Source organism: Sarcophilus harrisii, chromosome 3, assembly GCF_902635505.1.
Source record: "Sarcophilus harrisii chromosome 3, mSarHar1.11, whole genome shotgun sequence".
Lineage (NCBI taxonomy): Eukaryota > Metazoa > Chordata > Mammalia > Dasyuromorphia > Dasyuridae > Sarcophilus > Sarcophilus harrisii.
The window spans coordinates 453,604,444-453,665,391 of record NC_045428.1 but is presented as its reverse complement, the minus strand read 5'-3'; the positions used below and the strand labels follow the sequence as shown (position 1 = coordinate 453,665,391).

At 34.9% G+C, this 60,948-nt stretch overlaps 1 protein-coding gene across 5 annotated transcripts; it reads right to left on the bottom strand.

The window, feature by feature from the left end:
- Positions 1–1,182: 1,182 nt before the first annotated feature.
- Positions 1,183–51,818, bottom strand: ZBTB44 (zinc finger and BTB domain containing 44). Of its 5 annotated transcripts, none has more exons than XM_012545152.2 (6): positions 50,787–51,815; positions 17,153–18,226; positions 9,022–9,103; positions 7,898–8,007; positions 6,228–6,528; positions 1,183–3,105 (listed from the first exon to the last, which is right to left on the bottom strand). In XM_012545152.2, exons 2-6 carry the CDS (start codon positions 18,168–18,170, stop codon positions 2,826–2,828), a joined length of 1,791 nt encoding a protein of 596 aa, XP_012400606.1. In that variant the 5' UTR covers positions 18,171–18,226; positions 50,787–51,815; the 3' UTR covers positions 1,183–2,825. The 5 variants fall into 5 exon arrangements, with proteins under 5 accessions (XP_012400606.1, XP_003764458.1, XP_023355323.1 ...); XM_003764410.3 differs by having other exon boundaries at positions 7,898–8,061; positions 50,787–51,814; XM_023499555.2 differs by having other exon boundaries at positions 7,898–8,010; positions 50,787–51,808.
- Positions 51,819–60,948: the final 9,130 nt, after the last annotated feature.

Below are 60,948 nucleotides of genomic sequence, written 5' to 3'. Positions count from 1 at the left end.
TTGTAAGCCAAATATCCTTGTACTAAATGTACTTCAGTGAAATAAACTACTTCTTTCCTCAAAAACAAAGCATTTCATTTAATTGTTGTCATATAAAATATATGCTAAATACCTAGAATAAGTTAGGGTTTTTTTTTTTTGGGGGGGGGGGAGAGAATGGGGAAGCAATGAAGTACTAGGTAATTAGAAAAATTTTAAGAGGTGGTTCTTATAAATTTACACAAATTTGGAAACCTGGACATCTGAAATTTTCATTTGTAGAAAGTACCCAATGTTGCTTATTTCACATTTAGAATATAGCTAGCCTGCTTTGAGAGCACCTACTGTGTAGAGCTCTCTTACCTTATTCTTCAGTTCTCAGGACAGGAAGATAGGAAGAACTTGGATGGAATTACTTAATTCTACTTCTTCTTTCTACCCTCAATACTGCTTTTTTCCCTCTGTAGCTGTGGATAGACATTAAATAAAAGGGAAGAGATGCTAAAATGTCAAAAAGAATGTAGAAAAAATGCTTAATATTCTCTATAGATACTTCTATCTTATCCAAAGAAATAAGAACTCTACTAACTCCTTGATTTAAAAATTCTGTTTCATTTGTTATGAAACAGGAAAAACTAGGACAGCTTATTAAAAAGTTTATTTTCTTTACTATGGATGCAAGCACTATTTCAAAAAGATCACAAACTGTTGCAAAAAATAACCCAGTCAGTAAATAAGTGTGACTGGTTATATATACCATTTACTTATCTTCCTAAAAAGTTCACAGGTAAGCCCTATATTTGGAAAGAAAATTGGAAACAGTTTCATGGAAGCAAGGTTGAGAGATGGAGCAATATTAGAAAGATGAGGTAAGAACACTTTGAAGAAGGTTGAGTAAGTACCTTTATTCTAACAAGAATCTGCATGAGTTAACTTTGCCTATCTTTGTGTTTGCAAAAATTAGAAAATATGTGATGTTAAAATCCTTCAGAATAAACTAAATTCTGACTGTTATAAAGGAATATAATTTATAATCTAACTTACAGCATTCTTACCTTCATAAAGAAAGCTATGAAAGAAAAACAACCCAAAATTTGATTAAATTTAGATAATTAAATTAGTCAATTTTTGAAATGGAAAATAGTCCACTGAAATTAGCATATTTCTGTTAAAAAAAATAATTCTACAATTACTGCCCAGCACTTGACAACAATGCAAATATTTTGGGCTTTAATCAGGTATTGTTTTTGCATTTCTTTTTCATATTCCACTCAAGTGCTTTTATAATTTACTTTGGGTAACCATATAGAGAACTAAAGAATTACTTCAAATTCATAACCCATGGAATCAACATATATTTTCTTTGGAGGCTCAAGATCAATGATGCTTTAATGGCACTAGATCACTACAGAACATAATCACTAGCATCACAGACGCTTCAAATTCTGACTCAGGGAGTCGAACACCATAGCAGCATGAGGAATACCCACTAATCTAAGGCTCTAATGTTACTGTTGTCCCTAATGGTACTTGTCAGATCTGTTGCAGATGACTTCATAAATATAAAAGACCACCACAGTTCCAACTGAATCTTTTTTAAAGCTGGAAAGATGGAACCATGAACTTCTAAACTTTATTGCTTTAACTATTTGTATAAGTTCTAGTAATTGCTGTCTTAAATAAACTTGGCAATAGTTTAAATTATTTTGGAAAAAGACAATATATCACTGTCATATAGGCATTTTGTAAACAATCTCCTGTTGGGTTAAGTACTTGGCCTCTACAGAGAATTCCTTATTTTATCCCAAACAGAATAATGAAAATACCCCAACAGTACATATACATGTGTATAAACATAAAAGACTCCAATATTTTTTCTTCAATAAATTTGTTACTAGACAAATATTTGAAAAGTAAAATACAATGAAGATGGGGGCAAGAAGAAAACAGATTCGGACAATAAACCACCTAGCTGAACGTCAACAGTCACTGTTCAAGGTAAACATTTTCATCCAAAAAAAATTATGGCATGAAGATGTGTAGACTAGTTTCTCTAAGGACAGGATATATAGTATTTTCCTTCCTTATGTTCTCAATTTCTAAATGCACAGCTGGACTCCAAAAAAAACAAAACAAAACAAAAAAAAACAACCCACAACACAACATTGTTTCTTGTATACCTCCACATATGCAAGAAATATATATTTGGAGGAGTGTTTCTATAATGTTGAAACATTGAAGTACCATAAAAAAGGACACAGCTTCAAAAAGGCAATTTTGTTAATTATCAGAAATATTTACCATAATAATGTGACAACAAAAACTTTACTGTAAACACTTCAAGAAAACAGTAGGCTTTACAAAATATTCTTCAAAGTCCTGAGTAGAGGGATAAATATCTACTTAGGACATTGGTATGTATGGTAATTTATTTCTGGCATCTTTTTTTGCATTTCAGTCAGATTAAAAATCTTCTGATTTCTTCTTTACTCAATGGCTTGCAGATAAGAGACAACCACCATTATGCTAATGGTGGAAGAAGAAATTAGTTAAGTGTTTCAGTTTTCCTTAAGTGTATCACAGCTTCTATTATGATTTCACATGATCTTATTGTACACTCAATCTTAAGAGTGATCTGTTATGAAAAATGTGACACTTGTTGCAGTTTTCTGTTTAAAGCATAGCTAACAAAAGTAAAAAGGATTCCCACCCACCCACGCACACGCACACATACACACTTATACCCTCTGCTTTAAAAAATTAAATTAAAAATGTACAGGACCAAGCACAGGCACTTTCTAAAACAAAACAAAACAAAAACAAAAAAATGATGCCAAGCCATGAAATTATTCAATAGTAATAGAAGACAGCTCCAATTTTGGGGGGTCATCTCTAATTGTCTCAGTACTGGCACTGGTCTTTGGCTGCTCTGGCATTTCTTCCTCCTTTTCTGTCAGACCAAGAGACCCCAAGGGAAAAGTGCTTTCACAATTCTGAGTTGATGAGACCTGTGAAATGACAGGCATTTGGACAGATGAACTGCTTTCAAAACTGTGTTCTTCAAGCTCGTACTGAACAAGGGTCTCTTCCTGCTCCTGGTTTAAGTAGTCCGGTACTAGGAAATCACTAAATTAGGGGGTAAAGGACAAAACACAAAGTTACTTTTTAAAAGAAATAAAATACACTAAATATTGTAAAGTCCTTGCCCTAACAAATTAATTCTAACATTTCAAGGAAAGAAAATTTCACTTGTATATAACATAGGTATTTTTAATAACATTGCTTCTGAGTTAAATTAAAACACATCTTGGTTTATCATTTTCTCTAAAGTTTCTTATCACAATCGCATCATACTTTTTGTCAGCTAAAAAAAAAAATGACCTTTAGGGTATTTCCACACTCAAGTTAAAGTTGATGAATATGTTAAGCTGGGAATATGAATTCCTATGTGAATTAAAAATAAAAAGTAAATGCTGGTAGGCATGCACATTGTGTAGAGATAATGAAAATATTATTGATGTTTTTGAGGGGAAGAGAGAGATGTTATATAAGTGGATATAAACACACCTGTAAATGTGTAAAGGGGCTAAAGAATACTTTCAAAACTATGTTCACTTATTGGAAAAATAAAATCTACATAATTGGTATTTGTTATAATTACCACAACCTTTTATTTTAGATGTAACTGGTAAAACCCAAGAATATACACCAACATATTCAATATCAAGATACCTAAATTCTTTTCTAAATCAAAAAAAAAAAAAAAAAAAATGCACAATTACTAAAGGTAACAGGATAAATCCTCATCACTATCTATCTAAAAGTGTTTAAAAATAGAATAAGCTTGTCATCTTTTAACTAAATATTTGTATCGGAAAAAATACTATCCAAAATCCATTGAGAGAGAGAAAAATATTTGCCTGATGGGCAAATTAAGGGAGGAATGCCTAACTGCATGAACACAAGATGAAGACTCAACCACTCTAAATGTTGGTTTTTAAATTATACAAGGATTTTGGACATTGTTACCTAACAAAGAAGGCTTATAAAAAAGTTTCTTCTGGTAATTAGTACTCAAATAGAAAATTAAGGAAACTATTAAAAAAAAGTGAACACTACATTTTTAGTTTTTTTTTTATTACTATTTTTTAAAAAGTGTCAACCATAAAAGACACTTGTTCTACTGCTGGATATGAAAACTGTTTCTAAATACTAAGAGAAGTCAGTAAATATACTCTCACACTAAACAAAAAGCAACGATGCTTTTATGCATGAATGATAAATTATTTTAAAGGAAGGTGTTATTTTCCAATTTATACAGATACCTACACCTAGCTTAGCAATTTAAAAACATTGTAGTTATGGGAGTGTTTTTAAAATATTAGTACTAACAGAGAAACAGTCTATAGCCTACCTTTTATCAAAATACAAAACTGATCCTATCACTGTATCCATTTAAACAAATGTATTCTTTTGAACGAAATGTCAATATCTATCTCAGTTTCTTAACTTTTATGTAAAATATACACAAATCCAACTTCAAAGAGATACTAGACAAATTTAGGGGGCTAAATCTTTGTGTACACTTGAATTTAGGGTATTTTACTTACTAGAAAAATAAATTAATAGGACATCTTCAGATACTGAGGTGAAAATATGAAAAAGACAAATTCTCAAAAAAAAAAAAACTTTAAAAAGATTTTCAATCAGATTCTAATGCCAATTTTAAGCAATAATAATAGCGATATTAATAATGGTAATAACAGCAGCTAACATTGGTATAGTGCTTTAAGGTTCACAAAGTACTTAACAAATATTATCCCATTTTATCCTTGGGAGGAAGATGCTATTTTACACACGAAGTTGAGTCAAATAAAAGTTAAGAGACTTGGCTAGTCACAGTTGCCAAGTTAACTAAGACAGGATTTGAACTTTGCTCTAATGCTCTATCTGCAGCACCATCTAACTTTTTGTATACAAGTTATCACATAAGGGAAATATATATAGTTTGCTTCAAAATCTTTAATTGCTTCAAATATTTTATCAACTTTAGTTAACTAAGTCTATCATCAGGACCAAGTTAAGAAAACTTCATTGTTAGTAAGCATTAACTTTTTTCATGATTGGACATTTTTACATCAGATTATTGAGCAGTAATCAAAGAAAGTACAATAGCCCAAACATTTATCCAATGTATAAATGATATTTGAAAGGAGCATAGGTTTATAAAACAGAAGAAGCATATTCATTTATTCTTCAAAATATGCCTAAATAAGCCTAATTGGTTCACATAATCAATTAGAATTTCCTAGCTTACAGAAAATTATATACATAGTTAAAAATTCTGTAGGATAACAATAATCAAGATTTTTAAAACTCAGTTTACCAATGAAAGGATAGTTAAAACCAGGCTTCTGTGCACTTTAAAAGTAAAGTATAAGAAACATCTTCAAATAGCAAAAAGAGACCAATAATATTTGGGAAGCAGGAACTTAAAATATACTAAGCAAATTTTACAGAGTATTTTGCTTTCAGGGAAAAAAAGCAGCTTTGATAACATATAGAATACTATCAAGAAACAAAATACTTGTATAAATGTTAATGTGAAAGTTAACAATGTTACAGTATTTATGAGCTCAGGACACAGGAATTTCAATAGGTACTTTAAAAAAAAGGGGGGGGGGGAGAGAAAATTGTTCTTTCTAACAGGAGACCTAAGCAGAAAGATAAAAGAGGGGATTTTCACTGAAGTTATTCAAATGGCTAAGAAAGGGAAAAAAATGCAATTGATTTACTACAGTTTGCTTTAAACTTCCTCTAAAACAGACTCCACTTGATAAAAATATTCTCATAGAACTTAAAACAAAAAAATCCCAAATCCAAAAATATCCAAAGTGCTTGAAATTATTCACTGTAGTTAAATATTTTATATGATTTTATTTTAGTTCACTATGCAAGTAACATTATTATAAAATTACTATTTTGTTAGCGTTACTTACTTTAACATTTTAAAGTGTTCTGATTACTACTGTAAAAAAAAAAAATCTTAATAGTGAGCATATAAAATGTATACAATTCAGAATAATTCAGAAGTGACCAGAGTATGGATAGTGGAGTGGGGGTTAAAAGTGAATGTGATTGTCGTTAGTTGGCAACCTGATAAAAAGCACAGCAGGATGCCCTGAAAGTAGGAAGAGAGAGTTTAAGAAAAGCAGTTTCCCTGGTTAGATTTTTGTTGTGCACCTCACCTGCTCTGGAAGTAGTTTGCTAGCTCTGACGCTTCATGGTTCAGACTCCTCAGGTGAACGATTAAATTTCCAGAGTTGGTGAACATGGCGCCACAAGTTTTGCACTCGTAAATCCGAGGCTTGCGGATAATGTGCCGGGAAACCCGCATGTGGTGTTTATATTCCCCGAAGGAAGTGAAAGTGGCACTACATATCTGGCACCGGAAACAGCGTTTACCTTCATGCTTTAGGCGATGCATCTTTAGCGAGTAAGCCCGGGTGAACTTTTTCCCACAGCGATCACACTGAAATGGTTTAATGCCTGTAGAGAAGAAAATATATTGTTTTCTATGAAAGAAGAATCTTGGGAGGTCTAAAATCAAACAGATTTTAATTTTATTGAAATGGGCTTTTAAAATGCAATTTTGTTGCCATATGTAACTTGAAAACTTAATTGAGATTTATTATCAGTTAATATTTGATTTGTAAACCTGTTTTATATTAATTGCACATCCAGAGTCGCAAAAAAATTTCCTGGGTGAAAAGGAGACAGAATACTGATGCATGCCAATTATTTCTGTTCGTGGTAAATAAAACCAAATGATTATTGCTATGAGACTTCAAAGAAGGTTAGATATGGTATATCATATGGTCATGTTCAAATTTTTAATTAATGACTTAAAGGGATAAATGGCAAACTTATTAAATTTGCAGATAACACAAAGCTGGTAGGTAACTAATATAAAAGATTTTTAGAAACAAAATCCAGAAGTATTTTTCCAATACAGTATTGTCATATCTGTAAGATGATCTAAGATAAATGTAAAGTCCTCAATTTGATTTAAAAATTTCAATTATAGAAGCACCGAGTAAGAGGAAGAAACTACCCAATAGTTCATGTAAAACAAAAAACAAGACTTGAGGGTCAATAATATATAACACACTTATGAAAATCCCTAGATTTATACTGTTTTCTTCACAAAAAACAAAACAAAACGCGCGTGCGCACACACACCCACCCACCCACCAAAAAAACCTTGTGTAAATATAGTGTCTATAAAACAAGGGGGATGATAATCCTGCCAAACTTTTGTCCTTGAACTGCATTCAGTTCTAATGCTGTATTTTAAAAAGGAATGCATATGGTATGGGCATGCAAGGATGATGATGAGACTTTTAAAATATCCTATGCAAGGTCTAAAAATACTTAGCTTGGAGCAGAAGAAAAATCTTGGAAAGTCCATGGGTTAGATCTAGGTAGTCTGGTGGTAAAGGTGACTGTCTTATAAAAGAGGGATTAAGATTGATTTTGCTTGACTTTCAAAGAGAATGCTATAGATAGTTTTGGGGAGAAGCTTCAGAAAAGCAATTTTTTTCCTCTAAAAAAGAAAAAAAAATCCAAATGATGAGTTACTTAATTTTGAGAATTTGCTGTATTAGGAAGTAGTATGTTTGCCATCAAGTGGAGGTCTTTTTTTTAAAGAGATGCTATCTGAAGTATAATGCTTCAGATATGAACTGGCCTGGATTATGTCTGGATCCCTGCCAGTGTTGGGATTTTGCTCACTAGAAAGTTTTATATCAAGCCCAGAAAAACTTACCTTCCGTATATTCAAATATATATTGACTAGAATCTTGCATGCAAATTTTAAGAATCATAATTTAAACCATTACAGAGAAGGTAACATTACCTGAGTGGATAAGCATGTGCTGCTTAAGGTTCTGAATGCGAGTGAATCGGACTCCACAAGTTGGACACTGAAAAGGCCTATCTGGACCATTTGGACTTGGTCGTTCTGTGCTGCTGGTAGAAGGAGCAATGTAGAGTTGGTAGGGGTACTGAACATTTTCCAATCTAAAAAACAAACAAACAAACAAACAAAAAAAAAAACCAAGAACCACAAAAGGCATCTATATTTATATTTTAAGGCTAGGCAAATATGTAACAATTATTATAAGTCAAATAAATTCTAAATGATTTTTAAAAATTTATTTTCATGACTGATAGGTTAGAAAGTCAGTATTTGAAGCATTAACTCCCCCTTCCCCCCAAAAACCAAACCTACTCTAAACTAAGAATAAAGACATTTAGAATCACTATTTAAACTTGTATCTACAATGAGAGAATATAAAGAATTTGACACTTTCATTCCTTCAATTTTATAGATGTTTCTTAGATAAGCATTAGAATTTATTTTACTAAAGTATTATACCTGATAACATTTAAATGCCACTATACAATTTAGCTAGATTTTTAAATGTTTATGTATTTACATCTTGTTTGCTTCATTAGAATCTAAGTTTCTAGAGGGCAGGAAGGTATTTTGTTTTTCCCATTATATTTCTGGTGCTTAAAATAGTGCCAGGCAATGAGTAAGCACTTAATAAATGCTTCCTAAATTAATGAATGGGTATTTTAGCTGTTCAGTTCCTGTGTAATTTCCTGAGACACATAAAACAATACAATTTCAAAAAAGTTAATTCAATATATAATTTTGAAAAGATCATTTCCAGAAATTAACATTTTTCTTATCAGTTTTTTCCATAGAACAGAACATGACTGATTTTTACATTAACATATCTATTTTTAAAATACTAACAAGAAGTTTTAATATTATATTTCAGGAACCACAGCTATGTTTAATAAAGACTATCTCTTATAAAAAGAGAGAGGGTTCTTTAAATACATTCTTGAGCTAAAATGGAAAAATTACTGTCAAGATCAGAAAACATGGATGGACAAACAGTAGCAGTTCTAACTGCTAACGCATAGAAGCATTAAGAGACCATGGCATCCTAATATGTTTGAACTTACCGATCTTCATCATCTGCATGAGTATTGGTGCCAGAGGAGTTTTGGAGTGTTGTAACTTCAGCAACTCCTTCATCTATTGAGCCTGTAAAGAAGAAAAGAAGGATACCCATCAGATACTTAAAGAAAGAAAAATTCAGTGGGTCACTTGAAAGTAATTTTTCTTGGTCTATAATAGGCTGTTACCTGAGGCCATAATTCAGTGAAATAAGTATGTATTAATATCTACTAAGTGCAGGGTACTAAGTTAGCAACAACTGGCATTCTTATGGTACTCGAATATAGTGATAGACTCAGTAAAATTTTTTGCAGTTAAAAAACAATGAGACTGCTATGTTTATGAGTTTATGTGTTTTTACAAGTTGTTTACCTTTTCCCTCACACTAAGCTAGTATTTCTTACTGCTGCCAGTATGTCTCCTCTAACAGTTCCCCCTTTGGCTTCTAATTTGCTACGGACTGAGAAAATAGAAAACCAAGATTACCAAAATTGTGTTTAAAACATGTACAAACAGGCTCTGATTGAGGGGCCAAAAGTTCTCAATACAAGGAGTTCATGAACTTCAACTTAGAAAATGATATCTAATTTGGTGGCTCAGACAGTTCCTTATTCCTGGATTTGGGCTATGTTCCAGTTAGTTGGGATCATCTGTTAAGTAATCCCTCCATAAAGTGCTATAATATTCAATTTTGCAAATGGGCAAAATTAACTAATATAAAAAAAGTTTTAGCTCACAAATTTCTTGGGCACTACGTACTACTTCAACTGTTTCTGTCCCTGGGAAGAAAATCAGGATAGATTTATAATCAAAAGCAGCAGCTACCATTCCATAATTAGCAAATGATTTACATAAATTGTCTTATTTAACTCTCAAAATAGCCCATGAGGTACTATATGCATTTTACAATTAAGGAAACTAAGGCTCAGCAATATGAAGGTATCTGCCTATGAATATTATATGTAATTATTAAATGTCAGAGATAGGATCTGAACCCAAGTCTTCTCCAATGTCTTCTACTTAATCTTTAGATTGAATATTTTTACATGTCAAATCTGATGATATAGAATTCAAAAGATGTCAAATTTAATGGATGCATTTCCTGTTCTAAGTCAGAGAAGACAGCTGTTTGGTTTTCTAAGTATATTTACAGGAAGCAAGGGGGAATAAAAAGTACCACCGATTGACATAGCATTATATGATGAACTCCATAGATAATCCAAATTGTTGCATTGTAGTGGAATTTCAGATAATGAATACTTTGTTATAAATTACTTTTCCAATACCACAATTCTCATTACTAAACCTCTAATTATCTCTAATATATGTATGTTCAGTATTCAGGCAACAAGGAACTGGATACAAAGGTGATTCCCAGCAATATTTCTCTAGTGAGTTTTAACTGCTAAATATAATGGCCTCTGGGTCAGTCCTTTTTTTGATCACAGACTCCTTTCCGAATTGTCTTAACAGTATATTTTTCTGGCTCTCTTCCTCTAGACTTAAACATGGCTTTTTAATATACTTTGTTTAATCATTGTTCAACACCATCTCTGTTTCAAGTAAGTGCCCTAGTTCAGGACCTTATCACACCTTTCAATTAAACCACCCCAAATTTTCCAATTATATTCTTGGTCTCAAGTGTCTTCCCTGACTTTTTCAATCCTCTACAGAATCATAGGAATTACGATTTCTAAAATATCTGAATATGCCCCTGACCTGCTCAAGAAGTTTTAATGTTTCTCAATTGCTTCTAGTGTAAAGTATAAAATACATTGTTTGGTACTGATAGTCCTTCTAGATTCAATTTATGATTTGTATTATTTTGTATTGTATTTTATATTATTGTATTATTTCCCAAACACATTTTACAAACCAAACTTTTCTACTCGCCATTTTCTGTATATGACATTCCATCTCCTGCTTTTTTTGTCTTTGTTGTCACTAAAACTGGAAAGCTTTCCTTCTATATCTGTAGAATTTATGGCTTTCTTTAAAGAATTAATTCAAATGCCACTTTCTAAAGGAGACCTTCCTTTCTGATCCCTAATTATTAGTGTTTACCTATTGTGCCCCTCCAAATCACTTTTAATTTTTTAAATATGTACTCATATATACATACTGTTTTCCTTGTCTTTGTATCTCTAAGGTCTAGAATATCACATTATTTAATTAAAATGAATTGTTTTGAACATAAGAACAGAAATAAAAAATAAAGTGTCTCTCACACACACAGACACAGACATACAGACCTCTCTCTCCCCCCTCCCAAAAAAAATCCCCACTTCTTTCTTCTTGGGTAAACACCTGGAAATCTTTGTTATGTTTGGTAGTTAAGTCATGGTTGTGCAGTTTTTTTGGTGTGTGTGTGATGGTGGTGGCAAGTAATGTGAATGGGTAAGAAGAGAAAATGAATGTGGTATCTGTGGTATCACTTGTATTTACTCATATCTACCAACTCTGCTAATTTCAACAGAAACTTACATTTGTTCTGAGTTGTAGTGAAATATAACGAAAAAACCCAACATTTTACTCTATCATTTATAAAGATATACTCAATTTTGTATGCTGACAATTAGAAAGAAATTCAAATTTGTTTGCTGTTAAAGAGTTTTCCTTCCTTTCTTAGCTGTCTCCTCCCCCCAACTAAAATGATCAAACTTAATTCACAGGATTTATTATATCGGTCTAATGACTCTTCATAGTACAATTGATTGGGTGTCCTATGATGGTTATACCATCAAAATGGAGAGACAACCTGTGAATAACAAGATGATAAGGCTTTGAGAGAGGTTTTATTGTGGGGTTGTATATCTGTCATATAAGGCAAGCCTATCTAAGTTTAAACATTCATCAACAGGAAGGAGAGGTAGGATAGTACCAAACTATGAAAGAGTGAACATCAGGCTGAATTTTGAAGTTAATTTGATAGGCAAAAGAAAGTCATTAAATGATTTTTGAACAGGAAAAAGATCATTAAGTTTTTATATAAGGAAAGTGAGGCAGTAGCCTAGAAGACAAGTGGAACAAGTATTGAAATGACGACAGAGATTAAGAATCCCAAATCACGTCACAATAAAGTAAGCAAGAGTGTGGGGGACAAGAGGCAACAAACATTTATATAGTGCCTTATATATGCCAAGTTCTGTATCAAGCAAACAAAATAAATAATATAATAAATATAAATAAATAAAATTTACAAATTTTATCAATAATCCAGCTAGACAGATCCCCTCCCTCCCCCAATTTTATGGATGAAGAAACTGAGGGAAACAAAAATAAACCTTGCTCAGAGTTATATAGCTAGTAAGTGTTTGAGCCTAAATTTGAATTCAAGGTTCTTCACTCCAGGCCCAGCACTGTATCCACTGTGCCACTAGCTGCTTATAAAAAAGACAGGAAAAGCCATTACTAGGTTTGTGACAAGACAAGTATATGAGTTCACCAATCATGGAGCTGCAGCTTGATTCAGATGTTCTGGAAAATAACTTAAAATTATATAAGATCAGACAGTAAATCGTTCTTATCCTTTAACCCAAAGATTCCACACTACTGGGACAATATCCCAAAGAAGAGTATTGCTAATTAAAAATTTCTATGTACAAAAATATTCACAGTAGGCATTATTTATAATAAAAAGCTGGAGACAAAAATACGTCCAAGAATTAATAGTTGAACAAACTCTGACTTACAAAAGAAAATTATTGTATTTTAAGACAGGAACTATGAAGAACTGGAAAATATAAGGTAGATTTATTATACAGAAGTAAGTAAATTCAACAATGAAAATAAAAAATTATGGTCAAACACAATGGTCAATATTGGTATCATACCATTAAAAATAGAGGACACATTCTTTGTACTAACAGCTGTATACTAACTAATGAGAATGTAATTTGTAAGGGAGGCTGTCTATTGTATCAAAATGAAGGTCATTAAAAAAAGATTCAACAAACATTAAGTATCAATTATACGGTCAAGGTAATGTGCTAAATCCTCGGTATAATGACAAAATGAACAACTGTACTCGTTTCAAAGAAACTTACAATTTAAATTTAGGTTGTTGAGAATGAGGGATAACTAGAATATAATAGTAGTGGGAACAGAGCAAAGTGAAAGAAGCATGAGAAATCTGAGACCAAATCAATTTGACTTTTAAAGGGAAAGAGAAGAGTAAAAATTAACACCAGAATTCTGAACAAAAATATCTGGAAAATGATGGTGTTTTTTTTGGGGGGGGTCACAGATAGAGCATCAGAAGCTACATAGGGCAAAATAGTCATAATAAACCTTTTAGTGGTTACCCAACATTTGGGTATGGTTGAATGGTTGAACAAAATGTGGCCATTATAAATGAAAAGAATGGAATACTACCCAAGAAATAATCAATATTAAGGGATTAAGGGAAGCATAGGAAATATTATATGAAGTGATTTGGAGTGAAGAAAGCAGAACAAGTATATATTCAATGACAAAAATAATGCAAATTGATAGTAAGTAGCAAAAGTTACTTTGTAATTTGCAAAACATTTTTAAAAATCTCATTTTATCCTAAACACCCTGAAAAATAAATGCTATTGTTATTGCCATTCAGTAGTGTCTGATTCATCATTAACTCTTTAGCAAAGATACTGGAGTGGCTTGGCATTTCTTTCTCCAGCTCATTTGACCAATTTGAGTCAAACAGAAGTGACTTGCCCAGAGTCACACAGCTAGTAAATAGATTTGAACTTGAAAAAATGAGTCTTCCTAAATCCAGCCCCAGTACTCTACAATTACCCTCAATTTACAAAGAAACTGAGGCTGAGAAAGATTGACTTGCAGAGTCTGAGTCCCACTGTTAGTATCTGAGGCTAAATTTGAATTCAGGTTTTCCTGACTCCAAGTCTAAATGCAGCTGAACTTTGAATAAAGGCAACAGTCAATAATGATTTCAGAGAACAGGTTTGTGACAAAGTAGGAGTCTACAAGATTGTTAAAGTCAGAGAGTGTGTGTCCGTGGAGGAAAGGGATAGGGTAGGAGGGATGACAGAAAGGGGAAATGTTGGTGGCTTTGTGAAATATATTATTTATAAGATAAAAATGTTATTAAAAACACAAACAATGAAAATAATAGTACCTCTGACATAATTTCTTTAGAAAATTGGGAAATGAGAGGTCCAACAGTTCAAACAAGAATCTTCTCTGCAGAAAAGGACCAATGTACATACAAAACATTTACACCAGGTCTTTTTTGGGAGAGCAAAGAATTGGAACTTGAGAAATTAAACCAGTTAGAGAATGGCTGAATAAATTGTAGTATGTAATTATGATGGAATAGTATTGTGCTATAAAAATATAGCACAAGTACTGATTAATAGGATGCTCTCAGAAACTTGGAAAGACTTCCAAGAGCTGGTGCAACATAAAATATACTGTGTACAAAGTAACAGCAATATTGTAAGATGGATCAACTGTAAATGACAACACAATGATCCAAGACAACTCTGAAGGACTTAAAAGATGAAAAATGCTATCCATACCCAGATAAAGAACTTTAAAAAAACATTTCTGCAACATGCTAGATAAGCAATTACCTACTCTGCTTGAAAGATGAAATACAACTGCCTACAGAAGACCATCCCACTTTGGGCCAACTTTAATATGGATTATTTCACTAATATCAAGCTTAAATGTGTCCCTTTATAACATCAACCCATCATTTCTGGTTTTGCTCTCTCAGACAAAAAAAAAGTTTAATCTCTCTTCCATGGAATAGCCTTTCAAATATTTGATGACAATTCTCATATTTTCTCACCTTTAGATTGTGATTCATAACTCATAGTCCACTAAAATCCCTAGATCTTTTTCAAAATGATGGTTTAGTGATATTTTCTATGCTTATGAAATGGACTTCTAAAAACCAAGTATTAAGCATATTCAATTTATCTAACCAGATTTAGCCTCTTAATTTGGTTTGTTGAGATCTTTGTGAATCCTGAGTATCAGCCATTATGTTAGCTATTTCCCTAAGTTCTGTATTATCAACTAATCTGACAAATATGACTTTTATATCTTTATCCAAGTCACCAATTAAAAAAAGCTGATCAGTACAGGACAAAGGGTAGTTCATTGAGTCTCTTAAGAGACTTGGTCTGGACATCAGGTGAAATATCTAGCCTAGAGATATGATTATGGAAAGGGAGTGAGCAATTAATGTGTGTTGAATTAAACCGAGTCAACTATACGAAAATGTAATATATAGAAGTAATGGAGATTGTCATAAGAGAGAGTGTAGACAGAGAGCCAAGGACATGGCTGGGATTCTTTTTAATGTTATCAGGAAGAACTAAGAAGGGCCAAAGTATAATTACAAAAGTAAGAAGCATGTCTTAAAAATCACAGGAAGACATATCAACATTTAAAAGGTAGAGAGGTCAAATGAGCACTGAAAAAAAAGACATCAAAATGGTGGGGAAATAAAGAGGTTACTGATGATGTTTCAATACTGCTTCTGACAAAATCGCTACTGTTAATGAAACAAGTGGAAATTAAAAGAATAGAAATCCTTGGGTAAATTCATAAAAAGGCTGTGATTTCAGCATATGAAATTCCCAATTTTGGGAACAACCTCTCCAAAGAAACACTAGAACTAGTTTCAAATTTAAGAGTTGATAAATCTTTTAGAGTTGCCTGGGGCACACGAGATTTTGTGACTTGCCAAGCCAGGATTACCCTAGCTTGTTGAGTGTGAAGAGATGATATCTGATCCTAAGTCTTCCTTTCTTTTACTCTTTCCATTATGCCACCTTGAGCAGGTATTTTGAATCAAATTCTCAAGCAGCACATTAAAGGATGAGTGATATTGAAAATACCAGAAACCAAAATTAATGATGATTTCTTGGTCCTCATTTTTCTTGAAATCTCTTAATTTTTAAGACTGTTGGCCTCAAAAGTCTCTTTCAAACTTGTAAGTCTTGGCATTCATCACATTACATTATTTTATTCTCCTTCCATTTTTCTGGCTCCCTCCTTTTTTTTTGTTTCTTTTGCTGATTTACTTTTCTGTCACTTCTCAAATGTGAATGCTAGCTTAAGTTCCGATTCTTTGTCTTTTCTTCTCTAAACTTTCTCCAGTTAACTATCATTATTATGCACATCCAATCACTAAGTCCTAGGAAATCTTTTATAATATGTTATATATTCATCTTGTCCTCTTTTCTTTTACTATCTTACAGTTGTCCTAATTCATTCTAAACAATGATGTCAGATTTCTTTCACATGTCATTCTGCTTCAAAGGGGCACACACACACAAAATGGGAGGGTGGAGAAGAGAAAGAGAAACAATTAATCTTCTCTACTGTTCTAGAAAAAAGTCCAAATTTCTAAGGTCCTCATATAGCCCCAACTTCTTTTAAGCATTATCCCACATTATTCCCCACAAAGAACTCTCTCCTTTGGTCAATCTGTTCTATTTATCCATATTTCATTTATTTACCATCCCTGTATTTTGAATTTAATGCTTATACTGTTAAATTTAGCCTTTCACAAATCTATGACTAGCAACCTAGATTGTAAAGATTGTAAACATTCTTTTGTATTCTCTATAACTTCTAGATCAGTATTTGGCACACAGCAGTCACACAATAATTAATGATTTGAAATACCAATGATAAAGGTAATGTGAACAGAGTCCTGGTATACATCTGTGTTAAAAGTCTCAATAATATAATTTACTAATTGTGTGACCTTGGGACAATTTACTTAACACATATGAAAAATATGAAAAAGTATGAAAAGTGAGATAACTGGTCAAAACAAGATCAAAAGTATAAATCAGAAGTCTAAATCTCTGGTCCATAGGAGGACTTTTTTGAAGTCCTATTAAAGACTTAATGGATTTTTTTCACTTTCAGAATTAAATTATGATGCTTGAAACTTCACTGTTATTTTCTACTCTCTGTTACTGTTCCATAGAAATCCACACATTTGTACTTTCTTTTAAAATAACAAATTAGTAACAAATATTAACTCATAGTAACCTGGTCAACAACAAGGAAAAAAATTCCCACAAATTCCCAGTAACACATGACAATAATGGCCATTATCAACAAGTACAATATTACAACATATAAAAATACAAAAGATAGTAATACCTATAGAAGACGACTGGGGACTAATTAGAAGATCCTCCTGAACTTGTTCACTTCCTGGCACTGTCTGCTGATCACTCAGCGAACTCTGAGATGCACTGACAGGCTGGGATACTTCCTCATGAACTTCCTCATCACTTAACCTTTCCACTTTGACCTGTACATCTTCTTCAGTAGTCAAAGGCAAATTGGCCTTTGTACTCTCACATGTCACATAACTAGTCATTCTTCTACCTGCCTCAGATGGACCTGGTAGTTCTAAAGTCCTGGGATTTTCTACCTGCTTAACTTTCTCTGACTGAAGCCTTCGATCAATTCCAAATGGAAAAGTCCAGGGAAAAGCTAAGGAAGAGTCAACTGGTTGATTTCTAGGCTCTGAATAGGAAGCTGAAGAATTTAGCACTTGGGGAGAACTTGTCTGTGTGCTACACTTAAGTGGACTTTCAGGAGACATAACTATGTAGCTTTTGCGCTTTCTCCGGGACTCTCGGCAAACAGGAATGGTCCTTTCTACCACACTGCATTCTGAAGACACTGGAGAAAGACTACCATCTCGGGAGGTAAAACTGCAGTTAGTATTGTTTTCTTGCCCAGCGTCTAGTCCCTTTTCCTGTTGGTTGTTGGGTGTATTCCATAAAATGCTTGATTTCATGAACTCTGAGCAGGTGCTGGCAACACTAAACATTTGCATATAGCTGGCTGCAGCTAGGACATCAATAATATTTTCTGTGTTAATTGACAGAGTTGCTGTATAAGCATACTCCAAAAGGGGTATAAATCCAGTGACTGTAACATGATGCAAATCCAATACATTCTTGCTGTCATCCTCTGCTTGGCCAACAAGTTTGGTGCGAAAGAAATCACTGCAAGCTGCCAATACCACTTTGTGTGCCCGAAAGATTTTGTCCTGGACACGAATAGTGATATCACAGAAATGTCCATCATTTCGAAGCATATTTAGTTTTCCAAGCATCTCCTGGCTGTGGGAAGGGGAACTATGAGTAAATGTTTTCACACCCATCTTTTCCTTCCTCTTCTACAGATGCTCTTCAGTGATGCAAATGAATCAGAAATCTCCTAAAAGATATACAAATAAAACATTAATTGCTAGTTTTAAACTGTTATTTATAAAAATTAAATTCAAAGGGATTTGGACCATTTTAATGTGATATCTATGCTACCAACAAAAGATGACAGATAGCATTTACAGAACTGGTTCAATATATTCTGAGTACATAGGACTAGGTGATTTTTATTTTTGAGCCAATTCAGACAAGAGAGAAGCTTTTGGGAAATTGTCAGGCATGAAAAATGCTTTCATAAATTCAGCTACAGAGAAGGTTAAAAATACTTTTGTAAAATATAGTAGGTACACTACTATCTCCAGAAAAAAGGTTTAGCAAAATAAATGACATTTGGCAAGCTAGACAGGTACTAGCTAGCTTAACTGGCTTTAGATAAAAAAATTTCACATGCTAATTAAGTTAAATAAAAAAAGTTTTATTTCTTAAAAGAACTAAAAATAAATACATTGTCAAATTCTTGCACTTCTATCTAAATTTTCACAATTTAGCACAAGTATATTTTTAAAGATTTATATAACTATCGTATTAACAAATGAACATAGTTGTTGAAATAAAAATTTTATTTTCTAAAGTTAAAAACAAAAATGATCATCAATATCAAGTTATTTGTTACTACATAATTATTGGCACTAAGAATTATATTTAAAACACTTTTTTTTTAACCAAACTGTGATGCTGAATTTAAATACAGTCTCTAAAGATTCAAAATTATGGTGACTTAAAGAGTAATGGAGAGATCAATGCTGGTCAAAAAAAAGGGCTACAATTTATTACCAATGAATACTTTGATTGAAGGGACAGTATATGGCATATTATTCAGAAAAAGGATCAATTACCAAGAACAAAGATACCAAAGGCAATACCAATGAATTCAAAATGATTATTTAAAAACAAATAAAAGATGCTTTTACATCTCTTATATTGCCCTTCATCTTCTTTTCCTGGACAATCATTTCTTATAATGAAGAATAAAAAATTAAAAAAAAAAGGGAAAGGCAAGGGAGTATATCTTTATATCTTTTCTTTAAGAAAAAGGTTGGGGCAGCTAGGTGGCGCAGTAGATAGAACACCAGCCTGGAATTAGAAGGACTTGAGTTCAAATCTGATAACAGACACTTAATACTTCCTAGCTATGTGACCCTGGGCAAGTCACTTAACTCCAATTGCCTCAACAACAAACAACAACAACAAAAGCTTGGCCATTTTAAGTTCTCAGTACTGTTTTAATTGTTTTGTTGTTCTTTCCACTTACATTGCTATGTAAGTTACTATTTTCTTGATTCTATTTACTTTACTCTGTGTCCATTTTAAGTTTTCCCAATTTCATTGTTTCTTACAATATTATTATACACGTCATATATATATCACATAGCCATTCCCTCATCAGTAGTTATCTACTTTGGTTCCAGTATACTGTTATACCAAAAAGTACACACAATTAGGAGGTCCCTCTTTTTGTTGCTGACTTTCCTATAGGATATTAACTTAAGCATTTTTGAGATTGTCTTCTAAACTTTTTCAGAATGGCTGAAGTGAATTAATTCAGTTCCACTAACAATGTATTCACATATCTACTTTTCTATTATCCTTCCAACACTATCTCTTCTTTTGTCTCTTCCAGTTTGCTGAGATGAGATGAAACCTTAGAAGTTGTTTTGGTTTGTATTTTTTTTCTTCTTAGAGCTCTGGAGCATTTTTTTTTTCATATGATCGTCAGTAACTTTCAATTTTTCTTTTGAGAATTGTTCATATCCTCTGACCACTTATTGATTAGGAAATGGCTTTTGAATCTGTAAAGTTAACATTGCTTGAATATCAGACACCCCTTCCCCCTGAAATATCAGATACAAAGATTTGCCTCAGTTGACCACATCCCTTCTTGTCTAAGTCACTTTGTTCATGAAAAAAATGTTAAATTCTACATAGTGACAAATATTTTTTGTGTTATAATTGTTCTCTCTTATTTGATTAAGAATTCACCACCCCCTTAAAAAATAATAATTCATTTCCTATGGCAAAGAATTGGAAATTGAGGGGAATACCCATCAATTAGGGAATGACTGAACAAAATGTAGTATATGAATGTAATGGAATACTGTGTTTTATTATTGTTGTTGTTGTTGTTTTGAGAAGCAATTGGGGTCAAATAAATGACTTTCCCAGGGTCATACAGCCAATAAATATAAATATCTTGAGGTCAAATTTGAACCCAGGTGCTCCTGACTTCAGGGCTAATACTGTTATCTACCGTGCCATCTAGCTGCCCCAATACTTATTGTTCTATAACAAATGAGCATGTGAATTTCAGAAAAACTTGGAAAGATGAGGGAACTGGTGTTTAAAGAAGGGAGAACCACCAGGTGAGTACTGTACACAACAAAAACAATACTGGGTGGATGATCAACTTTGATACACATCTCTTTTCGGCAATACAGTGCTCCAAAACAATTCTAAAAGACTAGTGATGGAAAATGCTATCCACATCCAGAGAAAAAACTATGGAGTCTGAATGCCGATAAAAGCAAACTATTTTAATATCTTTCAGGTTTTTTTCCCCTTCCTTTCTTGTGGTTTCCCCCTTTTGTTCTATTCTTTCACAAGATGACTAATGTGGAAAAAAATATTTAATATGACTGTACACGTGTAACATATCAGATTGCTTGCTATCTTCAGGAGTAAGGAAGGAAGTAGAAAAATTTGGAACTCAAAATCTTATAAAAATGAATGCTGAAAACTATCTGTACATATAATTGGGGGGGGGGGAGAAATAAAAACACTATTCATTGAAAAAAATCACTCCCTATCCATAATAGTGAAGGAACTTGATCTGAATTCTCTTGTTTTTATAGTATGACTCTTAATATTTTGGTCACATATACATTTTGAATTTACTGTGGTATATGGTATATAAGCAGTTGGTCTAGACTTAATTTTTGCTGGAATACTGACACAAAATCAATGATACAGAGAAAAGCATTCTCCAGAATTAACCTTTATTTGTGTGTTATAAACCATGTTTTGTCAGTGTAGCAATATTTATGCATGCTTTTATCAGAAACATGTTCTTAAATATATATAATATGTACTATCCCAAAGGAAATATATTGAAAAAGTTATCAACATTTTAATAAACTATTAAAATGATGTGATTCATATTAATTACTGGATTACTAACACCAATATTATTATTATTATTATTTTTTTTTTTTTGCTGAGACAATTGGGGTTAAGTGACTTGCCCAGTGTCATACAGCTAGTGTCTGAGGCCACATTTGAACTCAAGTCCTCCTGACTTCAGGGCTGGTGCTCTATCCACTGTACCACCTAGCTGCCCCACCAATATTATTTTAAAATACAATCTACTGTGTGATGTTGGAAGGCTGCAAATCTTAATCCTAAACCATGCAACTCATGAAGAATACACCCTTGGCTTGAGAAGACAGAACTATAGTTTTTAACTAGATGTAGGGGAAGAGTTCCTAATAATTAAACATCTGTAAGAAGGAGTGATGAGCTAAGGAATCTATGTAGATATAGATCTTTTCACAACAGTTTCTACTAAACTGGCAAGTCAATAAAGAGAATTGCTTGGCATCAGGGAATGCTTAACTGAGGGTTTTAACTAATATAAGTGGGGAAAATGAGTTCCATTTCATTACTAATTTTGTTGATGTCACTCACAATACTAGAGTAATACTAGTAATACTAGTGGCTGACTATCCAGAAGGAAGTCAGGGATGCAAAAGTTCCTGTGTGACGCTTTGAATAGAAGCTATTTAATTATTAAAAGTGACAAACCAGAAGGTCAAGCCAGGAAACAGAGGGAAGTGAAGCCAGAGTAGGACATATAAAATACAAAGATTATTGGTATAAGGGAACTCCCATGTCAGAAAATTCTTTTTATGAATATAAACTAAGAGAAATAATAGGAATAAATAATATTGGAACATGGCAAAGGAACAAGTATATGAGGAAGAAAAGGAGGGAGAAGGGCTAATAAAATTGTAAAAGAAGAGAAATTTGTGGTCAGAGAATTTCAAAGTTCCAAGATCCTACAAGTAATGTTTGTAGTTTCATAAAATTAAATAACATTGGAATAATACTTACCATCATAAAGTCCTTGCCATATAGCTACACTAAATTTTGTGAAAAATCTACTCCACCTAGGCTATGTAAGTTCTATGTAAGACATGTATTGAAACCATCCTTGAGACTTTATTGGTCCAGGGAACTATGCCTTTGGTGTAGTTTCCTAGTGGTCTACAAAAGCAAATATATGAGAAGTCAGAAACTCTTCTCTTGATAGCTGCATACTACAATGACAAATATAGGGGCAGAAAAATTGCACCCAATGAATCAATACTGTATATTTGCTGAATTCTTTTCCATACTGCAGCTAAGTAAATTTCCTTTTGTTAAGTGTTAAGATGGGCTATGAGTAACTCGTTTCAGTCCAATTCTGAATGCTGTGAACCACTGAATAAGCCTGAGACAGGCTTGGCCTTGTTGTTGGTTCTGTCATGCCTGACTCTTAAGAGACCCCATTTGGGATTTTTTTTGGCAAAGATGCTGGAGTGTTTTTTAATTTCCTTCATCTCCTTTTACAGGTAAGGGAAACTGAGGCAAACAGGATTAAGCGACATGCCCACAGTCACATTGCAAATAAGTGCTGAAGATGTCTTCCCAATTCCAACCCCAGTGCTCTATCCATTGTACCACCCAGTTATTCTATATATTAAAATATTAAAATTCATTAACCAATTTAGTAATTTTCATAATTTTAAAGAGAAACAGATTTAAACATATAAAAAATCCAAACACCTTGTACTGTGTCAATTATGTCATAAGAATTAACTATAATTCCACCCAATGAAAATTTTTTTTGAGTATGCATGCATAATTGATTATACAGCAGCATACAGCAACATATTTACTTCAGTTTGCATTTTTGTAATATTTTGTGTTCCAATTTTTTCTCCCTCCTCTCCTTACCTACCCCACCAAGACAATAAGCAGTCTGATATAGGTTGAATATATAATCCTTTTAAACATATTTGTCTCAAAGAAATTTTGACTGCAAAGAAAGTTAAAGTCTATTTTGCCTTAATCTTTCAAGATATAACTGGGTTATATATTTTTTAATCAATAAAGATGATGTCTGTAGATGTACAGAGATGAAAAAGCAATCAAAGAACATGTTAATAAAGGAAAGGTCTTGTTTTGGAAGTGTCTTGGCACAGTGAATAAAAAGTTGGCCTCACATCTTTGTTCAAGCTCTACCTCTGAGATATACTATTTTGTAGGCACTAAGTTTATAAAATCTATAGAGAGGGTGTTACTCTTTATTGGTAGAGAAACTTCTCAGTGGGAGATCTGCACATCAATGAAATCACGGGTCTAGTCCCTAATTCATGATATGTTCTTCTCATTTGTCTTTTATACCTTTTTGTTGCTAATTGGACATGGAAGAATAAGGGTGTCAGAATGCAAATTTGAAATTCTGAAGAGATGAAATGTAAATTGTACCGAGTAAATCTTCTGGCATAGTAAAGTTGGTTGGCCATAAAGTTGGGAAGATCTTGTATTCAAGTCTCCCTTCTGACACATACTGGTTCTGTGACCCCAGTCAACTTAACCTCTTAAAGCGACTTAGATAACTTACTAAGACTTTAAATTGCAGAGAAGGTACCCATCTGCATTAAGTTTTTATTTTAATAGTATATTATTCTTTCCAATTACGTGTAAAGATGGTTTTTAACTTTCATTTTTTTTTTTTTTTTTTTAGGATTGTGAGTTCCGTTTTTTTTTTCCCCTTCTCCTTCCCATTCCTCGCCCTCTTTTCCATACTAACAAGCAATCTGATATAGGTTATGTATACATTCATTTTTAACACTTCCAAAATGTGAGTCATGCTGGGAAAAATCTGAACAAAAGGGAAAAACCCACATGAAAGAAAAAAACAAAAGAAAACAAGGTGAAAATAGTATGCTTTCATCCGCATTCAGTCTCCATAGTTCTTTCTTTGGATTGCAGATGGCATTTTCCATCCAAAGTTTATTGAAATTGCCTTGGATTAGTGAATTGCTTAGAAAAACTAAGTCTATCATAGTTGATCATTAGACAGTCTTGCTATTGCTATGTACCAATGTTTTCCCAGTTCTGTTAGCTTCACTCATCATCAGTTCCTATAAGTCTTTCTAGGCTTTTTGGAAATTAGCATATTAATTATGTGTGAACTAGAAAACCATTACATCACCATACTAAGTACTAAGTATATATGTGAACTAGAGAATCATTATCTCATCAATTCCACTGAGTTAATACCTTATTTCAAGTATACTTCTCCAGAGTTCCAGCCCTCTACAGGGAAACAAGGTAAAATATTCCGCCAGAATGAGGACTTGATGAGCTAAGTATTGGGAAGTCATTACATACTCTTCAAAATCTTGAAACTGTCTTGTCTTATGTATTAAGACACTATGTTAAGGCACCTTTACCATCAGATCATGATAAATTATAGTATACCACAATTCACACTTTAGTTTTCTAAATATGTTCAATCTTTAAGTATAAAGTATAGTTAGTTCTGGGACTTAAACCCAGATCTGAACTGAGATAGCTCTAACATGACTTGAAGCTATTCTGAGAATCAGATCTATTCCAGGTCTCTTACATATTAACTTGTGTAAAGAGTCCTCCTGAGGGATGTTGAAATGAAATAATTAACAACTGAGCTATCCAACACTTATGACTGTTTACTATGGAAGTGTAGAATAGTTTAAAAAACAACAACAAACAAAAACAAAAAACTGGGTTTTGGACAAAATTAAAACAAAACAAAACAAAAACAACTGGCTTTAAGTCAAGCCGTGGCCATTTGTAAACTATGTCACTGAGGAAGTCACTTAAAATTCTTCAAGTTTCAGTTACTGTATTTGTAAAATGTGGAAAATATACCATATGAAGGACCAATACAATATTGCTGATCAAAACCCCTAAACATATGATCGGTAATAAACTATATTAATGCTTAAATTTTAAAGTGCTGTTTTCCAAATGTCAATCTGGTTTTGATTGCCAAATGTGTACAGATACTTATTGTGTAACTGCTTTCCTATTTTATGAAATGTTAATAATCAAGTTTGATAAGCACCAGGATACTAAGGATATTTGTTCTGGAATGACAACTTTCAACCTGTCAAAATCATTGAAACTTTGTTCTGTAATGCAAGTATCATGTATACAAAGCACAAGAATTTAAATTTAACCAAGAAGACCTGGGTTCAAAAGTTTTAATTTTATCACTTTAAAATCTATGTGAAAGTGAAAGAGAGAAGAAAGGAAAAGGAGAGGAGTAGGTGAGCAATGGGTATAAGAGATACAAGATCATCGGTCAGGTTTGCACAATTTATTGCCCTAAGTGGCTTTACTGTAGTATACAGTACATAAGAGTATGGGACTTTTAATTAGAGCATTTAAGGGAGGGGACAGAGGAGTTTGATATTCTGAATATTATGCTGAGGATAATAAGAGAAAGTAAGGTCCAGGTTAAGTGCCTTTTACTAGTGCCCTCACTTTGGGAAGAGTCAACATCACCTTTCTCTTTTATTTACTCCTGGAGAAGAGATAGTGAAGGTGAAGCATTGTGATTCAAAAGACAGAACACTAGATGGGACAGGATCCAAATCTTGCTTCTGCCTGCATTAAGGTACTTCCCCTCTAGCAGTGATCTCAAATGTTTCATCTATAAAATGAAGAGGGATGATGTTTAAAGTTACTGTTAGATTGAAATCTATGATCCTTTACTCTTAAGAAGTAGGGACTAAAGTCAATGGATATTACATCCCTGAGAATATGCTGATTATACCAACATGGCCCATCCTATGATAGGCCTATCACCCAGAGTCTGGAGAATGACTTTTCTTTAGACTTACATCTCCTGAAACTTGAGTTTCCTCCTGTGCAGAATAGGGACAATAGTACCTTTCCTCACTACTTACAGAAATATCAAGCGATTAAAGAAAAGAAAAGAAAGGGCTTTTTCAATTTTAGAGCATCATAAAAATATAAAGTACCATGAGTATTCTAGGTATGAAGATATTCAAGAGACTTAATGACTTGTCCAAAAAACTGTATGAGATTCCAATCAGGGTCTGAATTATGTTAATGACTTATGAGGCCTGCTGTTCCCTGATATTCTACCATTCCATACATTATTAACAGGCATGACAAAGTTACCTTTTACTTGTTAGTTTGTATATTGTTATCAACTGGGGAAGTATCTCCTTAGCATTAATTAGAAAAACAGAAGCACAAAGTAAACTATTTACCTGGTAGAGAAGAATTAAATACAACTATTTTATTTTAAAGATTTGATACGTGATTTACCCAAGTTAGTTATTATAGATCTTGGATGGGAATCCTATTTAAGTATACTTAATTGTTCTTTTTACTATACTATAATGTCCCTATGTGATACTGTCAAAATCTGATGAATTTGGGAGTTCAAGGTTATGACTTAATTTTCTGAACCCCCCAAAATTGGCATTTTCAAAAACTAGATTCGATGATAATGCAGAAAAAATTCAATTTCCAATCCTGCTAATTTTCTTTTTTTTTTTCCAATTTCAATACTTCAAGCCTTCAAATGCAATCTGTTCAAATTAGTAAACTACAATTGACAATTCCCTCTTATATATAACTAAAAGAAACAGATTGCTATGAAAAAAGTTATGACTTGTTATAGTAAATATCATTCTAAGTTGTCAAAATGATGAAAAACCAAGCAAGTCCTGCCACAAAATGATGCAAATTAGTCAAAATAGCTGTAAAACTTAATTTTTAAAAGCCAAGTCTTAGTAGTAGTATTATCTGCATAACTGTGATAATAAAAAATAGCAATATATTTTTAAAAACTTGATATTTTGATTTACATGAAGTGGTATCCCCACAATTTTTCAAACTATTTAATGAAAAATTATCTAAAAAATCTATTAATTTGAATGCTTTAAAGATCTATTGCTTCAGACCCTTCAAATTTTATATATAAACTTCATTTCATGGTCAAAGTATATTTCAGATGATGAAATTAAAGCATTTCTAGTCTTATGAAAAAATATTCTAAGTCACTATTAATTAGGGAAATGCAAATTAAGACAACTGAGGTACCATTTCATAACTGAGATTGGTTAAGTAAGATGAAAGGAAAAGATAATAAATTGTTGGTGAAATTGTGAATGGATCCAACCATTCTGAAGAGTAATTTCTAATTATGCCCAAAGGGTTATCAAACTTTGCATACTTTGATCCAATAGTGTCTCCACATGGTGTGTATCTCAACGAGATCATAAAAGAGGGAAAAGGACCCACATGTGCAAAAATGTTTGTGGCAGCCCTTTTTGTAGTGGCAAGGAACTGGAAATTGAGTGGATGCTCATCAGTTGGGGAACGGATGAAAAAGTTATGGTATATGAATGTAATTTGGCCACCCTTTGACTCTTGTTTGTTTTGGGTTTTTTGACTCTGTTTTGGTTTTTTTTTTTTTAAACAATGTCTATCTATTCAGACTTCTACCTCTTGGATATCCTACTAGCTTTTAGCTCTGATTTGTTTTTTGATACCTAGGAATAACTTGATGCTAAAGGTCTTGGACCCTTCCTTCCCCCAAAAAATGGTAACCAGTGCTATTAAACCGCACTGTTACCAAAACCTTTACTAGCAAAAGAAGCACGGCAAATGAGGAAAACGTGCTGGAACTGGAAATCAGGACAGACCAGAATTGGAATGTGCCTCTAGACACAAGTTGTGAAAACCTGAGAATGTCTGTTTACTGCTAAGCCTCAGTTTCCTCATCTGCATGACATAATAAAAATTTGTTAAGATAATACTATGTACAAATGTACAGTTGTAGCATTTTCCATTATCAAAAAGCTTACAATACCCATAAAAATTACACTTTCATGGCTTTACTTATATTCCAATATGGAAAGGCTTCCACTAAATCAGCTAAGGACCACTGCACCTATGTTTACTGAGTATGCTGTGGATCAATCTGCTTGATACAGATATACTCAGCTTAGTATCAATAAAGTACTAAAAATAACGCAATTTTTGCACCTTTTACAAACATTCCTTTGTGTTTGTGTGTGTGTTCTTGGTTTAAAAAACAAGAATTACAGGTAAAACTGAATCATATCCATAGAGCTTTGTGCCATTAATGAAACAAGCAAACATAAAATCAGCTGTAGCTGAATGGAAGGTCAGCTCACAGGACTTGCAAATAAAGGAACCAGCAGAGTTTCATAATATAACCCAAGCAACAAAAAACTTCCAGAGAACAATTGGTCATTTCATTTTATAGCAGTCGTAATGTCTGTATCACTATGAGGATACTAATAACATCTAACACCAGCTGCAGATTATGAAGTTGAGAAATTCTAAGAACTAAGTTAAAAGTACATTATAATTTGGTGACTTCAATGCAAGAGTAAAAATGAGGAGGGAGAAGGGGAATGAAAGTTAAGCCAAAAAACATGATTTGAAAACAATAAATGGAACTATTCAAAGGTGTCATGCCTACATATTTTCGTCAAGGACACAAAAAGACTGGATAGGATGAATACCATATACTACAAAAAATGAAACGTCGGACAATTCTGACAATAGCAAAATAACTTCTCTGTTTTCAAACTAACTACTAGTGCATGGAATAAATGGGTTGTTTCTGGAATTAGTTCTTCTTGAATGAAGGTTGAATGACAATTTGTCACATATATTATAAGGAATTCCTGTTCATGTAGTAGGTGGATTATGAGACCTTAAATCTGAAGCAAAGGTCAAAATTAATTTGGAATAGGAATGCTAAAAAGAAGACTCTAAATATGATTTATAACAGTTCAAAACCTGTTTATTACACAAGTTATTATTAAATTCTCTCCAAAAATGTGAAATGAGCAAAAATAAAGACATCTTTGATTATTTGTGTTCCTTAGAAGTTTAACTGACTATTGCCACAACAAAAAAGAATAGTCTAGAGTCTCTTCAATCTACACAGATACTTGCTATTCTTCTTAAAAAGTAGAAAGACAGAGAGAGTTAGATATATATACATTAAAGACATCAAATTGCCAGTAGTCATAGCAGCATTTTCTTGTGATTGCAAACAAGGAGAAACAATAGCTAGCTATTAATTGATGATTAATTAGCTAAAATATCTGTGGCACATGAATGTATTTAAAAATTATTGTGTCATAAGTAACAAGGAACAAGAAAAATTCAGACTCACAGAAAGATTTTTTTTTTTTGGGTAAGGCAATTGGGGTTAAGTGATTTGCCCAGGATCACACAGCTAGGAAGTGAAGTGTCTGAGGCCATATTTGAACTCAGGTCCTCCTAACTTCAAGGGTGGTACTCTATCCACTGTACCACTTAGCTGCCCCACACAGTAAGACTTTTATGAACTAATGCAGAGAAGGATTTGCAAAAACAGAAAAATAATATACACAATGATAATGGAAAGAACTGCCCCCCCCCCCCAATGCTTTGTAATTATAATGCCTACCCATGTTTTGCTCTTCCTTCTATTTTCTGTGTAAGTGGAGAACCAAGGGGAGATACAGAATATTTTACATACTGCTTTTATAGGACTGATATGGTTGAACTAGGTTTTTCTATTTTCCATTTAATACATATATTGTTACAAGATAAAGCTTTCTGGGAAGAGCTTTTGTGGACATCTAGGTGGCCCAATGGATAAATTATCAGGCTTGAAGTAAGAAGACCTGAGTTTCAATTTGACTTTAAACATTTTGTAGCTGTGTGGCTCTGGTTAAGTCACAACTCTGCTTCAGTTTCCTCATATATAAAATGAGGACAATAATACCTAGACCTTGCAGGATTATTGTAAGAATCAAATGAGAATAATTGTAAAGGGTTTAGCAAAGTGCATGGCATGTAGAAAGCACTAAATAAATTTTAGTTGTTGCTGTTGCCATTGTCTTTTAAAGGAAAATAAGATATAAATATAAAATATCAATAAAAATTCAATCAAAAACATCACAACATCAAAGAAATGAATGTATTTATTTACAGTTCTAATAATCATAATAATCACAAGCACCTTAAACAATCCCCTCAATTTTTTTGAAAGGATAAGAAAACAAAACCCAGAAATCCAGTTGTATTTAGAAAATACATATAAAAATAAAACCACAGATAACATAAAAGAGGTTTGTCTATACCAAGAAAAGATTCTGCTTTAGGCTATCGGATTCTTTAGGAACAATTTGTGGCTCATTTAAGATTGCCTATTTTTCAGTATTTAGCACACGCTTAAATGTTCTATATACCATAGATAATTACTAAGTGTATATCTTATACTAGACTAGACTAGTACTAGACTAGGAAGTGTCATGAGTTTCTTATCTAAACCTTCTAATTTGTTCCTGTGGCAGTATACAACAGATGCTTAATAAGTATAAGATACTTTAAAATATCTTAAAGAGGTTTATGAGGGTAGATATGATATCTAAACTTTCCATCTCCCTATCAAGTACTACCATGCTCCAGTACTAGGTAATAAAACGTGTCCCCCCTTTTTATTTGATGGGGCTGGGGGAGGGGGAGAGGAGCCAGAACATACCATACTATTACAAAAATAGCAAATCACATGTTAAAACTAAAAAGCCAACACTAGCAAATTAAGCCCCCTGCCAACTCTCACTTTAGTCCTTTTGACACTTGTAGCTTCAACACTTAATTTGGAATCAGGAGCTTTGAATTCAAGCACTCATCCATCTCCTGGTGGGGAAGTTAGTAACTATGAGGCTTTAGGCAAATATAGGCCATAATTTATGAGAAAAATAAGGCTTGAACTATCTGTTTCACAGTTTAACTCATTTCCTAATCTCTTAAAAAAAAAAAAACAAAACCCAAAACTTTCTGAAGTTATACAAATATCAAAAATACTTTAAGGAAGGCATGAAAAAAAAGGTAGACTTTTAACAATGGTTTCATTAACAGTCATCATCTTTACAGTGATAAATGGACTAACATGTGAAAAGAATATAAGATCCCAGTGCTTTGTTTAGATCATAAAAGCATTTTGAGTTGGTAGAGCAAAACTCTGGGTCAGAGATAATCCAGTGCAAAGTTCAAATAGGAGGAATACGTGTATGTGTGTGTGTGAGAGAGAGAGAGAGAGAGAGAGAGAGAGAGAGAGAGATCTCTTTGTTTAGACTGATTTGATAAACTATGAGTCTCATTTAGAAGGCTCAGTGATGATGTTTTTGGGAATTAATGAAAACACCACAATGTCATTCACAAATAAAAGAACATATGAACAAGCCTATGGAATTAGGAATTCGCTTTTCCTCCCATTTGAACTATGCACTGGACCATCTCTGTGACAGAGGCAAACACCTTCGAAAAGCATAGGCCATGTGAGCATGCACAAATACCACAAAAGAGAATGAAGATAGAATCTTCATTGTCAAAAGCTTAAGCTGAACAGAAGACCAAGGGCAAAATCATTTAATCTCTCAGTGGTAGTAATGGGAGTTTTTATAGCTAGGGATTTCCTACACTGGTCCCTTCTTTTCTCTCTCCCAAACTTCTCCACATTAATTCAGGTTGCTAAACACTTCAAACCTTGACAATATAAAAGTCTCAAGTCTCTTTAACTACATTCTATTCTATCTTCAAACCATTGTATGCAAACTGCTACATATAATCTTCCAAAAAACACCACTCTAGATTGAATCTAGATTCAAAAGCTGGACTTCACCTCCACTATCATCTAATCTAATCTTACTTTAGAGATGATAAAATAGACCCAGAGAGGTTAAATGATTTGCCCAATATCACATTCCCAGTAAGCAGCAATCAAATCTAAATTCTCTAACTACAAATGTTTTTTCAATTGTACCAAACTAATCTTTTATTACCCACTACTCTAAAAGAGTGGGGAGGAGGGGGAAATCAAAACAACTATACCAATGTTCTTGCTTTATATAAATTTGCATTATACAAATTTGACTTCCATAAATTGTTATGAAATCTACATTAAAAAAATTATAAGAAATCTTTTCTCAAAGTAGACACTGTGATAAATTCTGTAGAAGGCAGGCAGCATAAATAGTAATGGGAAGCAGAAAAGCATCTCTTAAGTTTAAGTTCTCTTATGTCTGCAGGCAGTGATACAATGCTTCTCTCCCTGTGTTTAATTAGTGATTCCTCATATTTTCACCATGACAGGTGGCAAATGTGCTCTTGGGAAAAAAGTGAACCATCATTTAAGTGTAAATGAAAATTAATAGAAAATATGAAGGATAACAAAAATTGTCATTGACAATAAAACTTTAAGTCTTGTGGTGTCATCTGTGAACACCATGGAGGCAGTCTAACATGAAATTGATGTATTTGTTGAAACAAAGAGAAAGTAGAGATGGAGACTAACTCTGTGGATAGAAGACCAGACTCAGAATGTTTCTTGGAGGTTGAAGACGTTTCAAACCCAAGTTAGATTACCTCTCTGAAGATTTAAAGATAAAGTGCCTGAAAGAAACACAGGTACTTACAAGTAAGCAGTGGCAGGTTTATACAAAAAATTGTGCAAGATTTCAAGATATGCAAATACCAAGTGTCAGAAGCAACTCCTCAGGCATATACTGAAGCAACAAAAAATTTCCCAGTGTTCCCGGAAAAAAATAACAGATGAAAGTCCTAATGTAGATGAAAATGGCCTATTTTATTAAAGAATGCCATTTCAAAAGCACATTTTGGTAGAGGCAAAAATTATTCAGGGGTAAAAAGCTTTAAAAAATTCTTCTTCTTGGAAGAATGTACCCAGGACTTACAAATTAAAATGTTTCTAGTGAATCACTCAGAAAATTCCAGGGCAGGGAAAGAAATCAGTAAGACATCACTACCTGTACATATTTTCACTAACCTTAAGGCAAGGATAAGATAGCCCTTATCATCTTCAAACTAAGATTTGAGCTTCATTCCAGACAAGTTTTGTAATGGTAATAGCATTCCTTTCAAGATCCTATCTATTTTGAATAATGCTCCAGGTCATATTCCCCCATCAAGAAAATTTGCAGAAAATATAAAAGTGGTCTAATTTAAAACTAATCAATTACCATAACTTATTAGATCACAGGAGCAATTAGGCAGCATATTATTTACCTCGTAGCTTTGCCCAGATAAGGACTTGACATTGAGAGACTTCTGGAAATTCTATAATATTTAGTACTCAAGCCACATGGGAAGATGCAACAGAAACATGTATAGAAACATGCTTGCATTTCATTCTTTATTTTGATGGCTATGACAAAGATGAAGTAATTTGAAAATGTTAACAAGATCGCAAAATAATAAGTACAAGCACTGGAGCTAGAAGTGGATGACTCATTTCTGCTTTATCCAGAAATCCTAGGGGTCTTTCCCTCCTAAATTTATTTATTTATTTAGGAACTAGAAAGAGGAGATTCTTTGCCTCAGTTGGAATCTAACTTTTATTACTGAATGGCTGCAACCTCAGTCAAACTGTGACCTGTCAAAGACCTTACCTTAAAAAGGCCAAGTTTTCCATCTCATCCAGGGCCATCCAGTGACTCTTGCACAGCCCTCCCTCACTTAAATCCAACTCACTTGCATGTCATGGCATCACTTCCCTGATATCATAGTTCTCTTCAAGAACAAAGGATAAACAATTAATTTGACCTTTCATAATTCTGTTTATTATCATGGCACAGTATTTAATATATCTGCTTTTTAAAGCTCAATAAATCCGTGTATGACCTTTCTCCTCTTTCCTTTTCATTTCTTGCATTAATGACTAGATTTCAACTGAGATCAACTACCTCTAAATATCCTTTTTATATCATTATACCTTAAGTGAGATCAAAGTAATCATATAAAAGATAAGAGAAATTAAAATAGGACTACACATTTTTTGTATAGGCATCTAGGTGCCTTTGTTGATGTATTTGTTGAAACAAAGAGAAAGTAGAGATGGAGAAACTATTAACTCTGTGGATAGAAGACCAGACTCAGAATGTTTCTTGGAGGTTGAAGACGTTTCAAACCCAAGTTAGATACCTCTCTGAAGATTTAAAGAGTGGGTAGGGACAAATTCGAATTACATAAAAACCTCTATGTAGAGTTCTGAAGAGATCTGCAGATGGGTCTATTTAATAAAACAAAAAGTGGGTGTATGCACCGATTACAGCTATACAAAGGTAACATTAAAAAGTAAAATGAATGGCTAACACAATCATAATGTTGGTGCTAAAATTATTTAAGCACATAAATAAATCTGGGAGGGGAAGACCTTCAGGGTTTCTGGCCAAAAACATAAATGACTGCTATTTACATTTACTGAGTCAATCAAATGGGGACTCAAACAAGGATCAATTGAGCTTGGCCTGGGACCTATGTTGGACCAGTCAGTGGAGAATCATAGTGGTTTTGGTTTAAGGCATGGTCCTTAGGAAAGACATCTAGCCAATAAACCCCAAGATATCCTGGCAGGGATTCAGTGATCCAAAAGAAAAAAGTTTTAAAGAACAACTCTGGGTAAGGTTATCATAAGGAAGGAGGAAGAAAGTAAAGAATTAGATTTTTTTTTCCCTGACTAGATGAAAAAGATCATTCTTTGCCTCAATTGCTACCTAGCCTTAATCGCTTAAGGGGGGTTTGGTTTCAGTCAAACTGAGACCTGTTGAAGAGCTTAGCATCCAGGGCTATCCCCAGTCGTCCACTGGGTGCAGATGTCTCTGGAGGGGAAAGTGAGGCAGGTGACCTTGCCCAGCCTCCCTCACTTAAATTCAATTCATTTTCATATCATGGCATCATTGCCCTGATATTATGATTCTCTTTGAGAAGGAAGGAGAAACAACAACTACTATAAGTACTAGGTCTTCATTTATTTGACCAAACAGAAATGTTAGTTCAACAATCATTTCCAGACATTTTATTTTTTAAAGATTGAATTAGTCAACAAGCAATTTATTAAATGTTTACTATGTGCCAGGCACTTTATTGTGTTTAGGATACAAAGGCAAAAAACCAAACCAAAACACCAGTCCCTGCTCTCTAGAACTTTACAAATCTAAAGGGAGCAATGGCATACAAACAATTATGTTTAAACAAAATAAATGCAAGTATGCTGGAGCATACTTTACCTAGCTATAAGCCTACTTTATGCCTTTATACCCCAGAAATGAATAAAATAGAAATCAGGGTTTGATTTTTTGTTTTGTTGACTGTCTATATTTAAGAAAGTGATGGAGAAAATGTTAATAACGCAGATTAAACTTAAAAATACACTCCCCACCACACCCTTCCCATAGCCAGTAATTGGAAATATTCTCAAAGGTAAAGTATTATTAAGAAAAAGGCCTTTTCTATAATGATGATTGTTGTAGGGGATGTGGGAAAACTGGGACATTGATGCATTGTTGGTGGAGTTGTGAACGAATCCAACCATTTTGGAGAGTAGTTTGGAACTATGCTCAAAAAGTTATCAAACTGTGCATACCCTTTGATCCAGCAGTGTTACTACTGGGCTTATATCCCAAAGAGATCATAAAGAAGGGAAAAGGACCTGTATGTGCACGAATGTTTGTGGCAGCCCTTTTTGTAGTGGCTAGAAACTGGAAACTGAATGGATGTCCATCAGTTGGAGAATGGCTGAATAAATTGTGGTATATGAAAATTATGGAATATTACTGTTCTGTAAGAAATGACCAACAGGATGATTTCAGAAAGGCCTGGAGAGACTTACAAGAACTGATGCTGAGTGAAATGAGCAGGACCAGGAGATCATTATATACTTCAACAACGGTACTATATGATGACCAGTTCTGATGGACCTGGCCATCCTCAGCAACGAGATTAACCAAATCATTTCCAATGGAGCAGTAATGAACTGAACTAGCTATGCCCAGAGAAAGAACTCTGGGAGATGACTAAAAACCATTACATTGAATTCCCAATCCCTATATTTATGCACACCTGCATTTTTGATTTCCTTCACAAGCTAATTGTACAATATTTCAAAGTCTGATTCTTTTTGTACAGCAAAATAACGGTTTGGTCATGTATACTTATTGTGGATCTAATTTATATTTTAATGTATTTAACATCTACTGGTCATCCTGCCATCTAGGGGAGGGGGTGGGGAGGTAAGAGGTGAAAAATTGGAACAAGAGGTTTGGCAATTGTTAATGCTGTAAAGTTACCCATGCATATAACCTGTAAATAAAAGACTGTTAAATTAAAAAAAAAAAAAAAAAAAAAAAAAGCCTTTTCTGCTTAGACTTGATCCAGGGTTCTTTCTACTGATGGGACTAAATCCCACAGGCATGCACATCTTCATTTCTGACTTTGGCTAACTTGCCTTGCCTTTAGTAGCCTTCTGTATAGTAATGTGGTTCAGAGTGTTGGATATGGAGTTAGAGGCCCTACTTCAAAATGCAGTTCTTCCACTCTCTCTACTTGGATGACCATGGGTTGAAATCATTTAACTATAAAATTAAGTGGTTAGATCAGATTATCTCAAAGGTCTTATCCACTTGTTTAAAAAAAAAAAATAACCTAACCTTATTTTCACTCCCTAACTTTGGTCCTATTTATTTCTGCTCTACAACAAAGGCAGTAGAATCTTACAACACAGTTATAAATTAATAAATGCTTGCTGATTAACTAATCTGCTAACTGTACATCTGTGGCCATACTTCAATTCCTGGTCAAATCCTGGAATACATGAAAGAGATGATTTGTAAGCATTTAGAAAAAAGAATGATCATTAAATCATGAACTCATCAGAAACAAGTTACATATCAGACTAACTTCATCAACATTTCTGAGATTTTGGCAAAGTAGTTTTATGGTATATCTATGGATAAAATGAAGTGACAGGGATGTTCCTCTCCTGGTCAACATTTTAATAAATTGTTTGAAGACAAAGATGGAACACTGGTTGAATATGTAGACGCCACAAAGTTTGGATTGGAACAGCTAAAGTTAGGTAATATCAAAATCCCGAGACACGGCTTGGTCATAGTTACATTAAGAATATTATGATGGAATACTGCTGTGCTGTAAAAAATAATGGAGCAGACTAATTTTAGAAAAATATGGAAAGACTTGCATAAAACAAGTTAGAGTGAAATGTGCAGATCCAAGAGAATGATGTATATAAATAACAGCAATTCTGAAGAATGTGAATGACTAAGCTATTATTTTGAGTATTATAATACTGAACTCAACTACAAATAATTTATGAAGACACTATGTTCTCCACCTCTAAAGAACTGATGAACAGAAGACTGTAAAGTAGGTTTTCTAATCACACACACTCATACACACTAACACACCCACACACCCACCTGTGGCTTTCTTAGTGTGGAATGGGAAAGGGAGACAGTTCAGAACTTAAAATGTAATAAAATAAAATTAAATTAAAAAAAAAATAGAATAATATCGCATGTTAAATCTTGCAACAAATTTTGCAACAACCCAGTTAATACTCCAAATATTATTATTGGTCAGTAAATGGCTGAAACAGAATTCAAATCACCATGTACAAAATGACCTCCAAAAATTTTGCCCCCCACTCCCCCCCGCCAGCTCTCAGTAAAGTTTCTGAGCATACACTCCTAATATATGTATATTTATCTATAAAATAAACTACCATAAAATGCAAACATCTTCTTACCATATCTCCTGTGACCTAAAATATTTTAAGAGTTAAGATCAGATTTCACTGCAAATACGTGCTTTCTTATTATATATCTTTATTTATCTTGGGTGTCAAATCTTCATAAGCCATTTTTCAATTATCTTTTCCAGTCCAAAGATTATTCTCCTAAGAGGAGAAAAGATTAGTAAAACAAGAACTAAGCTATTCCAAGTCATTAGCCCTTTTTGACACTTCTTTTCCCCCCAAAAAAACAACAAAAAGTAAAAAACAAAAACAAAACCTCCAACACTTTTCTTAGCTTTCCTTGCCAGCACCAATTCATTCTAAACTATTCACAAAATGAAAATACTATGTATACATCAGTATGCTTTATGATTTAATCTTCTCAACTCATGTCTCAAGTATCTCTCTTCAGAAAGCTCATTAAGACATGTATATGCTTTTGCTTCTATTTCAATTTCTTTTCACTCCTTGCTTTAGAACTACAGATTTCAATTTAGATCAAACATCTCTTATACTTAATATAGTAGGAACAAACTATTCACACATAAAAGGTATATATGCATGTGTATACACATGTGCACACATACACACAGAAATTCTATAAAGACAGAAGCAAATCTATTATTATTAGCAAGTTATTTAACAAGTAATGTGATGCTGATAACATCATAGGTATCACCTATAAAAACTCAACTACACACTTAAAAAAAAAATAAACAAATAGGTTCTGAATTCATGTTACAAGATATAAAAGCGCCAAAATAATGCATGTGAACAATTGATATCAATAAAGATGTAAATTTACTTGTTGAATGTCAACAAAATGACATGTTGGAGGGGCTGAAAACAGGTATATGTTAACACTGGTAGAGCTGTGAATTGGTCCAGCTATTCTACAAAAGCAACTTGCAATTAATTATGCCCCCCAAATTTAATTAAACTGTGCTTACATTCTTTCCCCCTTTTTGGTAAATAATTTTTATTTTTTTTCAATTATATATAAAGATAGTTTTCAACATTCCTTTTTTATGATTTTGAGTTTCATAGTTTTCTTCTTCCCCAAGTCAGCAAACAATCTGATATAGATTATACATGTGCAATCATGTTAAATATATTTTCACATAAGTCATGCTGTGAAAGTAGAAACAGAAAGGAGAAAAAAACACACAAAAAAACTCCCAAACAAAATAAACAGTGAAAATAGTATTCTTTGATCTGCATCCAGACTCCATAGTTCTTTCTCTAGATGCGTTTAGCATTTTCTATCAGGAATCTTTTGGAATTGTTTTGGATTGCTGAGAAGAGCCAAGTCTATCATAGCACAATGTTTTCTTGTTTTTTTGTGCTTATCCTTTGAACCAAATACATTATTAGACCTAAACTTCAAAGAAATCAAAGAGAAAAAAGATATATCTATATATTTATAAATGGCCTCTTGTAGTAGCCCCAAATTGGAAAAATAAGGGAGCAGGGAATGGCTAAACAAATTTTGACATAAATGTTGTGATAAGAAGCAATCATTCCCTACAAGAATTTTAAAAATTAAATGAGGAAAAAAAGCTTAGGTAGGTTGGATACAGATTGCAAAGTGATTTGCTTCTATATGAATGAACTTATGTATAAAAAGATAATCAGGTTTGCTGTGTTTGAACAGACTTGTTATCTATCTATCTTCAATCAAAGAGTATCTTCCCATTTTCACACATCAAAACAATGTATGTTTATCTCTATTCATGCCCACCAGGCTATAATGCAAATGTGCAATGCCTAGTGGGAAATTAATGCTTACAGCACAATATCCAACTCAATGGTTACCAAATTCAGCAACAGGATGTGGGGGGGAGGGAGGGGAGTGGTAATGACTTTTTTCTTTTCTTTTCTTTTCAACATTATTGCTATTATTATACATAATGTTTTGGTTATGCTCATATCACTTTTCACTATTTCTCTCTTTAAATTATTACACTTTTTATTTACAAAACACATGCATGGGTAATTTTTCAACACTGACCCTTGTAAAACCTTCTGTTCCAAATTTTCTCCTCCTTCCCCCTCCCCGCCTCCCCTAGATGGTAGGCAGCCCAATACATGTTAAAATATATGTTAAATCCAATATATGTATACATATTTATACATTATCATGCTGCACCAGAAAAATCAGATCTAGAAAGGAAAAAAAAAAATTGAGAAGGAAAACAAAACTGCAAGCAAACAACAACAGAAAGAGTGAAAATGTTATATTGTGGTCCACACTCAGCCCTGTGGGAACTGAGCGTGGACCACAATATAACATTCCTATTCCATAACTTATTCAGTCATTCTTCAGCTGATGGGCATCCACACTCAGTTTCCAGTTTCTAGCCACTACAAAGAGGGCTGCCACAAATATTTTTGCACATGTAGGTCCCTTTCTCTCCTTTATAATCTCTTTGGGATACAGACCTTGTAGAGACACTGAAGGATCAAAGGGTATGCAGTTTGACAACTTTTGAGCTCTCCAGAATGGTTGGATCCATTCACAGTTCCACCAACAATGCATAAGTATCCCAGTTTTCCCACATCCCCTCTAACATTCGTCATTATCTTTTCCTGCCATCTTAGCAATCTGACAGGTGTGTCAGATTGTAGGTGATGACTTTTTTCAAAACTTTCTTTGGTGAAATAAGGGCTGACAAGCATGCACCCAGAGCAGTCTTTGTGGAGTTGGAGCTTTTGTGGCCCACAATAGACCAGAATCTATTAATAGCTATTCCACCCTAGGTAGTTGGCACATATGCTGCTAATAGCTTAGCAGTATCACAATAATGATATGTATGTATGTATGTATGTATGTATGTATTCTAGGGGAAACAGAATATCAATGGAGTTTTACACTGAGTGGGAGACTGACACATTTAGACTTGTGTTTTAGAATATTCTTAAGAATAGAGAAGGTAAAATTTGAGGTTGGAAGACCCAATAGAAGGCTTTCATATCATTTTAGGTAAGAGATGATGAAGGCTTAGAGTAAGTAGCTATGTGAATGAAAGGATTTGTACATGAAATATATTTTTGCAGGTATTAAGTGACAACAGCAGCTGTTCCATATACCTTGGAAGCACTCACCTTATCTCTGCCTCAAGACTTCCTGACAACTCAATTCCATCTTCTGCAGGTGTACTTTCCCCACTCTTGGTCTCTCCAAAGATATATTGTATCTTCTCTTTGAGATTATCTTCCATTTCCACTATATTTCTCTTGTATGAACATGGTTGTTTGTAGTTGGCTCATCCATTAGAATGCGAGCTTTTAGAGTGCAAGACCATGACGGGATTTTGGTTTACTCAATGCTTAGTACAGTGCCTAGCAAATACTAAAATACATTTATGTAGTAAATTTGTTTTTCCTAGCCAACTGATTGCATAGGTCAAGTGAGAGAGTATTCTGATGAGGACTCTAAGGTTTCAAACCTAGGTGAGACACTCACATATCCTGAAAATTTAAAAAAGTTGATCTCAGAATACCATCACACACCTCAGATTGATTAAGATGACAGGAAAAATAATGCAAAATGATGGGAGGGATGTGGAAAAAATTGGGGTACTACTACACTGTTGGTGCAATTGTGCACGGATCCAACCATTCTGGAGAGCAATTTGGAACTATGTCCAAAGAGTTATCAAACTGTGCATACCCTTTGCAGTGTCTCTACTGTGTCTATATTCCAAAGAGATCTTAAAAAGGGAAAAGGACTCACATGTGCAAAAATATTTGTGGCAGCCCTTTTTGTAATGGTAAGAAGCTGGAAACTGAGTGGAGAATTGGAGAATGGTTAAACAAGTTATGGTATGTGAATGTTATGGAATATTGTTATATAATAAATTATCAGGAGGATGATTTTAGAGAGGCCTGGAGAGACATGAACTGGTGCTAAGTGAAGTGAGTAGAACCAAGAGAATATTGTATACAGTAACAACAAAGTTATGTGATGATCAGTTCTGAGGGATTTGGCTCTTCAACAATGAGGTGATTCAGGCCAGTTCCAATAGATTTGTGATAGAGAAAGCCATCTGCACCCAGAAAGATGGTACGGGGACTGAATGTGGATCACAACATAGTATTTTCATTTCTTTTTCCTTTTTGATCTGATTTTTCTTGTGTAACATGATAAAATGTCGAACTATATTTATAAGAACTGCACATGTCTACCTAATATCCTTCACTGTTCCTACATGGTCACTCATGAAACAAAGTTATATGAATAAAACAATTAGAAGTCAAGTGAATAATAATAAAGAAAAATGATATTTAATTACAGTTATGAAACATGAAAAAAGACTCCCTAATATGACAAAAACTATAAAGTATTTTGGTAAAATTAGATTTACATCAATTATATACCATATACAACAAACTCCAAAAAGGTATAATGTATGAACTAAATATATATTTTAAAATTACACAGTGAAAAAAAAAATCAAAGAAAATAATTTGCATAGCTAGGTCTCTGTGAACATAAAATAGAAACTATTTACACATTAGTCATGTTGCAAAAGAAGAAAAACAACAAAAAAAAGTAAAAATAGTATACTTCAACATGCATTCAGAAGCCATGGTTCTTTTTCTGGATGTGGATAGCATTTTCCATCATCAGGCTTAGAATTGCCCTAGATCACTGTTATTGATGAAAAGAGCCAAGTCTATCAAAAAAAGCTGCTTATTGTGTACAATGGCCTCCTGTTCTGCTCACTTCACTGAGTATTAATTGATAGAAGTCTTTCCAGATTTTTCTGAAATCTGTCTACTCATCATTTCTTATAGACCATATAATATTCCATTACATTTACACACCACAATTTGTTCAGCCATTTCCCAGCTGATAGGTTCACTTGATTTCCAATTATTTGCTACCACAAAGAAAACTGCTTTATACAAACATTTTTGTATGTTTTCCATTTTTTATGATCTCTTTGGGATACAGACTTAGTAATGGTATAGTGGGATTAAAGCATATAGTTTTATAAAACAGAGTGGATTGAGTACCAACCCTGAAGTCAGGAGGACCTGAGTTCAAATGTGACCTCAGACACTTAATACTTCCTAGCTGTGTGACCCAATTGCTTCAGCAAAAAAAAAAAAAAAAAAAAAAAAACCAAACAAACAACTCCCCCCTGCCCCCTCAATAAAACAGACATAAAATTAAAGTTTGTGCATGAACAAAATTAATGCCGATAGAACTAAGAGAAGCAGCTTCAAAGGGAAAAATATTTTTGTGGTGATAATAAAGCAGAAGAACAAAAACAATTCCTATTAGATAAGTTTAGTCAAAGATTATGAACATTCAGTTTTCAAAAGTGGAAATGCAGGATCTCATCAATGATACAAAGGAATGTACCAAAAAACTTAAAAAAAAAAAAAATAAACAAACCAACCTCAACAAGTACAAACTAATTTTATATAGTATCCACTGCAAAGAGCAAAAATGATTAAAGACCAATACTTCGGTGTTATCTCAGGAGGTCAGAGAGCGGAAAGATCCCATAAAAAATTTAACAGCATTTTTTAATAATAGCAGAGAACTATGAGGAAGCTTAGTGCTCATGTACTGGAGAACGCCTGAATTTGTCATTGTTTAAGAAATGTATTGAAACATTTCCCCATAAGGATAAATATTAAGAATTCAGAGAAACTCAGAAGATTTACATGAACTTATGAAGAAAAAATACATAGGACTAAAGAATAATTTACAAAGTAAAGGAAAACAGTATTGGAAAATGTCAGAACTTTAATCAATACATTGCTCAATACCAGTTGAAAAGACTTAATCAAGAAGTGTTGTGCCTAGTAAAGAAATACTGGGAAATAGATGTGTAGACATATATTTTTTGGTAAGGCCAAATGTGCAAATTTGTTTTGCTTGATTGTTTTCTTTGTTATAAGGGAGGGCGCTTTAGCAGGATGAAGAAGAAAGAATAACTGGAAAGTGACAGTGAGACTTAAAAAGTAGTATTAATAAAATAAATCAAAAAAAGAAACCAAGGATGGCTAGAAAATCATACTCTGATTAAATATTCATGCTTTACAGATACTTAGTAAATAAAAGTCGAGGCACCCAAAGTTCTCCATTTTAAGATTAAAACTCATAAGAAAACTCTCATAGTAGAGAGATACTATGATAGCAATGGGGAAGAAAAAAGCAGTCCACAGGACAGATATGCTACTTTTTCTCCCTAACTGTCCTGTGGCCTAGTTTTTTTTCCTCCCCCCATTGCTATCACAGTACTTCCCTATTAAAAGAGAAAAGAGTACCTTACTGAAAACTGTATGACTTATAGTTTTTAAGTGGCATTTCAGAAAGCTAGCAATATTCTTATTTAATATATCTAGCATTAAATAACATCAAATTATAAAAAGTGTACAGTCAAAAATGTACAGAATGCCAAGATATGAACAGGAAAAAAAAAAGGCACAACTCTTTAAGAGTTAAGTCAAAACAGATGTTAGAGGGCATCTATCTAATTCAATCATCGACATTGCAACCAAATGTTTTTGTGTTGTTACTGTGTATTTAAAGTATTGAGATTCTACAAAACTAAAAAGGGCAACTCTCTCTTGTGGATAAAGCTATTGGATAGCAGCACCAACCTATGAATAAAAAAATAGAAGTAATTCTTAAGTTTAGTTTATTCAGTCATTTTTTCAATTATTCCTGTTTGTGTCTTGGCAGAGATAATGGAGCAGTTTGCTATTTCTTTCTCCAGCTCATTTTACAAGGTGAGAGGAAATTTTGGATTGGTCAGAGAAGAACAAATGAATTAGAAATCAATTTTTTTTTTTTAAGATGAGGCTAACTGGAAGCCCTATAGGGACAGATGCTTACTAAGAAGTATATTTGAAGATGTTCTATTATGCCCAATGATTGAATTCTAAATGGAGAACGTGGAGTAGGACTTGTTCAATGTAGAGCTGCCTGACTTTAAAAAAATATACAATTTTATTTTCAGTTTTGAATCCACCCTCTCCATTCTTCCTCACCCTAACTTCTCTTACTTTCTTCTATAAACTGGCTTCCAAAATCATCACTTTTCTGTCCAGTTGTCAACGATGTCTTGTCATTTCTAATGGCTTCTTCTCAATTCTTATCCTTGAACTTCCAGAAGCATATTATTGACCATCTTCTTATCCCTAAAAAAGTACCCTTTTGATACTTTTCCTGTTTGCTCCTTCTTGGTCTTCAAAATATTATCCACGTCACAAATGTCCAAAGTGGATATATATATATATATCCCAAAGCTCTATCTTCTCAACATTGCATACTTGATAACCGATTTGGTTCCATTGATTCAATTATTCTCTCTATGGTAGATGATTTCCAGATTTACAAATTGAGTCCTAATTTTTCTCCTGAATCCATCCAGTCCCAAATCACCAACAATGGCCATTTTGAACAAGATGTCTAATAAAGGCACCTCAAAATTCAACATTCCTTGGCAGAGTTCATCTTGTCCCATCTCTCCTTCCTAATTCTTGTAATCCTATTGTAGATAACACCACCCTTCCAAATCACCCAGATTCCTGACCTAAATTTGCTTTGTGTATTTCAGTTTTTGAATCTGTTTCCCCATTGCCTAGCAAAGTGCCTGATATATAGAAGGCTTTTTTGTCTGTTGATTGATCATTGGGTTCTTCATTCTTATCCATCCCACATTTTCAATCATTGTCAAATCTTATTTCTTTCTTTATAGCACTTCTCCAATACTGTCTGTCCCCTTTTCTCTAATCATCTACTTATCTTACTTCATCTAATCATCTAAGTTCAAGTACTAATGACCTTGAAGCTGAACTATTTATTTAGTTTCTGAACCTTGAATCTCCATAGTTAGCAAAGTGATTTTTCTTTAGTATAGGTTTGACCATGTCACCTCTCCTACTCAAATTCCAATGGCTCCATATTACTTCTGGGATTAATTTTTGTCTGGCATTTAAAGCTCTTTACAACCTAGCTCCTTCCTACCTTTTCCAGTTTGTTTAAACATGTTAATTCTCCTATCCAGCCATGCTAAAGAACACTTGCTATTCCTCACACGAGACACTCCCACTCCCATCTCAGTGCCTTTGTACTCCTTTAGGCTCCTAGGTGTCAGAGTGGAGTTTGCTGCACTTGGAATGAAGACTTGAGTTCAAACTCTTGCTTCAAACACTTTGATAACTGCCTGACCGGGGCAAATCACAATCTTTGCCATCTTAGTTTTCTCATCTGTAAAATGGGGTTATTAATAGCACCTATCCCACAGGATTGTTGTTAAGGACCAAATGAGATAACTAAAGTATGTAAAAGTACTTTATGAACATAAAAGCATTTTGCAAAAAGCTACTATTATTATCATCAGTCTCTCACAGGCCTCCATGCCCAGAATGCTCTCTCTTTCCTCATCTCCACTTTTGGAATTTGGCTTCCCTCAAAACTGACAATGACAAGTACCATCTTCCACATGAAATCTTTCCAGATCCCCCACAACTACTAGTTCCTTTCATCCCAAAATTATCTTGATAATTTTTTATGTTTAGAGACACACATCTCTCTATTAGAATGTAAACCCTGTAAAGGCAAAAACATTTAGTTTTTGTCTTTATGTCCCTTATTACAGTCCCTGACTGTAAGAGAAAGTCACTGGGTGAGAGAAGGTAATGGAATAGGCACTTAATTGGTTGTATAGGACTTGGTCAGCAAAAATAAGCTAGTTAAAGTATAGAGCACATGACAGTCCAATCATAATCACATACAAGGAAGTAATCTTCCCTCCGGCCCCCATTTAAAAATACAGAAATGAACGCAGTCTTTTGTTAAGTATAAAATGTTACTAATAATTTTCAACAAGAAAGATCTACTGGTAGTTCTAATGCTTTTTTTCATGTGGTAATTTCTTTCTTGCTTTTTAAAAAATCTTGTCAATATTTTAATAATAAGCCTCTTTATCTGTTCCCTTTCCCCCAGTGTATCCATCAATTGTTTGTAATAGATACAGGCAAACTTGTCAAAACATGTATGAGTGAACTGAATTGCCTGGCCCTGACAAAACCAAAACCAAAAAAAGTAAAGATATAAGGATTATATAAGGAAATAAAACTTGAATATATTAGTCAGACAATTCTCTGTAATTCAAAGATTCAAAGTGAAGTATGTCTCATGCCTAAGCGAGAAAGGGAGGGGATAAGGTTACTAATGAATGTAGATTTTTTTTGGGGGGGGGGCATGATTTGCAATAATTGTTACAAAGGAGGGTTTTATTGAAAGAGGGGTTAAGTAGGAAGTTACATGAAGTAAAAAGCATCAATAAAATACTTCAAAAGCAAAATAATTATTCCTCATCTGGAAAGAGCATTTACACACTTAATACAAGAAAGCCTTTTATCAATGTTTTTGACAGGCAACCACTCAATTTAATATTTCTTATCAGTCAAGTCTTGCTTGAGCACAACCAGTTTTATGACTTTCATAAAACTATACCACTTTCTCACAGTTTTGAAAAACTATGAAAAGACCTTAAGGTTTTCAAATTACAAGCTTCCTCAACTATAATCACAGAATCTGAATGGGAAAGAATCTCAGGACAAGGAATCTGACCCCCTCTCCCACTATTTCCCAAAGATCTTTAACAAGAATTTCTACTAAAAAGGAATCTGTGACAACTCCTTGTTCAGTCTTTATGTGAACATTTCTAAGGAGAGAAACCCCAATACATCCCCAAGAGCAGCATATTTCACTTGTGTAATTCTATTAGGAAGTTTCTTATGTTGTATTAAAATCTGACTTCAACTAAGGATTAGGATCACAGATTTAGTAGAAAAGTACACTATAGATCATCTAGTCCAATCCCTTATTTTATAAAGAAATGAAATGCAGAAAGGTTGACTGTTATGTTCAAGGTCACACAAATATTATTAGGGAGGCTGACCTAGCATCTGAGCTTGGGACTGTCTATTTTATCAAGCATCTATGTAAGCTCCTATATCTCATTAAACACAGAGAACTTAACAATACAATATTAACTGATACAAAAGTCAGACTTCTGGGACACCTTGCATTTAGAGTTAGAAGTGAGATCACAATCAAGATCTGCTACTGTGTGACCTTGGACAACTCAGTCAACTTCTCTGGGCTTAAATTTCATCTGCAAAATGTGGGTGGGGTGGGAGTGGTTTGAACTTTCTAAGAGCCTTTTCAGTTTTAATACACTAAGTGATGGAAAATATTTTAAATGACTAAATGACAAAATACATTTTAAAATATGGTTTAGAATTTTCAAAATTTCCCAGTTTTTTTCTTTCTTTCAAAATACAAAATATATGTTTTTAAGGGGGAAAAAAAGTGCCAAATAACAAGAATGTTTACACATTCTAGTCTTGACTTTACTGGCTTTTTTGTTTGTTGTTCAATTATGCCTGACTTTTTGTGACTACATTTAAAGTTTTTCTTGACAGAGATAATGGAGAGGTTTGCTTACTCCCTTCTCCAGCTCATTTTACAGGTAAGGAAACTGAGGCAAACAGGATTCAGCGACTTACCCAGGGGCACACAGCTACTCAGTGTCTGAAGTCAGATTTGAAGTCCGGAAGATGAGTTACAACTTGACTCAAGTTGGAACACACTAACCATTGTGCAACCTAGCTGACCTGCCTTGATAGATACTGGTGTACCTTCAGTTTTAAAGTTAAGTAAAGCATTCAATTCCCAAACAACTTGGGTAACAAAATAAAGTCAATGATAAATGCAAACATACTTTGCAAAATGGACCACCACAAAGTTTGGCGTCAGAATACCCTAAAATGGGCAGATAGTGGTAATGCAGTACTTTTAGTTAATAATGAATACAAATGTAGCTCCAGGCTAGTAGATAACAAAAGGCACCACACAATACTGGAGTATTCAGTCTTGTAAAAAAGGATTTGGGTTACAGTTTAGCAGAGGGCAACCTTTTCCACAGCTATATAGCTTTTCTATCTTTAATTATATTTCACTGTCTTTCTCTCCCCAATCCCATCACTACAACCTTCGGGATTTGAAACAACTAAGGCTGTGACATCTTACCTATCATAAAAGAACCTAAAACAGTAGTGGGAGAATATGAGTACCACCTTTAGCCTCTTAGAACCTAGCACATGAACTACCTAAAAGCTGGCTTTGCCTGATTTGATCAATCTCTGTTGCCTTGAATTTAAAGCACCTATTTCACAGGGTAGACAAAGATCAAATGAGGTAAAGTGCTTCACACAGTGTTAGGCACAAAGTAAGCTCATAAGAAATACTTGAAAAACTTTTTGTGGTAGCAAAGAATTGGGGAAGGGAGAGTACATGCGCATCAACTGGGGAAATGACTAAACAAATTATGGTACATATACGTATTAGAATATTTGTGATAAAGAAATGCCATATTTACCTCTTAAACTAAATCCAAGGCAACACTTGGAAGTGCATATTAATGAATTCCTTTTCAGTTCTTATCAAAACATCTGTACTGTTTACCAATCATGTAACAACTCCTTTGGACTCTATAATAAACATTTGTCAATTTTATACTTTATAAGTGGACAAATCCACAAAATCCTTGCCACAACAAATATTTCTTGGAAGACTGATTTTCAAATTAAATTTGCACGTCTAGTTTTCTAAATCTAATGAAGTACAACTTTCAATTTTTAAAAGTCTTACATTCTTCCCCATCTCCCTGGGAGATTCACCACTGTCATTGGAGATTGCTAAATGCAGCTCTCTACTGCTCCATAAAAGCTACCCTCATGCATGAAAAAAATCTTTTTGCAATTGAGATGTGTGAAAAATATGACAGGAATGAAGACACACAGAGCTGCAAGAGTAAAAATACTTTACCTTAAAAAAAAATTACTCTGCTCCGTTCCAACTCTAAGGGGACTTCAGGATGGTGACCCTTAATTGTGAATGGCTTCCTTATGCAAGGATTATAACCACCTTTAATAAACAAGAACTATCCGCAGGAAAACATCTTTCTTCCATTCTACACTCTAGGAAAAGTGAGTTTAAGTTTTCAAAGAAACTAACAAGACTTCTTTCCTGTGTAAACTGTAGCCATAGTTATCAGGTTCAATGATTCATCAAGTTGGGTGGCTTGAATTTGGTACTAGCCAACATCTTAATGACACACGGAGAAACTATCGAGAGGTGAAACAATTCTTCCTCAAATAAAAGGAGCATAAAACTGTGGTAATTTGTTTTAATTTGCACACAATCAAGGAAATAAAAAATTACCCAAATTCTTAAAATCTCTAGAAAGAGGGACCTCCTACACATTCAATTTCTTTCACCAGCTCTAACTCTACCTGCCGTTCACTTTCTCAGGTGGCTTATTCGAGAGCTGGCCCGGCACTAAATGAAAGCGGGTGCCCTGTGACCGCTCGGTAGAGGGTTTGCTGTTGTTGTTGCTGTTGTTTTTTAACAAGTGCCACCCTGGTTTCTCTGTTCTCTCCACCGAAAGGCAGAGGAAAAAAGGAGGGAGTTCCTCCAGTCCGTGCCCTCCCATTCCAGGTAAGACATCGGGACGCCTGCTCTCCCGATGCCAAAAAGCACTGGTTATATGGGGGAGACCAACGGGATGCTCCCCCCCTCCCCCTACCAAAAAAAGCAGGACTGAAAGGACTCGTGATTTCACCCCGACGCGTGATGAGATGTCACGGGTGGGGGCGGGTGGGAATCCTAGCGACAGCCGGGCTAACCCCGCAGACGGAGGCTGGGGTGGGGTGCCCCCTGGTCCCGCGAGGGGTCCTCACTCTGCCTCCCACACCGCTCGGCCCGCGGCACCCTCCCTTTCCTGACCGGCCTCCCCGTTACCTGTGGAGAACCGTGACGACGGCGGTGCTGGGGCCCGGCGGCCTGGTCCTCCTCCTCCTCTTCCTCCTCCTCTTCCCCGCCCGACGGAGGCGGCGGCGGCGGCGACAGCCCCAGGGGGAGGGGGCGGAGCGCACGGTTGGCTCGCTCTCCCTCTCTCCTCCCCCGGGCGGCGGCGGCGGGGACCCTATCTCGGGCCGCCGCGGCTAGGCCGGTGGAGAGCCTGCGGCTCGGGCATGGCGGCGGCGGCCGAGCTGTCTCGGAGGTGGGCGGAAAGGCGGCGAGCGAGCCACCCCCTCGCGACGGCGGCGGCGGCGGCGACGGGGGGCGGTGAGAGAGGGGAGCGGCGGCGGCGCGCTCGCGCGGGCGGCCGTTGGGGGGCGGTTGGCGGTTGGGGAAGCGTGGAGGAGGCTCGCGTTCCCCCGGCGGGGTGGGGAGGGGGAAGGGGGGGTAATGAGGGGAAAGGGATGGGGGAGGTTGGGGGGAGGGGGGAAGCGGTCGCGGCGCGTGCGGGGCCCGGGCGCCGCCGCCGCTGTCGCTGCTCCGCTCCCTCCAGCCTGTTTGGGGGGCACTTTGTTTGTGTCCCACAATGCCTTGCGCAGGCGACTGGGCCGGGGAAGAGTGGTAGAGGTGGAAGGGATGGGAGGAGCCCGCTGGAGGGCGGGGCGCAAGGGAGCGCGCAGGCGTACGCCCGGGTCCGCTCGCTCTCCGGGGCGGAAAGCTAGTTAACCGTCGGCTGCAGCTTGGAGCTGCTCTCCGGATCCCGGCCGGTACCACGTTGGAGAGCCCCGCGTTGGACGTCCCGGCTCTGACAATGGCCCACGTTAGCATGACCTTGCGCAGGGTGGTTCAGTTCTTCCTGCCTCAACGTTCCCCTCGTAAGATAGGGACCGACACGTGAACTTAGCCTCGCGGCGTAATTGCGTGGGAAGCACCCCTACTATAGCGTTACGTAGGCGAGCGCCGCGTGTTGTAACCTCTTTCCTGATGGACAGCCCGGGGACGTAGTCACACACGTACAGACAGCCTCTCGCCAGGCCCCCGCAGCCCGAGCGAGACCCAGTTTTCACCTGGACGTTGCAAGGATGATTTTCTCGCCGCCAGGTGCAAGCGCGACTTTGCATTCTAAAAGGACATCTTCCTTTCGGGGAGATTTCTTACCGGTCTTTGTGGCTGCCAAATGAGTGCTCTGCGCCGCACGATCCCGGCGGTGGGAAGACCCTCCCCGGGCCGGGTGTTGCGGGAGACGACACCGGTCTCGGAGTCGGGAGGACTCGCGTTCCTATCGGACCTCCGACACTTCTCTCTTAGGCCCGTGCGACCTCGGGCAAGTCACTTAACCCTGACTGGCCCGCAAAACAAAACACTCACTCAGTCACGTGTCAAGTGCTCTGCGTCATAGGGGCTTGCGGTGGAGTGTGCCCGCAGGCAAAAGTTCTCCCAGCCGGCTGCTACCCGGCTTCTAGGACAACTCCTTTCCAAAGCGACAGAATTTCCTGTTCCCCAAACAACAAGAGAAAAGATACCTTTAATTGTTTGCACTCTTCCTGACCCAAAGTCGCTGGCGTTCTCCTATTAGCTCGTTCCCTGAACCTGCTTTTAAGTTACAAAAACGAAACAAAACAAAAAACTGTACTATAAGCTCATTGAGGGTAAGGATTCCCATCTTTTTTTCATGCTTGCCTCCTTCCTTCCTTCCCCCCCTTCTCTCCCTCTCTCCCTTCCTTCCTTCCTTTCCCCCTTCCTCCCTCCGTTCCCCCTCCCCTCCTCCCTCCTTCCTTCTTTCCTCTTCCTCCTTCCCTCTCTCCCTTTCTTCCTGTTTCCTTCCTTCCTCCCTCCCCATTCTTCCTCCCAGCGTTTTTCTTCTTCCTTCCTTTCCTTCTTCTTTCTCTCCTTTCCTTCTTTTCTTTCTTTTACCTTCCTTTCTCCTTTCTTCCTTTCTCTCTTCCTTCTTTCCCTCCTTTCCTCCCTCTCCTTCCTTCCTTCCTTACTTCCTCCTTCCTTCCTTCCTTTTCTCCCTCTCCCTTTTTGTCTTCCTCCCTCTCTCCCTCACTTCACCCCTCTCTTTTTTCCTTCCTGGTTGTCAATGCTTGTTAAATTGAAAAGAATCTTGATACCTTCATAGTTCCCTTGAAATGAAAATAACTAGTTTTCTCCGAGATAAGTCAGATAAAAATAAAAAAATTTTTTAAACACGTTTTAACTCTCCCCTGAATTGATACTGGAGAGGTTTAGTTTCATTATGGGGTGGGATTGGTGTTTCTTCCATAAACTACAAATCAGGAAGAATCCCAGGTGCTCTTCAGTGCAAGCTAGATCTGCTCTTGAGTTTGGCATCTTAAGGGCTTTGTGTTAGTGTGAATTAGTGTCTTGATCTTTATTTAAAACTAGATTATCTTAACTACCCTGAGCACTTACCTGGGCAGTCTGGTGGATCCCTGATTTCTTTCCTCTTCAAGCAGGTTTGGGGCCCCTATTACCCTGGGTAATTCCCTATAAATTCTTCAGAAAAGATATATGCCCAGCACCCTGCTTCTTTTAGTATCACTATGGCCATTTTCTCAAAAAAAGAGGAAGTATACCTCAGCAATGTTGCCTACTTTTACCAATCCTTAGTATTTAACATTTCCTTATTCCACAGAATGACTAAGCTAGAAGGTGCTGTGATGTAATTTACCTAGATTTTAGCAAAACTTTTGATGAAATGTACTGTTCTTATGGATGAGAAATGTGCAATCAGATGGATTCAGAACTACTTAAATAGGACTAATAGGATTTCCTCCTCCTTTCCCTTCTTTCCTCCTAAAAGACTAAAAGAGTTAGTAGTAGTTCACAGGTCTCCAGTGGAGTGTCCTAGGGATTTGTACTTAGCTCTGTACTGTTCAGTATTTTTATCTGTAACTTAATAGTATGTACTTTAAATCTGTAAATGACATTAGATTGTGAGTTCCTTGAGGGCAAGGAATGCCTTTTGCCTCTTTTTGTATCCTCAATGCTAAACTCTTCATAAACCAAATGCTTAATAAAAGTTTGATTGATGACCTAAAGTTTAATGTTTATAGACTTGATTTGATGACGACACAAAGCTGAGAGGGGTAGCTAATACAATGATGGAGTCGGCATCCAGAATGATCTTGGTCATTGGACTTGAACCTAATAACATTAAATTCTGTGAGCACAAATATAAAGCCATACACTTGGATAAAAAACTTCACAAATATAAGATGGTGAAACAGCACTAATGGGGAAAAAAAAGATCTGAGGATTTTAGTGCATATTAGTCAGCATGTGATACAACCACCAAAATAGTTAAAAGTTATCTAGGGAGGTATAGTTTCCAGGAATAGAGATAATAATCACTCTATATTCTACCCTTGTAACAACTGATCTGGAATATTATATTCTTGGGAGCCACAAATAAGGACACAAATAACCTGGAGAGTTTTCAAAGGTGAACTACCAGGATGGTGAAGGGCCTTGAATCCACAACATATGAGGAAAAGTTGAGGAACTGGGAATATTTAACTCAGAGAAGACCAAAGATAGACAAGGTAGTTACTCCATGCATTTACTCCAGGTATTAAATATGTTCTGTTTGGCATGGGGGGGCTGTACCAGGAACTTTGAAATTGCAAAGCTGATCAGTTAAAGCTAGATGCCTAGAGCATCCAAAAGCTGGTGGATTTTATATAAGTTGTTGGGGGTCTTCAAGAAGATGTATCTCCTTTTTGGATGTCATAATAGGGGTTCCTTTCATTTGTGTTAGATTAGATGTCCGCCAAAGCCCCTTTCAACTCTAGGATTCTGTCTCTGATACTGAATGTTCTCCTCCCTCTACTCTTGGAAATCTCATCAATTTACTGACCAGACATCAATTTACTGTTAGACAGATTGGCAGGGGACTCCTACATCTTTGCCTCTGGTCTTCATGCCAGCATCTTAGACTCAGCTTGTACATAAAAGAGGAGCTTCATGACCAACTTTTCTCTCCCTCCCCATATATTTTTTCAAAGCACATTCTCTTCTTGATCTGAGTAATTCTTATTTTGCAGTGTGTTGCACTCTGTTCAAGACTTTATCCTTTGATCCTTAATGTAATTGAAAAATGTAGTTTCTATATCGACAGCACCACATTGCCAGAAGAATATCATAAATATTAAGTATATATATGAATATTATAAGTATTAAACACTTACAGTGTGCCATTACTATGCTAGTTATTGGGATATAAAGAAAGACAAAGAATAGACCTTCCCTCTAGAAGCTTACATTTTAACTGAGGAGGCAGTGAATTAATATGAGCAAACCAGATATAGAGTAAATGAAAAAGAATATTAGTTAATAATATTCTTGTTATTGAAGAGGGCCTAGTAAATTGATGAATTTAAATTAATTGGCTTTAAATAGACATTGAGCTCTGAGAGAACATACTAATACAAAATGCAAAATTTATTCCTTTTACTTAAAGATATAATCTGTTAATCTGTTTCTGCCGGAGTCCTCAGCATTTAGTGCAATAGTAAGCACTTAATAGATGCTTAATTTTTTAAAACTTTATTGTTATTGGGAAAAAATGCCAAATAAAATGGGTATTTCCGTATACATAGTATAACCGAAAAAGAGGATTGTACATAAAACTGCAGATCTATATTATGTGTAGTTTGCTTTAAATTTTAAGTTGGGCAGGATGATTTCAGAAAGGCCTGGAGAGACTTACACGAACTGATGCTGAGTGAAATGAGCAGGACCAGGAGATCATTATATACTTCAACAACAATACTAGATGATGACCAGTTCTGATGGATCAGGCCATCCTCAGCAACGAGATCAACCAAATCATTTCTAATGGAGCAGTAATGAACTGAACCAGCTATGCCCAGAAAAATAACTCTGGGAGATGACTAAAAACCATTACATTAAATTCCCAATCCCTATATTTATGCACACATGCATTTTTGATTTCCTTCACAAGCTAATTGTACAATAATTCAGAGCCTGATTCTTTTTGTACAGCAAAATAATGTTTTGGTCATGTATACTTATTGTGTATCTAAGTTATATTTTAATATATTTAACATCTACTGGTCATCCTGCCATCTAGGGAGGGTGGGGGTAAGAGGTGAAAAATTGGAACAAGAGGTTTGGCAATTGTTAATGCTGTAAAGTTACCCATGTATATATCCTGTAAATAAAAGGCTATTAAATTTAAAAAAATATATTTATTGATTAAAAAAAAAAAAAAACAACAACAATACTATATGATGACCAGTTTTGATGGACCTGGCCATCCTCAGCAATGAGATCAACCAAATCATTTCCAATGGAGCAGTAATGAACTGAACCAGCTATGCCCAGAGAAAGAATTCTGGGAGATGACTAAAAACCATTACATTGAATTCCCAATCCCTATATTTATGCCCACCTGCATTTTGATTTCCTTCACAAGCTAATTGTACAATATTTCAGAGTCTGATTCTTTTTGTACAGCAAAATAATGGTTTGGTCATGTAAAAAAAAATTTTTTTTAAGTTGGGAGAGAATCCTAATAAAGGGTTAACAGTAGACCTTATACTTTTGGAAACATGCGTTTTAGGAGCATTTTTGGAAAGGCATTGTATATAAATTCTTATTATTGTGCATGCTATGGGTAGTGCTATATGCAAACTCTTACTACTACTCTATGTGTTACAAATGGTATTGCCAATAAGTTCCTTTTACTCTTCTCCCTTCCCCTAAGACAACTGAGGTTAAGTGACTTGCTCAGAGTTACAGTGCTAGGAAATGTCTGAGGCTGGATTTGAATTCTGATCGTCCTGATTCCATGGCTGGTATATCCATGGTGGTGTATATATTACACCACCTACCTGCCCCAGTAGAATCATCTGATTCTATAAGCTTTATTTTTAGAACACTATAAGATAACTAAATAGTCCTGATTACATAAAATCTATTATTCTATGTTTGCTTTGTAGATTACCCATATGTATACATATATTATGGAAATTGCTGTTTTCTTCTTTTCAGTAAACTTTAGTATTTTAAAGAATTGTCTCCACATAATTAATTTGAATTTAACAAAATATAATGGATCCAATATGGAGCTTTCAAAGTTGTCCTGTTTGTGTTTCTTCAGGTTCTGTATTATTTATTGTAACATGTTTTGAATCCTCCCTGATATTCTGCTGGGCACATGACAATGTTTTGTTTTTTATTTTCCATTTTGTTTTCTCTTCCTCCTCCTGTTCCTCCTCCTCTTTCTTCATTTAGTTTTAAATTAATTAAAAAGAAAGAAAAAAGTTGTTGTTTTTTTTAACGGTTCACTTAAATACAACAACATCCTTCTCCTGTTAATTGTTCCTTCCTATGGCCCACCTGGCAACCAGGTCTTTTTGCTGGGGTTTTATTAACCCTATCATCTCCATAAAATGGATCTTTGCTAACTTTATTGATATGGTACTAAAAGAGTAGATTAATTTAAGTAATATTCCTATTTTTATTTTATTACCATGTTGTCTCATTGTAGTTATTTTCTTTGATGAATTTTTTTAGTGCTTCTATGATTTATTCTTTGATTTAGTAATTCTTTAGGATTAAGTTATTTACTCCTTAAATTTCAATTCATTCTTCTAAGACCCTTTATTAAATATATATATTTTATTGCATTGTGATCAGTATATGTTTAATATTTTTGATTTTCTACATCTGTGATGTTTTTATACTCAGTGTATGGTCAGTTTTTGCAAAGATGTCATACAAGGCTGAAAAATATGTAAACTTTCTATTCAGTGATCCCTAGAGATTTATCATCTTTAATTTTTAAAAAGTTTTATTTAGGTAATTACCTTCTTTGTTATTAAATATGTCTAAGTCTGACAGGGACACTTAGAAGTCTTCCACTGTTATAGTTTTAATTATTTCCCCTTGAAATCTGATTTTTTTTCCTTTACATTTTTAAATGTTATGCTTTTTAGTACATACATATAGTATATTATTTGTTCATTTTAAAATAATATTTTCCCCCAGTTACATGTAAAAAAGTTTTTTTAGCAATCTTTATTTAGCATTTTTATAGCATATTTATTAACATTTATTATTATGGCTTTTTATTTACAAAACATATGCATGGGTAATTTTTCAATATTGACCCTTGCAAAACCTTCTGTTCAAACTTTTCCCTTCCTCCCTCCCCACCCCCCTTCCAATAGATGGCAGATAATCCAATACATATTAAAAATTTGAAGTATATGTTAAATCCAATATATGTATACATATTTATACAGTTATCTTGGTGCACAAGAAAAATTTTATCTAGAAAGAAGGTAAAAAAAATACCTGAGGAAAACAAAAATACAAGCAAACAATAACAGAAAGAGTGGAAATGCTTTGTTGTCCTCACTCTATTCCCATGGTTCTCTCTCTGAGTGTAGCTGGTTCTATTCATTACTGAACAATTGGAACTGATTTGGTTCATCTCATTGTTGAAGAGGGCCACTGGTCATCATATAGTATTGTTGAAGTATATAATGATCTCCTGGTCCTGCTCATTTCATTCAGCATCAGTTCATGCAAGTCTCTCCAAGCCTTAATGAAATCATTCTGCTGGTCATTTCTTACGGAACAATAATGTTCCATAACATACCAAAACTTATTCAGCCATTCCCCAATTGATGGGCATCCATTCAGTTTCCAGTTTTTAGCCACTACGAAAAGAGCTGCCACAAACATTCGTGCACATACAGGTCCCTTTCCCTTCTTTAGTATCTCTTTGGGATATAAGCCCACTAGTAATACTACTGGATCAAAGGGTCTTTAGCATTCATTTTTACAAGACTTTGATTTCATATTTTTCTCCTTCCCTCCTTTTTTCCTTCACTCTCCCACTTCCTCCATTCCCTCTTCTGAAGATGATAGGCAGTTTAATAATAGTTTATACATGTACTATCATGTAAAACACATTTCCATATTAGTCTTTGTGAAAGAAGAAATAGATCAAAAGGAAAAAAAAAACATGAGAAAATAAAGCAAGTGAAAAAAAATGCTTCGATCTATATTCCAAGTCCATCAGTTTTTTTGAATCGAATTTTTCTTCATGATCATTGGGTCTCAGTTAAGAAGAACTGAATAAATCAAAGTTAGCCTACACACAATGTTACTGATACTGTGTGCAATGTTTTTCTGCTTTTGCTCATTTCTCTTTGCATCAGTTCATGTAAGTCTTTCCAGGCTACGTATACAACTGATATTGATGTATTATCAATGACAGAGGTGTCAATGGCTCTCAGGCTTCATTGGGCCTATAAATAGTCTTAAGCATAGCCCAAATCAGATTAACATGTATTTGGGAAATATTTAACAAAATAAATAAAATTACATTAAAACAGATAATCACATTTTAAAACTAAATCAACATGTATCTGATAGGGTTCTTCATGTATGGATTAATGTCTTCAGTTTCTATTTGAATTTGACACCAGTGATCTATGATGATTTGAAACATAATTTTCCTGCTTTTCAGTTTTTCTTATGACCTCTTTTACTTATAGCCTTGCTTAAAATCATAATTTCCTATCCTTGATTTTTTTAGTTCACCTGAATTGAATTGATTCTTCATTAGTTCCTCATTTTTAACTCTATGTAAATCTGTGTATTTCATATTTGTTTCTTATAAGCATCATATTGTGAGATTCTATTTTCTAATCCTTTATGGTATCTTCTGTTTGTGACAAAGTTCATCTCATTCACATTTTACACTTATGATCTTTAATTATATACTTTCCTCCCTTCTGTGAGTCTGGGAAAACTCTGCTACTTCCCCCGGAGACATGCTAAAACCCAGCAGAAGGTGGAAGGCATAGGACTTTCTTCATGGCACCTAAAGAGGATGCTGACTAAGAGGTGACCACAAGAAGTGGAAGACAGCCGCTCTGACCCCTTGAAGCCTTCCCTCAGGGCACAGACACACTGAGCCCAGCAGGAGATGAAAGGCCCTAGCAGGCCCCTGAAAGCAATTATCATTTGCATCTTGGTAAGAAATTCTGATGGGTGTAAATACCTTTAGCCTATCACTAAGGATGAATTGAAAGCAGGAAGCTCCCCTCCTGAGGAACCTCCACTATACTTGGGGCTATTTTTACTGTATACAGACCATATCTCTCCAGTAGAATTTAAGTTCCTAGAAAGTAAGGACAGATTTTTTTTTTTTTTCTTTTTGGATTTAGCTTTGGGTTGGCTCCTCATTGGATTTAATTGGATCAAGAAGATGTCTGATTAACAAAAGGAAGCTGTGGGTTCCTCCAGCTTCTAGAGTAAGGGATAACTGATGGGCAGTTTATATATTGTATTACCACCCATGAAACACGAGGAAATCCTGACTTGTTGGAATCAGGATGAGATTTGCATAGGATGAGGTATAATCTGTACCAATGAAGGGAATATCTATGTTGATGAGTACATGAATCCTTAGAAGTAGCACAGTATTTTGGGGATAACTAATGTGGTGCAGTTGGAGAGAACACAGATCTTGGAGTTAGGAAAACCTCAGTTCAAATACTGCCCCACATACTTGTTTTGTGTCATGTTTTCCTCAATTTTAGAATGGGGATAATAATAGGAGCTGTCTCAGTTGTTGTAAGGATTAAACGAGGTCACATTTGCACACCTTTCTCTAAATGTAATAACTATTCCAGCATCTCCCGTTAGATTATAAGCTCCTTGATGGCAAGGACCTTCAATCAGTATATTTTTATCTGGTTCAGCCTAGCAAAATGTACATTTACTCAGTATTTATTGAAGTGAATTTAATTAAATTGTTCATCAATTGCCACCAGCTGCGTGGTAGTGGATCGAGTGGTGGAATTGGAGTCAGGAAGACCTAAATTCAAATCCTTCCTAAGACACTAACACTTGTGTGATCCTGACAAGTCACTTAACCTCTTTCCACTTGGGTTGTTTCACTTTTAACATGCAGTAAAGCACTCTACAAACGCTAGTTATTATTTCTTATTTATATGGCTCAATGCTAATTGAAATGTAGACCAAATTTCTTTCCTCTTCCTCCTGAGATTTTACTATTCAAAGCTGATAATTGCTTCAACCTAGAATAAAAATAAAGGTGAAATGGACAGTTCTTTTCTTCCTCTCCCCTCCTTTTCTTTCCAAATTATCC

Coding starts and splice junctions, on each gene's coding strand:
- ZBTB44 (XM_003764410.3), bottom strand. CDS start 18,170: ATGGGTGTGAAAACATTTACTCATAGTTCCCCTTCCCACAGCCAGGAG. Junction 9,104..17,152: donor TCCCCAGTCGTCTTCTATAG/GTATTACTATCT, acceptor TCTTCTTTACAG/GCTCAATAGATGAAGGAGTT. Junction 6,529..7,897: donor GCACATGCTTATCCACTCAG/GTAATGTTACCT, acceptor TCTTCTCTACAG/GCATTAAACCATTTCAGTGT.